General features: G+C 31.0%; 1 protein-coding gene and 1 pseudogene across 1 annotated transcript; one reads left to right on the forward strand and one right to left on the reverse strand.

Annotated features, from left to right (window-relative positions):
* Positions 1 to 25,729: 25,729 nt before the first annotated feature.
* On the forward strand, positions 25,730 to 57,896 carry LOC105144711 (facilitated trehalose transporter Tret1). Its single transcript, XM_087408752.1, has 4 exons — positions 25,730 to 26,266; positions 30,538 to 30,740; positions 46,284 to 46,473; positions 57,684 to 57,896. The coding sequence occupies exons 1-4, from the start codon at positions 26,048 to 26,050 to the stop codon at positions 57,894 to 57,896; spliced, it is 825 nt and encodes a 274-aa protein (XP_087264878.1). The 5' UTR covers positions 25,730 to 26,047.
* Positions 38,573 to 42,071, reverse strand: LOC147908764 (general transcription factor II-I repeat domain-containing protein 2-like; annotated as a pseudogene).
* Positions 57,897 to 72,089: the final 14,193 nt, after the last annotated feature.

A 72,089-nucleotide genomic window follows, 5' to 3' on the forward strand; every position in this document is an offset into this window, starting at 1 on the left:
GGTACAATTCGTTACCGTCGTCATCGGGGAGGTGCGCTGGACGCAGAGAAATTGGATAAAACTACCCAGATAGCAAAATACCTCTATGATATTGGTACGGTGAGCGTACGGCGTATGTATGCCTGTACCGTATCAGTCATATACGTGCGTACTTAAAACTTACAAACAGATGATCAGATATATGTCGGTAAAGTAAAATTCTATATTACATACTGTGGCACAAAAGCATGGTCAGTAGCTTTTTGAAAGAAACCGAATTTCACAAAAATAATAAAGTATTAGGTGTACAAATAAGTTTCCGCCGTTTTTTATCAAAAATTAAGCATTTATTGTAAAAGAACGATACATAATGTTTTATTGATGTAAGTCAAAATGTAAGTGCAAGTTCTTTTTGCGTTTGGCACGAATCTTCATTCAATAATGCTTCCAATTTCGCGTCTTCGTACACTTTCGGCCTTCCGCTACGTTCTTTGTCTTCGACGTAAAATTCACCATTCTTAAATTTTTGAAATCATTCACAACAACTTCTCTAACTTAAGGCAGCCTCACCATATGCTTCTACAAGCAATCGATGAGCCTCAGCTGCAGATTTCTTCAAATTAAAGAAGTAAATCAAAAGTTCCCGCAAATGACGCTTATTCGGCTCAAAACTCGGCATTTTCGCACAAAAAAAAATATATGATGCTGATACAAAATCGCTAGTATTTCAAGGTTATGTTGTTGACAGATGTCCAACCTTACGATATAATGTTTCACATCAGACAATTTTAACCATAGCTTGCTAGTGGCACTGTCTTTTGTTAAACGGCGGAAATTTATTTGTACACCTAATAATATTTTAAAAGTACATTACATTCAGTAAAATGCATTTACTTATTAATATGATGTTCAATCGCTATTATTGAGATAATAACAATTATGTAGGAAGGAAAATATTTTCATGATAATTTATTCGAAGATATGGTTGCAGCATGTTTCTTATACTGCGACACACTTGAGATACATGTCCGCGAGCGATACGATTCGACCGTCGAGCATTGAGCAGTTGTGAAGGAAAAGTAGGCAGCACTTCATAAATCGGCCCGAAATGCGCAATTTATTCCGAGCACACTGAAGTACACGTATAATTTCTATAATTTTATAGAAAACATATTTGGAGCAATATGTTTATTAATAACGTTATTTAATATTCTTGAGACTTCTACGGATGCTATCTATATAAAGATTATGCGTTTCCTGGGTTTCCTGCGTGTCCAGATCCATTCTTGGAATGCCAACGTTTCGAGAACCTTGCAGTCCACTTCATCAGGGCGAGGAGCAGCCTGATATTGAGATATTCCTCAAGGTCATTCCTTTTTTATATTACGCTACTTGTTGGAGTGGTTAGAGGGAAAAAAGAGAATTCTGGGAGGGGGAAAGGTGGGGGAATCGGTCAGTTTTCAATAACCGGGAGAATGGTTTTCCATATTTTATTTATGTTGTAGCCATTACCTCTATTTAGATTGTTATGATGTTTTTGTATCTCTATGGCTTTTCTATACTTTCTTAGAAAATATGATAATGTTGGTTATTGTGATCGTTTTGTCAAACAGTATTTGATGTCCTGTTTCGATGTTGTGTTCTGATAATGCTGATTGCGTGATATGTGTTAGCCTGACATCACGTTGGTGTTTCTTTATCCGTTAGGTTGACCATTCTCCCAGTTTCTCTAATGTATATTTGCCCGCAGGAACAAGGTATTTTGTATACTCCTGCGAAGCTAAGTGGAAATCTATGATCTTTAAGATTTCTTACGATTTATCTTTTTGGGTGATTTGAAGATAGTTGTGTTTGTTTAATATCCTGCTGCAATCCGATCTGTTGTTTCTTTGACATATGGGAGAAAGGATAGGCCTTTCGTTTGATTATCAGAGACCATTGTTTTTGCACGTTTATTGATTGTTTTGATAATGTCTTTTTTGTCGTGTCCGTTTTTCTGTAAGGCTAATTTTAAGTGATTGAGTTCTGTCTGTAGATGTTCTTTGTCAAAGATGATGAAAGTTCTATGTACATTACGTCTAGCTCTATGTCAATTACATAATTGATTGCAGACTATTTGTGCTGGGTGGTGGTGCGACTCGGCATGTAGGTATCTATGTATGTTGGTTTTTATACATTTGATGGCCTAAGGTCAGCTTTCTTAGAGACAAGAACATCTAGGAAGGGGAGTTTTCCGTTCTCCTCTATGTCTATAGTGAAGTGGATATTTGAATATTGATTGTTGAGGAAAATAAGGAATTTACAAAGTTCGGCTCTGCCATGTCTCCATATCACGAATGTGTCGTCTATATAACGGAATCAAACTTCTGATTTCTTGAGTGTTTTCCTGAGAGCCTCTTTCTCAAAATACTCCATTACGATTACAGGAGAAATAGGAGAGTCCATTGCCGCTCCTGAAGTTTGTTCATAAAATTGTTTGTTATAGGAGAAGCAAGTGTTAAGCAGTGCTCTATTAGCGAGATGAGATCGGAGGAGACTTCATGTGAGGCCTTTATTATGTTTAATGTCTCTTTTATTGAGACTTGTGTGAAAAGACTCTACGTCGAAATTTACAAGCAGGTCTGTGAAACGTAGTCGGATTTTTTGGATCTTTTGTACGAATTCCGTTGAGTTAGTTATATGTGATTCGGATTTTCCATTGAAGGGTTGTAATGTTTGTGCTAGGAAGCGGGATAAATTGTACGTCGGGGAGATATGGCGCTGACAATCAGTCTGAGGGGGATGTTTGGTTTTGTGTACTTTTGGTAGTCATGGTGGGAGAAGATTTGTAGATTTTAATGTTGATTTGATTTTACTGGGAATGTCGCTTTTTTCCACCTTGGTGTTCTGCGCGATTGTATTAGTTGGATCTTTGTTGAGCTTTTTGTATACTTTGTCCGAGAGAAAGTTCTTTATCTTTTTCTTATAGTCTAATGTGTTCATGACTATTGTCGTGTTGCCTTTGTCGGCTGGAAGCATGATGATCTGTGTCCCTGTTCAGATCTTGGAAGGCCAATCGTTCTTGTCTAGTGATGTTTGGTGAAGGGGATTTGGCTTTGGAAAGGATATTGGTTACCTGTCTGCGGATATTATCTGCTTGTTCTGATAGAAGTCGGTAGATAGTTGACTCTATTTGGCTGATAATCTCTTCCTTTGGAATGTTTCTAGGTCATTGCGAAATTAGGGCCTTTGGCAAGCGCAGATATAGACAGGTCTTTATTGGATAGGTTCTTGACGTTAAGTAGAGAGGATTGTGGATTTTTGTGACAAGGTTTATTTCTGTTTCTGTCTTTCAGAGAATTGTGTGTGGACCTTCGTGGCTTGTTCGTATGTAATACGATCTAGGGTTATCAGATATCATGCCGCAACGTGATGGATAGGAGCTTGGATTACGCACTTCGTCCTGTGTCGACTCTTATTAGCCATAAATTGGTATTGTTATTATTTTAAGTATTGAGAGTTCGATTAAGATTTTCGATTTTATTATTTTAATATAGAATTTTACTTTACCGCGTCATATATTTGATCATCATTTTGCATTATTTTTTAATGGAATAAATCTGGAAGATGCACTTAAAAGACGCATCAATAATAGAGCTGCAAAGATAGAATTTTTTCAATAATGTGGATATAGATACGGTAAAGTCAGATTATCCTTTTCTTAAATAATAAAAACTAAGAAGAAGATAATGTGATTATGATATCGATTATGTACATTTTTTTTATGGCGAAAATGTGAAAATTTTTTGTATGTATGTGTGTATATGTACATGCATACATACATAAAATTTTTAATTTTTCCCGTTTTCATTCTAGAGAAAAAGTTACTTGATCGATACCCTTAGCGTTCATCGTATCTGGTATAAACTGTGTTGCAAAAACTCTTTAATATGAAAAGTTATTATTCATTATAATTATCATATTGTAATTATTGTATTATTGTCAATTATATCATAAAATGCAAATATTATATATTCTTTATTATACTTATATATATTTTCCTTTCTACATAATTATAATTTTCTTTATTAAATCAAATTTTCTACTAATATATATATATATATATAGGAAGAAAAGTAAAGGATTATTTGCTGAAAAGTACAGTTGCATATTTCTTATAGTGCGATGATCCTGAGATACATGTTCGTTTGCGATCCGAATCATGCGGCGACTCAACTGTCGAACGTTGAGCGGTAATAGGCAGCGGAGGAAAAGAAGGCGATGGTTGGATTGCCAAGAATGAATCTGGAGGAAGTTATCTATAATGTCCCTTCTTCTCTTATTAGAAAGAGAGAGAGAGAGAGAGAGAGAGAGAGAGAGAGAGAGACAGATTCTGAAGGATAGACTTGCTGTTTCGTTCGATGAGCCTAGTTCGGCCTGCGGAGCCTCACCGATTTCAATCGGAGCTTTTATACTTTTTTATTTTTTCTCTGTCTCATTCTGTAGTACTTCTGTTTCAATAATTCATTCTGCAATTCAAGAATGTGAATTCTAACGATTCTAGTTTGGCATTTACTTTTCGCTGATGCGACAAGGATGCACGATTCCTTCTTTAAACAATGATATATATTTCTATATATACAAAAATATATTATTATTATGACGTTTCCAGCTGAATACAATAAAATAGAATATAGAGAACTTCATCAAACAATTTTAAGATTATAATTAATTATCCAGCAAATATAAGGACGCTCATCATGCTCACAGAGCACCATATCGCAAACATTACTATAAAAATAATTCAAGAACCGGCTCTTGATAATGTTGGCTAGTCAGTATCAAATACAGTGAGTCACATTTTGTTTTTTAGTTAGTAATTTTCTGAGATAACAAATGGAAAAATGTATCATTAAAGCGTTAATCAATTCCAAGAACCAGAAAGTTTGAAAATAATCGATAAACACGCCAGAAAGATTCATTATGCGTATGAACAACACTGACTGACTAGACATGACAACAACTCAAGCTTTTATAACTTGTCTATGATCGGGAAGGCCTTGGGAAACCCCTCCATATCCCTTTGCAAGTTGAGTCCATGCGTCTGTTTCCTGATGAATATCATCTCCAAAATCAATCTCTTCCAGTAGTGAGGCTCCTCGACCAGTATTGTAACGTTGTACCAATCGAAATCATGGCCTTCTTGTAACTGTTCCGTTATGACATTACGAGTAGAGGTGTCCATCGGATTGGTTCTTATGCTACGTGATTCTTGACCTCAGCTGTCTACATGTTTATGCCACATAACTTGCATCGCAACTCTTACACGAAATCTTATAAACAACATTCGACTTCTTGTTACGCGGTAAAGGGTCCTTATGCACTCTAATGAATTTTCGCAATTTATTAATACTATATAATGATACCCTCATGCTTGTTATTCAATCTACTAAACTTCTCAGTAGAAGTTAGGTAGAAGTTAAGAACGAAAGGAATAGTGAATCATGAAGGCTGCACTGCTTCGATCCTATTATCATTAACAACACTCTTCCTATTACTAGCCATAATAATTTTCTTCAAATGATTGTTAATATTCTCAAATATAAATCAAAAATATAATTCAATGGATAATCATTCTCTAATAATACTTTAATATTGAAACACAAATTATCAAGGTGAAATTTAGGATTCGAAAGCAAAACTACCTCAACTAATCTCGCAATCGTACCTATTTTTTGAGAAACTGGATGCTGTGACCAAAAATTCAAATCTATCTGAAAAAATCGACTTGTGATACTAATTGAACTCATTATCCCTATCACTGCAACGTCCAAAAAATTCAATTTATCACCCTTTACCTCCGTAGTGAACTGAGGCCTAGGATGCTGAGAATTAAAAATATCAAGAATGGAACTAACCGAAGACGTAGATGCCGCCAATAATATGTCATCAATAAATCTATAGTAAAAGGGTAACGGAAACCGAATCAAAGACAAAGCTCTAACCTTCAACTTTCGCATAACTAAATTCGCAATAACGGGAGATAATGGAGAGCTCATAGGGTTCCATAGGAGCCCCGTCCGATTCCCATAATTCTGCCTATATATAACACTATCAAAAACAAAGAAAATAGAATTTAAAACGAAACTGAATCACTTTGATGAATTCCTTCTCTGGTAAACAACAATCTTTAGAAATAAATCGCCAATGGTCTTTAATACAGTCCACCGCATAGTCAATGGGGACGTTAATGAAGAGGCTCATATCCAGTGAGCCTATTAATTGAATCTAATTCATCACTCAAACATCTATCATCAAATTCCTTAACAAATTTAAAATTATTTTAAGCGCGTTTTAATGAATAAAGAAGTTTCATATTTCATAGATATACGAGTATTATTTGCGCAACATCTTCTGCGCTTGACTCCTACTGCCCGTATCCTTTCCTTTATATATATATATATATAAAGAACTGGATATATTAGGTGTTGGAATTAATTCGTAGCGTTTTACAAGAGATGGGAAGTGATGGGAAGTACTTTCATTAATGTATTTTTTAATGCTCATGTGAAATAAATAACATTCTTTCATTAAAAAAACGCTACGAATTAATTCCAACACCTAATATATAATACTTTATATATAATACATTTATACTACATATATAGTAGTAGGGGAGACCGGGGCTAATAGACTCATTTTTCAGTTTCGAATTTTTACAGACAAAATTAAGAGACTTATCGAAAAAATGAATTCTACATCAGTTACTATATACATTTGACTATCTAATAATATTTTATCTAGTAATAAGGGGCAACTGATAATTAATATGAAAAAAATGCATTTTTCTAATGCATTCTATCTGATTCAACTAGCCGGGACCGGGATAATTCGACTAAGATTATTAAAATAAAGATTAATGTATTTTAAGCTACATCTTTGGCATATTAATAAAACTTTTATAAAAATATATTTTAAACACAAACATTCGCTTTGCAGGGCAAACAATACTTCTTTTTGCAAAATTTATTCATTTCGTAAAAAACACGTCGAATAGCCTAGTTTTTGAGATTGGACATGAGGGAACTAAACTTATAACATTTACCACTGAGGAAAATCTCTTTAAAGGAATAAAATTTTCAATAAGTATTATAAGAGTCATTATTAAATGAATCATACAGTTCCATGTGGTTAATCTACTAGTCCCATTCATTTTTTAAAAACATTAACAATATAATAGAGACACATAAACAAAAAAATCTGTTGGACTTTATTAAGTAAGAACTACACTTACTATCTAAGTATAAATCAAATACCTCAACAACAAACAATCATATACGATAGTAAAACAAAAACTTTAAGAATAAAAATATTTACTTAGGTATACGATTTTTTAAAATTGTGGCACTAACTTTTATCATAGATGTGTTCGCAACAAGATGTTACAGCAGACTTAGCGGCAGTCGCTGCTGCGTGCTTAGATACGTTTACGCATGTCTCGCATGTTTTGTTTTTAATGTAGCCTCGATTACTCTATTTACCCCTATATTTAACTCCGGTCTCTCTTATATATGTAGTATATAATAATTCAAGATTGAATTATTTTAAATATTAAAAAATCCAGCTTCGACCGTTGTAGGCTTTAAATTTTTAGTATTGATTGTATTCTCAATGCGATCTAAAAATAAAGTTTCTTAATATTTATATATATATATAAATAAATAAATATATATATATATGTGTGTGTGTGTGTGTGTATATATATATATATATATTAGGTGTTGGAATTAATTCGTAGCGTTTTACAAAGTATTTATAAGTTTTAAAAGTACTTTCATTAATGTATTTTTTAATGCTCATGTGAAATAAATAACATTCTTTCATTAAAAAAACGCTACGAATTAATTCCAACACCTAATATATATATATATACACATATATATATAGGGTAGCATGAATATACGGTCTCACTCGAGCAGGTAGAGTGGATTAAACTGAATAGAAAAGTCCTCTACTATTTTACAATGCTCACCGAGCGCACGGCGCGCGAATTTCTAAGCTCGAACGGTGCGGCGCGCCTGCTAGGTCATTCCCGCTCCTCGCGGCCCGTGCGCTGTGCGCTCAATGGGCCGTACCTTTTCATTAATTATTGAGCATTGCAAAATAGTAGAGGACTTTTCCACTCAGTTTACTTACTTTAGTTCGCTATATCTGCTCGGGACCAGTGGGGCCGTATATTCATGCCACCCTGTATATATATATATATATATATATATATATATATATATATATATATGGCGCCAAGTTAAATTTTATTTAAAAAATTATTGCATAAAAATTATATTATGTTCCTATTTTGTCTTAAGTAATATAATATCACAAAATTCTTAATATTATATAATATAGACTATCTTTTTTATACAGCTTGACATTTTCATATTATAAAACAATGAGGGAAGAAAATTCAACTGCATAACTAAATGCATAGAGGAACAGACGACATGACATAGTCGACCTCCGTTCAACGTGAACGTATCGATTTTGCATTCATATACACGACCAGATGTTTTACCAAACCAGATTGTTTACAAATGCCTTGATAATCGTAATGTACTGTCCATACAATTGCGCGCTCTTCCGTATGTGTATTTTCTTTAATATAATTTAGCAAAATTCATAACGTCTTTTACTTGTTGAAGTGGCTTATCTCTTTTTTGGATCAGTTTTAAAATGAAAAATTTGAAAACTTCCAAATTAGAATGCGTTAAAGACACTAGAGTATCAAATTGTTCCACATCGAATATTAAATGTGGACAGATGATAAAATATTGCATTCAACTCCATAGATTGCAAAAGATTGAACAAAAATATTTATAATTTCCGAGTATAGTAGCCGTTAAAGAGGATAATGACATTATAAGCGAGAAATGACACGTTGAAGTTCCTTGCCATTTGTAAATAAAGAGAATTTGGATAAAACAATTAAATAATAAAATCGCTTTAAAACACTTGTAAAAAAGGCTAAAGCTATCTTTCCTGGCAATCAGTAAATAGTCATAAAAATCACATAAAGTGTGTTTACCGATGTTTACTTATTCGCATAGGTGGTTTATTTTCACTTCATATGCCCTTTATGATTATTTACTGACTGTCACGATGTCATGAACGTTAAAAATAACTTTGACTTATTTGACTTATTTTTACAAGTGTTTTAAAGCAATCTTATTACTTTGTTTTATCCAAATTCAGGTTATTTACAATGCAAGAAATTTCAACGTGTTATATGATTCAATATGACTGTGGCGACTACTTACAATTAGAAGACTTAAAAGTTTTTTTTTATATTCAATTAATTGAAAATTTTATATACAATATAAATCTAACAAAATTTTAAAGAATTCATTAATATACTTTAATTTCTCACAATATTATATAAAATATTAACTAAATATCGTATATAAATAATATATAATATATTATATATAATAACAACTGTGATGTGTCACCATAACGTTACTGTGATCCATTTTTTTCGGACATCTGAATTTGAACATTCCTACTAGAATTCAGCAGACCATCCGGTATCTGACGAACTTGTTCGCATGGTTATGATTCGCACTCTCTTTTGAAGCGACTTATAACTTAAAACTATTATAAGTTATGAAGTTTCTGTATCCGATGATAACTGATTAATTGTATCTCTCAGTTTATTGCATTTCTTATTACAATATAAATTAATATATTTGGATTTAACAGTCTCGATGTCGGCGTTAATTATTATTACTACTGATTGTCATTTGCTCGTGTCATTGTATTTTTTAAAAATTGTACACAAACTTACTTTTTTAAAAAAAGGCCCTAACAGCGTGTGTTTATTCAATGAAACTAATTTACGGTAAAATATAAATATTTAGACCTAAGTATCACAAAATCCTTAATACTATATAATACAGATAACCGTCCTTTTATACATTTTGACATTTTTTTATTAAAATTATAAAATGATGGGGAAAAGCGGTGGGATTTTGTAAAATTATATATATAAACTTACCTTTTTAAAAAAAGCGTTAAGAACGTGCTCTCATCCATAAAACTATTTTACGGTAAAACTTAAATATAATAAAACCTAGATGGTACATATTGAAAAAAAATTAGTGTACCAAATTAAAAAGTACAACCGAAGTGGTATTATTTTTACTAAGTAATGCGATACATCTTTTTATATTTTTATTGAAAATCTTCCTATTTCAATCCTTCTTCCTAAAAAAATAATAATAACTTTCAAAAAATGAAACACAAGTGGTACTATCCTTATTATTTTTATTTCATTCTAATGACACGTATTATTTATATCTTTATAAAGTTAATTAATTAAATTCAAATTAAAAAATAAAATCCAAGTAGTACTATCTTTTTATTATCTTTTTATTTTTTACTTAACTCTAATGATATGTATTATGTGTATATAAGATTTAATATTAATAACAGATGCTAAGTTAATACATTTATTATTTACTTATCTCCAATAACATACCTATTATTTGTATGAAAGATTTGATATCGGCAATGGCATAAAGTCGAATCCCACAAAATTGTTAAGAAATTAAGTTCTATCAAATTAAAAAGTAAATAAAACCCAAGTGACACTATCTTTAAAAACCCAAATAGTACTATCATCATTATTTATTTAATTTTAAGGATATGTATCATTTGTATGAAAAAAATTCCAAATGGTGCTATTTTACAAATCCAAATGGTACTATTTTTATCAAGTGAAATTTTATCAAATTAAAAAAATAACATCTTAGTAGTACTATCTTTATCAAGTTAAAGTCTGCCAAATTAGAAAGTAAACCAAATGATACTAACTTTAATCTTTATATACAATAAAACCTAAATATAAATCTTTGTATTTCTATTTTGGATTCAACTTTGTGCCATTTCCGATATCAAATCTTTTATACAAATAATAGATATATCATTGGAATTAAGGGGATGCTGGAGTGTCCTGTTTTATCATTAAATTTTAAAAACGCCTTTCTCGTAACTATATTTATGGATTGAAAAATCCTTCTCCACAATTAAAGTATCGACAACAACGCAAATCGCTACATTTGAATATGAAAAACGAAAGAAAATTAAAGACTTACAGTTTTGTTATCGGCTTCTGTAGTCAACACATCACAATATGTATTGCATATAAGAGTTTCAGATCTTGCATGTTCATAAAAAATAGCTGACGAATTGCGGAAAACCTAAACGAACAATCCTATGCTTTTAGAAGCGCGGTAGGAGTTTTAAATAGTATAAGAGAAAGGCGTATACAAAAATTTCGTTTGTATGTTACGAGTGAAATTGACGTGAAGCCATGAAACTAAGCAGTATTTTAGTTCTGCGATATTTTGACAACGGCGCTGTCATGAAAAGTGCGTCGCTGAACCATAGAAATGATCTGAATTATCGACCTACTCAGGCCCATATCAATAAACGTGCCCTGGTCAAAGTTTTTTCTTTTGAGAGGAAAAATAATAAAATCAATATGATATTAGTTATTTCAATTTTGTTGAAATAATTTCTTCCTAAACAAGAAACATACCATATTATTTACATATGAATACAAATGAAGATAATTATTTTAATTACACTGTTCTGTCTTTTACATACATTTTATTTAGTAAATTATTGATGCATGTATATAAAATAACACACACATATATATATATATATGTATATATATATACATATATATATATATATACTACTGTGGGCAAAAAGTATCGATAATTTGTTTGTTTTTCAAAAATTCTTTATTTATTCATCCACATTCGTATCATCCCCCTCAAAGTAGTCCCCCCCGGTTGCAATGCAACTGTGCCAACGCTTTTTCCAATTTTCGAAACATGCCGCATAGTCGTCTGTAGGTATGGCCCGCAGCTCACTCGTCGTTTTTTCTTTTATCTCTTCAATCGTCTCGAAACGGTGTCCACGGAGTGGCCTTTTGAGTTTTGAGAACAGCCAGAAGTCAGATGGTGCTAAGTCAGGCGAATACGGTGGTTGTGGAATGATATGAGTTGAGTTTTTGGCGAAATGGTCACGAACTACGAGTGATGTGTGCGACGGCGCATTATCGTGGTGAAGGAGCCAAGAGTTGTCGGCCCACAATTCTGGTCTTTTTCGGCGCACGGCATCACGCAAACGACGCATAACACCCAAATAGTATTGGCTGTTGACAGTTTGGCCGGTCGGAAGATATTCAAAGTGAACTACACCACGATAGTCGAAGAAAACTGTCAGCATCACCTTGAACGCTCTCTCGGCCCTCTTTAAACATTCTGTGCAAAAACTCTTGCTTGTGACAAAGCGCCATCACCGTACGCCTTCTGACACATTCTCAACGTTTCGGCTGCAGAAATTCCATTCCGAACACAAAATTTTATCGCACTTCGTTGTTCCATAATTTCAGACATTTCAAAAAACGACAAATCACTTTTTACGTGCTTACAAACAGACGCTTATCTCAAACACTAATGACTATTTTGACGTGTACCTTGGCGCAGCTGTCACTGACAGAATTGCCAACTTCAAAATAAATTCGGTTGTCCCTATCGGAAACCCCGGGAAATTTAAATTTGAAATTATCGATACTTTTTGCCCACAGTAGTATATACATATATATATATACATATATATACATATACTATATGTATATGTATATGATATGTATGCACGCATACATATGCATACACGCGCGCGCGTGTATGTGTGTGTACATATAATATATACAACATATGTCTGAACTTTATTTACTGAATTATTTACACATGCATATAAGATTCGGAACGCAATGTGTGTTTCGGTTGAGCTTCCATTCTGCTCGTACGTCGGAACGACAAGCGGCGATCTCGTAGCACACGTAACATATAAATGAAATTTTTAAATACTCTTTGCTCTTATACTAAAACTCATAACTAATTTCTGCAAGCATAATATTGTTCTTTGAGGTTTTCTGTAAATCGCCAGCTACTTATGCAAGGTCTGAAATTATTGTATATAGCACGTTTTTGACTCGATTCGGATGTCGAAATGTCGACTTAGTAAGAAGCGCCATTCCTCTTATCGCGCACAAGCGAAGTACCGCTATTTAATTACAGAAATGGATTGAATCATAGTATAAACCAGCAATATATTATCGGTTGGAAACGTTATAATAATAATATATTTTTATATATATAGAAATATATATCAGGATCGTTGTTTAGAAAAGGAATCATGCGTCCTTGCTGCATCGGTGATGATGTCAGAATCGATAGAAATCATATTCTTGAATTGCAGAACGAATTATTGAAACAGAAGTACGACAGAATGAGACAGACAAAAACAAAAAAGGATAGAAACTCCGATTGTAATCGGTGAGACTCCGCACGCCGAGCTGGACTTGTCGAACAAAACAGCGAGTCTATCCTTCAGAGTCTCTCTCTCTCTCTCTCTCTCTCTCTTTCTCTCTCTCTCCTCCCTCTCTCCCTCCCTCCCTTTCTCTCCTTCCCCCCCTATATATATATATATATATATATATATATATATATATATATATATATATATATATATATATATATATGGTCGCTTGTTTCTAGCAACTGAAAATGCTTTCTGCCGCTCAATGTGTATAATTAAGAGGAGAAGGAATATTATAGATAACATATAAGTTTTAATAAATTATGCCAATCCTATATCCCTCCAATTTATGTATAATGGCAAAAATAATTTCAAAACATGATAATTTGCGAGATATTGATATTTCTATGATTTTCCATGAGAGGTATATATCACGTTCATAGAAGTGATTTGCAAGATCTCGGCATGGTCTCACGCGTAAGATGCGAGACCTGAATGTTAGAGATTTCATGATCAATTCCTTTTTTCTTTTTTCATAATTTTTTTTTTTAAATAAGTGACATTGTTAACAAACATATATTACAGGCTAAATATATTTTTATTTAATTATTGAAATTATACGTGTATTTCTAAAAGTTTTAATTTACCTTTATTTACCTAAAAAATCCAAAAAAAAATCATTTCTGTAATAATGTTACGTCGATCAGTACTTTCTATGAAATGTTTTTTTTATAATTATCATCCGAATGAAAATTCTGATAATCAATCAAATCGCAAAAGTGCGATTAATATAATTATAAAAATGATTAATATAATTATAAGGATGATGTCAATATAATTTTATAATTAACAAATCAAAAAGCCTTTATATGTGCATTTATATGCAATATACAAATAATTTTTTATTTATCTATTAAAGTGATTCGGTATTCTTCCTATAGTTACTGGAATACATGTTAAATTTTGGGTCGACTTTTGAAGCATCGCCTTCTTTCCCCCCGCCACCGCTGCTCAATGCTCGGCTGAGCTGCACCGGATCGCGCGCGGATGTACATCTCAGGAGCGTTGCATTAAGAAATATGCTCCGTATCTTCTAACAAATTATCAATCCTTTACTTTCCTTAGTCTTCTGTGATGTCTTCTTTATTCACATATTGAATAAAGAACACATCACGGAGTTATTGAAGTTGAATCATTCCAGTTTAAAATTACGCATCTCATTCTGTATCGACTCTTATTAGTCTTAAATTGATATTATCAGTATTCTATATTAAAAGATATTACATTTTGTGGCACATAAGCGTGGTCAGTAGCTCTTTGAAAGAAAACCGAATGTATCAATGTAATGTATAAAAATAATAAAGTAAATATTTTAAAAGTACATAATATTTAGTAAAATGTATATACTTATTAATATGATGTTCAATCACTATTATTAAGAAAATAACAATTATGTAAGAAGGAAAATATTTTTATATATAATAATTTTCATGCTAAAATGTCATGATAATTTTCATGTTGGAAGGTATGATAGCAGCATATTTCTTATACTGTGACGCTCCTGAGATGCATGTCCGCGCGCGATCCAGCGGTTCAGCTGTCGACTGTTGAGTGGTTGTAAAGGAAAAATAAGCAGCTTCAGAAATTGGCTCGAAATGTGTAACTAGTTCTGAGCACACTAAAGTACACATATAATTTCTATTAGGTGTTGGAATTAATTCGTAGCGTTTTTAATGAAAGAATGTTATTTATTTCACATGAGCATTAAAAAATACATTAATGAAAGTACTTTTAAAACTTATAAATACTTTGTAAAACGCTACGAATTAATTCCAACACCTAATATAATTTTATAAAAATATATTTGGAGTAATATGTTCATTAATAACCTTATTTGTTTAAAAAAAAATTAAGAAAAAAAAGGAAAAAGCAGGATTGAATATAGGATCCTCAACATTCTGATCTCGCACCTCATCAATGCCCGAGACCACGCTGAGTTTTTGTAGACCGCCTCTATGAACGTGGTACATAAATTACATGGAAAATCGTAAACTATATCTCGTAAACAAACGGATAGAAGCTCCGATTGTAATCGGTGAGTCCGCGCGGACACGCCGAACTGGGTTCGCTAGCAAAACAATGAGTCTGTCTCTGTCCTTCTCTTTGTGGTCGCTTGTTTCTAGCAACCGAAAATATTTTCTCGACGATCTCGGCCGCTTAGCGTGTATGATAAGGAGGAAAGAGACATTCTAGACAATACATAATTTTTATTAAATTATATTAATCCTTTGCCCTACGATTTAAGTTACGGCGCGTGCCACAATTAACAGCCTGGAACATATTGTTTATGTATGGCCCGATAGACATACCACGGTTCTCATCAATGATACTTATGTTTGGCCCGATTTCTTTACCACGAGTCTCACACGATATTAGTGAAAGAGTTAATCATATACCTTTCTCATTAATATATAATAGCAAAAAATGATTTCAAAACGTAAACATTGATGAGATATACAATAGTTTACGACTTTCCGTGCACTATATGTATCGCGTTCGTCGAGATGATCTGCAAGAACTCAGCGTGGTCTCGGGCGTTGGGTGCAGGATCAGAATATTGGAGATCTTATGTTCGATTCTGCTTTTTCCTTTTTTCATAATTTTTATTTAATAAATAACGTTATTAATAAACATATTACTCCAAATATACTTTTTATAAAATTTCAGAAATTATATACGTGTACTTCAATGTGCTTGAAATTAGTTGCGCATTTCGAGCCGATTTCTGAAATGCTGCTACTTTTCATTCACAACCGCTCGACACTTGACGGCCAAACCGCTCACGCGTGGACGTGTATCTCAAGAGTGTCATAGTATAAGAAACATGTTGCGATCATACCTTCCAGCAAATTGTCATGAAAATATTTTCCTTCCTACATAATATTGTATTTTCTTAATAATGGTGAATATCATATTAATAACTTAATGCATTTTACTAAATGTAATGTACTTTTAAAATATTATAATACTTTATTATTTTTATGATACATTCAGTTTCAAAGAGTTACTGATCACGTTTTTGTGCCACAGAATGTAATATAAAATTTTACTTTACCGCATCATACATCTGGTCATCTATTTGTATTTTTTTTTAGTGGAATAAACCTGGAGAATACACTTAAATGACGTATCAATAATAGAACTTCAAAGATAATAGAGAGTTTTTTTACAATAACGTGGATTTAGATACAGTGAACGCCTTTTCTTAATTAATCGGAAGGAAAAGATAATGTAATCATGATATTGATTATGTATCTTTTTTCTTAGAGTGATAAATAAAAATTTTTTGTATGTATGTGTATATATACATGTATATATATATATATATATATATATATATATATATATATATATACATATAGTATATCATTTTGCGTGACGCTGTATGTGTAGAAAACAACGGTGTTATACGAGTCAATCAGCTGTAACCAGTATGACCCGCGTTCACAGTATCATTGCCGCACAACAGTACTGTCAATGTAGTGTAGTAGTGTTCTACACACAACCATATATATATATATATGTGTGTGTGTGTGTATGTGTATGTGTGTATGTGTATATATGTGTATATATACACACACATATATATATATATATATATATATATATATATATATATTTATATAGTGTTTTTTTGTTCACAAAATAGAAAAAATGTAGTAGTAGAATATTGTCTGCCTTTGATAAGAGAAGGTTATGGGTGCTTTATAACAAGCGACAGTACAATACAGTGCAATATTTCATCCTTGTATTATCGAACAAGATTGTGATGATGCACCGTGTCGCACTGTGTCTCTTGTTAGAAGGCACTCTAGAAGGCCAAAATTGGTTATTGTGATATGTGTTTCTTGTTGGCACCCTATAAAGCCAGAATGAGAAAGGTTAGCATCTTTATGTTATTCGTGAAAATATCACTTTTATTTATCATACAAGTGATATGATTAAATTTATTGTTATAACAATAAATTGCGCTTTGCCTAATTATGATCCAATGTCAGAGGCGTTCATCGTGGGCTGACTATTTTTAATTTACTGCCAGAGGCGTTAATCGTGAGCTGGCTAGCTATAACAAAATGTCACAGCCATAAATCATATTTTGGCTAGTTATAAACAAATGTCAGAGGCGTTCATCGTGGGCTAACTATTTTTAATTTACTGCCAGAGGCGTTAATTGTGAGCTGGCTAGTTATAACAAAATGCCACAGCTGTAAATCGTGCTTTGGCTAGTTATAGACAAATGTCAGAGGCGTTCATCGTGGACTGACTATATTTAATTCACTGTTAGAGGCGTTAATTGTGAACTGGCTAGCTATAACAAAATGCCACAGCCGTAAATCATGCTTTGGTTAATTACAGATAAATGTCAGAGGCGTTTATTGTGGACTGACTATTTTTAATTTTTTGGCAGAAGCATTTCGATTATTAAATTTGGTGAAATACAATTACGGAACCAATTTATAGAATTTTGCGTTTGCAATTAAAGAAATGCAATAGATGCATTGTCATGATGGAATCAAAAGCTAATTGCTTCACATAACCGAAACAAAGAAACTAATGAAGAAAAAAAACTGAATATCAGTAAATAGCTTCTTTGAAATCTTACAACTTTTGTCTGAAGCGTTTTTTCTAAAAACATTATGTAATAGCCTTAGCACAAGGATGGTCGTAATTGAATCGTAGATGAATCATAGGGCAACGCATTATATTTTGGCGTACTATGCATGCCGATACAAATTCACATTCCTTTACGATTAGTTATAGTCACCTTTATATTCAGCTCCTAAATCCGGAGTCTTTTTGGACACCCTATATAATATATATGTTATACATATATGTATATATATGTATATATATGTATATATATATATGTATATATGTATGTATATATATATTAGGTGTTGGAATTAATTCGTAGCGTTTTACAAAGTATTTATAAGTTTTAAAAGTACTTTCATTAATGTATTTTTTAATGCTCATGTGAAATAAATAACATTCTTTCATTAAAAAACGCTACGAATTAATTCCAACAGCTAATATATACAACATACATTACACAGTCAATAGTCCCATGCATAATTTTTGTACGAATTTTTGTATTGCTATACGTTTATGAAATATATGTAAGTATATCATATTCAAAGTATTTTAACAAATATATACACTTACAGGTCAATGTACGTTGACTAACAGCAAGTTACAATAAGTATATTTTTACTAAATGAACACTCTGACTGTGACTTAGATATATTTTCGGATGCAACCATGTATTTGAAATACATGTATACACGTGTAATAGTACTTTTTCCTTTATTCCCAAAGTCATTTTAACTTATGATATAACATACTATATATTGTCAGTACGTACATACATATATTGCTATTCCATCTCTTTTTATTATGTTTAATGGGCCTTTTACAATTATAAGCCATAAATCAGCCATAAATAAGAAGTCAAACGTTAAAAATTGGCTGTGATTGATCAATGTTTAGCTTCTGACTTCTGATTTATAACTAATGTGTTATTGTAGAAGGCCCATAATAAAAAGAGATAGAAGTTACTCATACTTAGCTTTTCATGCAGATATAATATAGACACATTAGTGAATATTAGAATTATATTTTATGTGCATTATGATGTGTACATTATAAAATATATTTCTAATTCATATTCACATACGTGTGTAACTACTTCATCTCTTTTTGTTACGTGTAACAAAAAGATATACTGATGTCCTCTTTTTTCTACGTTTAATAAAAAGAGATATGTTTTTTTATGATCAAATATTAGTGATATATGCTTTTATATTTTCAATATCAGAATATACATACAACTAACATAAATCAAAGCTAACGATAGTCAAACGCAGATGATCAGACGTAACATCTTAAAAAAAATAATCAAATTACGAATCCTCTGATAAATCCTCATTTTATGTGTGTATACGATATATATATATATATATATATATATATATATATATATATATTAGGTGTTGGAATTAATTCGTAGCGTTTTACAAAGTATTTATAAGTTTTAAAAGTACTTTCATTAATGTATTTTTTAATGCTAATGTGAAATAAATAACATTCTTTCATTAAAAAAACGCTACGAATTAATTCCAACACTTAATATATATATACGCATTATATATATATATATATTTTATATATGTATACAATTTTAATATTGAACATTTAAACACAGGGAATGCATAAACAGCTTAGCATTGATAACTTCTATTTGCAACATATGTATTAGGTGTTGGAATTAATTCGTAGCGTTTTACAAGTGATGGGAAGTACTTTCATTAATGTATTTTTTAATGCTCATGTGAAATAAATAACATTCTTTCATTAAAAAACGCTACGAATTAATTCCAACACCTAATATATTCACACATTATATTATAGTACATATATGCAATATTGTACAACATTGCCTATATGTGTATTATATTTAAGTACATCACTAAATTTTAAATGATTAACTTCTACATAATTTTATTAAACATAGCAAAAAATGGTGTAGCTATGTATATTACATGTGTAATACAATATATCTATGTATAGCTAATACATATCACATCCTGATCTAAAATGACATTGTACGACAGGAAAAATGCTTAGGCCCATGTGTCAATGTACACTGTCAATACTGAAAATCTATAGTTACGTATTTTCATTACTAGCAGTGAATATCGAAATACAGTTGTAGTATCACTTTTTCCTATGATCAATATCATTTAGGGTTTAGTCAAGATGTAACATATTATTGTCAATATATGAACACGTGTTTCATATATATATATATATATATATATATATATATATATATATATATAAATGAATACGACATTGCACATACATAATGTAACTCTTTTTACTCTGTCTAATAAAAAGAGATAGATACTTATAGTACTTATACATTACTAATATGTCGACTATATATCTAATATAGAAAATTGTATGTACATTATACTAATACTGTGTTTGAGATCGGTAATTCGAAAGGAAAGCAAGAATTCTTTCAGTCGATCGACATTAATTGTCATTGAACGCATGCACAAATTGAGCTCGTGATTTCATCTCAAACATGATTTTAATCCTCGTTAAAATCATCAAATTCGTCGTTCTTTGTTCTTTTTAAAAACAATTCGTTACACGCAAACAAGTTGTCGTTACCGGCAACGGACAATCGAAGGTTCTAGAACAATTCAATTCGCGCACGCGAGCGCCGCGCTCCGACGAATACGTCACGCGCTGTCACCAATCCCACGCACGGATTTTCTGTCGCGCATGACTGTTACGTTGAACGTCGCTAGAAAAGAATCCAAAGCGCCAATCAATTTTGTACACCTAATGCCACGTAATAATTACGATTGTGGCAAATTTTTATTGGATTTTTCCCAAAAGGGAAAGCTCAGGCCGAAAGCAATAAATGCTTCGATCTCGCCGTCCTCCTTCTTACTTCCAAAAAGTTCTTAGAGTTCTTAGAGTCATAATCTCGCTTCGTAAAATCGCCGTGTTAACCGTTTAGTGAAATCGCTATAAACCGAATCTTTCGAGAAGTGCCGAGAAAAATCGCCGAGATTTTCCATCACCGCGATTCCAAACTCAATTTGGAAAAGGTGACCGCATTTGATATTTTGTTAATCTAATTTTAATTAATTATATCTTTTGACTTTGTAACGGAATACATTAAAGAAATTCTTTTGTTAAATTACAAAGAAACTGAGTTGATTTCACTGTCGTGCATCATATCAACCTTGTGCCGTTCTCTCACTCGAATCTTTCCGCGCGGTGCGCTCTCGCACATACTGATAATTCTAACATTGTTATAACATATAACAAAACATTATTAGTGAATATAAATTATAATTATATTTTATATGTATTATAATGTACATATACACAATAATGTACAAAATATAATTTTAATATTGCATATATCATTAATTCACTAACATGTTTATGTCTTCACTAATATGTCAATAATAGTATAATATTTTTTGTGTTATTGTGTATATACACATATATTATAATACACATAAAATGTAATTGTAATTCGTATTCATGAATGTCTTTTTATATACAACGTTAGAATTACATTTTATATATCGTTATACACATTATAATATAAAATTTTAATATTGCATAAAAATGGACATAGAGAATATTTGCATGAATATCCATATGTATATATATTATGATATTCATTTATGATAATATATTATCGTAACCTAAAATGGCATTGGATGTAAGAAAAAAGTGCTATTACGGCTTCGTATCGATATATCTATTAATTAAAAATCTGTATTTTATGTATATTACAGACTTTTAATACTGGTGATATATATTAGAACACGGCCTACCATTGCATGTGTATACATAATACAACTAAATATGTATATAATGCAACTAAATTTCTAAGGTCCGATTCTACAAATATAAGATTAACTTCAATTATGTTTATTTTTTTTTCAATTCTAAAATTGGAAAATTTTCCAAAATAAATCTACATTGTGGAACCGACCCTAATACACGTCCCTGTTAAGATGGTAATGTAGGAAACGGAATAAAAATATCGATAATTAATCGATCGAATTTCCTGCATGATCATATTAACTCAGAGGGCGTAAGCAGCTTATACATTGGAAATGAAAACCTGTAATATGGACCTTGATCAACTTCGGCCTTCGCTCCAGTAATCCCCTTAAGTAAATAATAAATGTACTAGTCTAACTTGGCGCTTGTAGTGGATATCAAATCTGTTATACACATTATACATATCATTAGAATTAAGTAAATAATAAAAAGATAATAAAAAAATAGTACCACATGAGTTTTGCTTTTTTAATTTGGTAGAATTTAATTAATTAACTTGATAAAAATACAAATGATATGTGTCATTAGAAGTAAATAAAAATAATAGGGATAGTACAACTTGTATTTTATTTTTTGAAAGTTACTACAATATTATTTTTTTAGGAGGAAAGGTTGAAGTAGAAAGACTTTCAATAAAAATACAAAAAGGTTTATCGTATTACTTAGTAAAAATAATACCACTTGGATTGTACTTTTTAATTTGTTACACAAATTTTTTTCAATACGAATTATTTAACATAAGATAGGAAACAAGACTGTTTATGTTAAATAACATTACTTTAAAATCCGAAGCACTACGATCTGAGTATTGGATGTTGAACTAATATATATATTTTCAAACAAATGAATTAAAATTTAGAATAATAAATTTCAGAAATGATAATTACGTGTCGATATGGTTGTTGGCATTAACGCAATTGATCTGAAATATTAATAATCCCCCCAAATTTCCCAAATTAATCTTAAAAAACTGTAATAAACTTTTTGCGAAAAATATTGCCTCGGCCGGGAGTCGAACCCGGATCTTTTGCATTCCGTGCGAGCGTCCTAAGCCTTTAGACTACTGAGACCTTAGCAATAATTCTTCGCAATAATCAATATGTATAGAGAGTAACGCATTTTTTCAGCGCGCGTGTATAAACATAAGATAGGAAACAAGACCGTTTATGTTAAATAACATTACTTTAAATCCAAAGCGCCGAAGTTTATTTAAGTTTTATCATATTTAGGTTTTATAGTAAAATAGTTTCATTGAATAGCATACGCTCTTAGCGTCTTTTTTACCTTTTTTTAAAAAGATAAGTTTGTGTATAATTTAAAAAAATACAATGACACGAACAAATAATAATCAATAGTAATAATCATTAACGCCGACATCGAGAATGTTAAATTCAAATATATTAATTTATAATAAGAAATGCAATAAACTGAGGAATATGATTAACCAGTTATCATCGGATACAGAAACTTCGTAACTTATGATAGTTTACAAAGTTAAATTATAAGAGAGCGCTTCAAAAGAGAGTGCGAGGTACGAATCATAACCATGCGAACAAATTCGTCAGATACCGGATGGGTTTGCTGAATTCTAGGGATGTTCAAATCCAGATATCCAAAAAAAAATGAATTACAGTAACGTTATGGTGACATATCACAGTTGTATTATTATATATAATATATTATATATATAATTTATGTACGACATTTAGGTAATATTTTGTATAACATTGTGAGAAATTAAAACATACTAATGAATTCATTAAAATTTTATTAGATTTATATTATATATAAAATCTTCAATTAATTGAATATGTGAAAAAGCTTTTAAGTCTTCTAATTGTAAGTAGTCGCCACAGCCATATTGGATCATAACATTATAAAGTGAGAAATAACACGTTGAAATTTCTTGCATTGTAAATAACCTGAATTTGGATAAAACAAAATAATGAGATCGCTTTAAAACACTTGTAAAAATAAGTCAAAGTTAGCTTTAACGTCCATGACATCGTGACAGTCAGTAAATAATCATAAAGGTCATATGAAATGAAAATAAACCACGTATGCGAATAAGTAAACATCAATAAACACACTTTACGTGGTTTTTACGACTATTTTCTGATTGTCAGGTAAGGTAAAGATAGCTTTAATCTATTTTTACAGTGTAGTGTTTTAAAGCGATTTTATTATTTATCCAAATTTATTTTATTTACAAGTGGTATGCATGAAACTTCAACGTGTCATTTCTCGCTTATGACGTCATTATTCTATGTGACCACGGCGACTCGGAAATCTTAACTCGGAAATATTTTTGTTTAATCTTTTACAATGTATGGAATTAAATGCAATATTTTAAATAATTTGTCCACATTTAACATTTGATGTGAAACAATTTGATATTCTATTGTTTTTAACGCATTCCAATTTGAAAGTTTTCATATTTTTCATTTAAAAAAACTGATCCGAAAAGGAGATGAGCCACTTCAACAAATAAAAGACTTTATGAATTTTGCTAAATTGTATTAAAGAAATTACACACACCCAACACACACAGAAAGAGTGGGCAAATGTATCAGTAATAAGTCATGAATCAAGGCATTCGGTAAACAATCCAGTTCGGTAAAACATCCGGTCGTGTATATGAATGTAAAAGTCGATACGTTCATATCGAACGAAGGTCGACTATGTCATGTCGTCAGTGCGGTCAGTTATGCAGCTGAATTCTCTCGAATCGATTTGAATCGGTATATCGGTGGATGACAATTGGAGAATGGTGATAGCATTTAGACAATATCACTTATCATATCTATTATGAAAATGACATCGACATTAGTTTCCGAAGTTAACGGCGATGGTAGAATCTATCGATTGAATCAGCACGTTGCTGCTTTTATATGTAAGTTCAAAAAATGCTTGCTCAAAAAATGTTTGCTACTATTCTAATTGTAAGCAATGCAAATGGCTTTTTTAGAGATTATATAATTATTAAAATAAAATATATCGAAAATGGCAAATACAAGTCAACATACGCGATTGTGCAGAAATATAAAAATACACACATAGAAATAAAAACATAATGAAATAAAATTTAATTTACTTTCCGACTTATTCTTCAAGTCATCTTCAGAATATTACGTGTTGATATACAAGAAAAAAAATTACATTATTGTCGATCAAAAGGTAAATTGAAGAACTCTTTGCATAAAACATTCTGTGAATAGCTTAAAAATGAATGAGCCAAAACGTAAATTAAATTTTATATCACTATATTTTCTTACTTATATGTATATGTACTTTTATATTTATGTGCTCCATTACCTACCTTGACTCGTATTTATCATTTCAAATACATTTTAGGACTTCTTTGCAAGCCCTTGTTATATCATTGTTAAAATAAGAGTTTAAAAATAATATATTTATACGATATATGTATGTATATAGATTATAATATACATGTATGTGATACATGTACAGTACATGTATGTACTGTACATGTACTGTACATGTATCACATATCCTTACAGTACAGTGTTTCAGAAGCATATTATTTTTTTTAATGTTATACTATGAAATTAAATTATGAATTTGATTAATAGCCTCTTATGGTTGTATATTATATTAATACATGAGGCATACACAAATTTTTAGTGTTCATTACTTTTGAAATGAAATTGGTTATGCAAATATCTTAATTGAATATATAACAATAATTCATATGCTTTTTGTTAAAAATTATGTTATTAAAATACTTAAAATGCCAAGAATGTCTTGTGACTTAAAATATTAAGAATATCTTTTTTAATAATTCTGTTTAGAATGTTTGTATAATTATGATTTCGATAAAGTTTTAAGTCTAATCATTTTCATGTAGATAAACATACCATCACATATATGATGTAATGCTATAAGTGAGAAAAAATATCCTATCATTGTACGCGCATAATATTTTGAAATATATTACACATAATTCGAATTCGAGCATTGAATTGTTTCATAATATATTAAGAAAAATAGATTATTAAGAAATTGAACAATATATTAAAAAAAGGAAAAAATAATAGTAAGTAACATAAATTGTTCACTCACATTTGAATATATTTGTATGAATCATATTTGAATATATTTAAATGGATTCACTTTCAGAGCTAATATAATTCTTTTAAGCACATATTTGTACATATTAAGTACAATAAAATATTGATTTTTGTTGTTTAAAAATTTAGCTTCTCTCGGCGGTTTCGCTCTTGGTGTCACAATGGGATGGAATTCTAGCGCCGGGGAAACTCTTCGAAACATCTTAAATGTTAGCGATACCGAAATCGGCATTATCGGTGGTATAGTGAATGTTGGTGCTTGTATCGGCGTGATGTTTATACTTTTTTTTATCAAGTATTTCAGCCGTATCACAGCCATGTCCTTGACTATACCAGTATTCATCGTCGGTTGGATGTTTATTTGCTGCGCCGGTCAAAAAGTATGCCGTAATGTTAAAGAAGGATGTAAAGTTGGGACTGTTTCTCGGCCAAAATGAAAAAGTTCCGAAATGTACAAATTACATGTCATAATAAAGGGTTATTTAAATAGTGCCGAGTGATGGGTGGGAGTTATTTCATATGGAAGTCGTGCGCCCCTAAGCAGGGGAGGAGCTGGGGTGAGTTCGCTGGGGGGGTCACTTCGCGTGGAAGTCATGAGCTTATGAAGCAGGAGGGGGAGGTGAGGTGAAAGTAGCTTCGCGTGAAAAGTTATTACATAAGGAAGGATAAAGAATAGTTTTTAATATTATAACTTTAATATTAATATTATTATTAATATTAATATTAATACTAATATTATAAATTTAATATTGTAATTTTCTTTGTTAATAAATTTTTAACAAGTAATGAGTGACGGCTAAAACTTGTTGGAAGTCATTCAGAGTCATGACTTTGTCAAGGTCAAGGTCATTGGAAAGGAAGCTCCTTTAAATAGAATATTTATCAAAACTATAATTTGGAATCAAACAATTATTTTGTATCAGATTATTTGTCGTTCGTTAATCGCTTGAAAATATTTCTCTAAATTATATTTGTTTAAGCAACAAACATTTGTTGTTTAATTTCCGGGATAATTTAATGTTTCAGTTAATAATTTTTTATTAATAAACTTTATTAATAAATTTTTTATTATTAAAAGTGATAACATTAATTTTATTGACTTCTTATCATGATTTTTTATAGTCCCGATGTTTTCCCATAAGCGATATTACAAAAATTGCCGAATATTGGTCTTCAATAATTTTTTATTCAGATACTATCAACTTCACTGAAAAATTGCAAGAGACAAAAATTATTTATTTTCTTCTCATAGAACTCTAAAAATTTTTTCAGAATTTTTCAGAATTAACTTTTTAGTAATACATTTTTTTTATTTTTATCAATATGAAAAAAAATACAATATTAAAAAATTCTGAAAAATTCTCAGAACTTTATAAGAAAAAAAACAAACAATTTTTGTCTCTCGCTGTTTTTCTAAAGTTGTTGGTATTTAAGTAAAAAGTCATTGAAAACCAATATTTAGCAATTTTTAGTAATTAATATTTCGTTAACCATTGCAAAAATTGCAAAAAGAGGACTTTTCGATTTAGTTTAGTCCGCTCTATCTATGCAAAAGCGCTCAGCAAAAACTTATGGAACACCCTGTGTATATATACTTATTATTAGTCAAAAAAAGAAGCGATACAGCAGAAAAATTAGAAAAATTTACGAAACTTCCAATGCTTGTAACTCAGTAAATAATTATGATACAGAGATATTTAAAGAACGAAAACGAAGTATTTTAAGAAACTTCTAATGCGATTGAGTGGCACCAATAATTTTCGAATGGCCAATGATAGAGTGAGCACGTGCAAAATTAACAAGTAGAATCTCCTGTTTCTGGAGTTAGCAAAGAGTAAAGCAATTGACGCAGCTTAATGGGATAAAAAGGGCGTGAAATTTTAAAATCTCCCTTTCAAAATGCGTGTTTGCAAAACTCGATAATTTTTTGTCAAGTTATGACAATTAAAAAAAAGTTTTTTATACAAAATAATGATGAATTGTGAATTGTAATGCTATCATTATCACTTTAAACCATAACAATTCTAAGATGTAATTGTTTGAAATTATATTTGCACACGGGCACGCGCGTTCGTTAGAATGTGTGTACCTGCTGTACACGCGCGCGCACGTATGTGTGCATGTAAGCTGTATATGTACACTCGCCTGAATGTTAATAACAGTGTTAATAATGAGTGTATCACTCATTTGTACACTGGAGCTTATGATAGGTCTCTGAGATTGACAGGTTGTTTTGCCAAATTTCTTAATCTATCTCTTAATCAATCATTATTTAATACAAATCTGAAATGACATTCCGCAGAAAAAAAAAAGAAATTAGGGCTTGCATTAATATGAGGAATCGAGCAAGCAGTAATCGAGCAACGCGAAGGCAACACGCGTTACTGAAATTTACACGCAAAAACACGATGTGTAAAATCTACACACACACACACACACACACACACACACACACACACACACACACACACACGCACACAGAAATACGATGTACAACATTTATGCAGCAATCTTGTCATGCATATTCGGTAATGCAGGTAATATAGTATATGTTAAAAAATGCAAGGATAATTTTAGAGTGTTGTAATTGCGAAAAAAATAACAGCAACTAGCTTTTTTTTAAATTAAAGGGGAAAGTTTGAACTTTATGCCGCTGCAAATGGCATTCCTCCAAAAAATTTTACAAAGTCCATGTATTCCGTCATACTTTACAATTTTCAATATGACAAATACACATCTTCATATTTTGATAGTTAATAGTGCATCAAACTTATATATATATATATATATACACTCTGGCCATAGCGTCTCAAAGTAGAAATTTCAAGCTGTAATTTAAAAAAAAACATTTTATGATAATTTTTCGTTATTGTTAGTCAAATTTGATGTATTTTTGTCCACAATTTTTCTATACCATAACTTTTTTGAGCAGTACATATCCTATATAGCAAGATTGGGTATTAATTAGTTGAAATATTAAAAGTTAAAAAGTTAATAACTTTTAACTTAATTGAAAATTTTTCTATTTTTTTTAATGCTAATATTTTTTTTCTATAAAGTCTTGAATATTAGAGAATTAATTTAGAAGAAGTTCAATGATTTTATGATGAGAGACTCTGTAATAAGAGTCACACCATACGGCAGCCAGTTTTTATTGACTCGCTAGATTTTATCAATTCCTGTTTATATTTGAATCATACTAATTTTAGGTATCATAAACGTTATATTAGGGGTACAAATAAGTTCGTGCGGTTTTTTCTCGAAATTTGGGGCTTTATTGTGAAAAATCGGTTACAATGTAATCAGAGTCACTTCCAATGATAATGCAAGCTCTTCTTGCGTTTGACATGGATCTTCATCGAGTAATGCCTCTAATTCTGCGTCTTCAAACTTTCTTGGACATCCGGCACGCTCTTGGTCTTCCAAGTCAAAGTCACCACTCTTAAACCGTGCAAACCACTTCTGACACGTTCGCTCAGATAGAGCATGGTCACCATAAACTTCCACTAAAATACGATGACTTTCGGCAGCACTTTTCTTCATATTGAAGTAATGCAGTAAAACTCTCTGCAAAAACACTTTATTTGGTACAAAGTTCGACATATTTGACGAAGTAAAAATATTGTTGTTTACAATTCGAACAAATGACACATACTGAACTTAATACCTACTAATGACAGCTATCCAACGCATACTTAGAAATACGGAACGGTGGAATGAAACAGTAGTTACGCCATCTCTTTCAAAACCGCACGAACTTATTTGTACCTCTAATATTTCAACAACATAAATATGAAATGAGTCTTAGATGGAGAATTGTTGTAGAACAGAGTTGCATATCCACTAATTTTCCAAATTTTTATGTATATTTTTGTAACAAATATCTAATCGAGGTAGTCGTAAACATGCATGAACAGTCATTTCAAAAGTTAAAGAAAGAGAAATAAAACAAACATATACCCTTCTCTCTCGCAAAATCTTGACAAAAACACCTTATAGTGTGACTCTTATTATATATAAATAACTTACATGTAGATATAAAATTAAATTTGCCTAATAATCTATATTTGTAAGGGTTATTTAAAGTAATTTCATTTTAAGAAAAATTAGAATATTCTGATCTCAAAAATAATTTTTTTCAAAATTAACTTTTTTTTAATTAACTTAAGTTAATTTAATCTTAACTTTTATTAAGTTAATTCTTTATTCCTTCAACTTTCAACTTAATTTTATTAATTTTATAAATCATTAACTTTAACTTAATTTAGTTTAAAAAAAACATTAACTTATCCAATCCCGTATATAAATAGTCTTTTAACATAATATTATATATAATTTGTATATCTCGGAATTTTTTCATTTTGGCTGAAAAACAGTTCTAACTTAATATCCTTTTTTTGTCAAAACGTTATTTGTGTATAATACATTATGTCTAATAAATTGCACGAAAATAAAGTGAGAGTAAATAAGTTTTTGCTAAAGCAATCTTAATGTGTAGTATTTTACGTTACTTCGTCTCAATATTAAATTTTAACAACAAAAACTAATCAAATTAGTTCAAATATCATAAAATTGTTTTAATGTTGTAACATTTTATTAAATTTTACAACTAATAAAAATGATGTATAATAACTAAACTAAATTTGTACAGATTTCTCTCCTTATAATTGGTCGATTCGTATGTGGTATGAGTGGTGGAGCATTTTGCATTCTGACGCCGATTTACATCGCAGAAATTGCAGATCAGAATTCACGAGAACGACTTCTTATATACTTTCATCTTTTAATTAACTGCGGAATTATGTATGCCTTCGTAATCGCCCACGTATTAAATGAATACAATACTATATGGAGGTACTTATAACAATGACTATACGTTATATTTCTAACAAAATTTATAAACTTAATTACAATAATTATATATCCAATATTAATTATATATTATTATTTTAATGTTTCTTTCATTTTTATCTTTAGCATTGTTCAATTTTTAATTACAATTAAATATAGGTCTGTTTCTTTATTCCTGCACTAGACTGCACTAGAATTCTCTTTATCATTTTCGTCAAACATTAAACATATATTCTCTATCCCACTTAAGTTTCAAAAGTGTACACTAATTCAACCCTAAAAAACAAACCCTATATTTTATACCAATTTAACAGAGAGACATTAATAGAGGAGAAGGTGATATCATGGCACCGGCGAATTTTGTACAATAATTTGATTAATATAATCAATATTTAAATTTAAAACTTAACGATTACATTGGTCAAAATATTGTTCGATTGATTTTAAATTCAAAATTACGAAGTATTTATTCCTTTGTGCACTATGTATAAAAAAGTGGCAACATTGCATAATGGCTTGGAGAAAAACAGAGGTGGTAATATGGCCTTCCATAAAAATAGAATAAAAATTTTTTGTTAAAAAAAAAATAATATTTGGTGACAAAATAAATAAAAAAATAAATTAATGTAGAATGTGTACAGAGTGTTTCTTTTTAATCTAGTCAGGCGAATATTTCAAATGCTGTTGAGTTTATAGAAAAATGTATCAGATAAAAGTTGTAGAGTGCGGAGGGGGACACAAGATGGTGGTCTTGAGTTTTTGATGAAGGTCAAACTGAAGGTCATTTCAAGGTCAACTTTGATTGTTTTAATGGAATATAGTATTTTTCATTGCATATTCTGAAAGAGCATAAAATTCTGCGTTAAAGTTGTCTGACACGTTTTTCATGAAAATCCATTTTATTGTGGAAATTTAAGCAAAAAAATTCCTAAAAAGAATCATGCATCAAGTTGTACATGTTCATGATTTTTCGTTCTTAGAATTACCCAGAATCAACGGCGTGACGAAAATCTGATCCCATTGGGATGCTTGATTTACATGAGTCCCCTTGCCTCTCACGTTCGGGGTGTTTGATTTACGTGAGTCCCCTTGCTTCTCACGTTCGGGGTGCTTGATTAAAGTGAGTCCCCTTGCCTCTCACTACGTATCAGACTACTGTAACATTACAGGAGATGTTCAAAAACATCTCCTCCAACGGCTAGGCACATGTGCAATCGACGTTGAAGTGAAAGCGTCGTTCTTCGTAACATTTCTTCAGGAATTAATGCCATTGCATTCACGTATGCGATTCTGCATGTTATCGGGAGTTGTTGGCTCTGTAGCAAAAGCCATTTCTTTCACGTAACCCCATAAAAAATAATCGCACGATGTAAGATCTGGTGAATTCGGTGGCCAGCGAATGAAACCATTTCTGCCTACTCAATGTTAAGGAAACCTTTCATTTAAATAATCTCGGACATACGCGGGCATCATCGTTCATTTATGTTCGTACGTCCATTATTGCATTCTTACATCGTATTGAGCTCATCCTTGGGCAACATTTCAGTCATTACAAAAGAAAGAAGTATCGGTCAATTACTTACATGATTTAACAGAATTATTCATACTATATGCTTCATAAAATGTCACCGTATGAGATACATTTTAAGTTTTAACGAGCATTGCAACAATGGGTGATTATTCACGGAAAGTAGACATAATAATTGAATACGGCAGAAGTAATGAAAATGCTAGAGAATGTGCTCGTCTTTATGCACTTCGATTTTCAAATCGTCGACATCCTTCTCGTCAAACAATTTCAAATCTCATCGCTAGAGCACGTGATGGTCGATTGAGACATCAACGAAAGAAAAAAGATCGCACAGAGGACACCGTGTTGAATATCGCTATTTTGGGGATGGTTGTATTCAACATTAAGTCAGCTCAAAATCAGCCTCGAATTGAACACCTCTTTTCCTACAGTAAACCGAGTTTTAAGGGTGAATCACTTCCACCCGTATCACATTGAAAGACATCAGACTTTGACTGATGATCAGAAAGGGATACGGGTTCAATTTTATTAGTGGGCTTTGCAAAAACTGGAAGAAGATAACACTTTTTTCGACAGGATGCTTTTTAGCAATGAGGCCTCATTCCACAATAACGGAGCTTTAAATCTCCCATTACTATGCAGACGTTAATCCCTTTTGGTTACGTCGCGCAGACAATCAGCACCAATGGAGAGTCAATACTTGGTGCGGAATATTAGATGGGCAAGTTGTTGGACCACTTTTTAAATACAATTTAAATGGAGCGATGTACCTGCAGTTTTTGCAAAATGATTTTGGGTTGATGGAAGACATCAATTTGCAAACACGCAGGGACATGTGGTTCCAACACGATGGCGCCCCGGCACACTCTGCAGGTGTTGTTCGAGATTATTTAAATGAAAGGTTTTCTCAACGTTGGATAGGCAGAAATGGTTTCAATCGCTGGTCACCGAATTCACCAGATCTTACATCGTGCGATTATTTTTTATGGGGTTATGTGAAAGGGATTGCTTTTGCTACAGAGCCAACAACTCCCGATAACATGCAGAATCGCATGAGTAATGCAATGGCATTAATTCCTGAAGAAATGTTACGAAGAACGCTTTCACTTCAATGTCGATTACACATGTAGCCGTTGGAGGAGACGTTTTTTGAACATCACCTGTAATGTTATTATACAAAAATTTGATACGTAGTGAGAGGCTAGGGGACTCATGTAAATCAAGCACCCCAATGGGATCAGATTTTCGTCACGCCGTTGATTCTGGGTAATTCTAAGAACGAAAAATGTTCCTGAACATGTACAACTTGATGCATGATTCATTTTACGAATTTTTTTGCTTAAATTTCCACAATAAAATGGATTTTCATGAAAAACGTGTCAGACAACTTTAACGCAGAATTTTATGCTCTTTTAGAATATGCAATGAAAAAACTACATTCCATTAAAAAAAATCAAAATTGACCTTGAAATGACCTTCAGTTTGACTTTCATTAAAACTCAAGGCCACCATCTTATGTCCCCCTTCGCACTCTACAACTTTTGTCTGACACATTTTTCTATAAACTCAACAGCATTTGAAATATTCGCTTGGCTAGATTAAAAAGAAAAAACCTATATATTGTATATATATATATATATATATATATATATATATATATATAATTTTTTCTACATATAGGCTACTTAATATTGAAAATCTGTCGTAGGAGAGACTCGAGTCAATATAGACTATAGGAGTAAGTATAATAATCGAGGTTATGCTTAAAAACAAAACAAGCGAGATAAACGTGTTTGATTGAGCACGCAGCAGCGACTGCCGCTCAGTCTGCTGTAATCTCGAATATATCTGTCATAGAAATATGTATAGCATTTTAAAATTGGCTGCAGCAGCTAATCTTTCATTTCAGTGTATAATTTTAAAAAATCGTACATGTAAATAAATATTTTCATTCTTAAAGTTTTTGCTTTACAGTCATATGCAATTGTCTGAAATATTTGATTTCCATTTAGATAGTGAATGTAGTTTTTACTAAATAAAGTTCAAAAGATTTTTTTCGTTTATTTGTCTTTATTATCGTATACTATTAATGTTTTTAAAGAATAAACAGATGAGGATGGTAAGCTAACCACAGCATAGGGTTGTATGACTCATTTAGTGACGACTTTTATAATACCTCAATATTCCTTTAAAAAGATTTATCTCAGTGGTAAATGTTATAAATTTAGTTCCATCACGTCTAATCTCGATAAAATAAGACGCATTCGATGTGTTTTTGCACAAAACGAACGAATTTAGCAAAAAGAAGCATTATTCTGCCCTGTGAAGCGAATGTTTGTGTAAAATATATTTAAAATATATTTTTATAAAAGTTTTATTAATATGTAGCCAAAAATGTAGTTTAAATACATTAATCTTCATTTTAATAATCTTAGTCAAATTATCCCATACTATTAGTCACTTTACTCCGGTCCCGGAGCTAGTTGATTCAGATAAAATGCATTAGAAAAATGCATTTGTTTCATATTATTTTCGTAGTTATTAGTTTTTTTCATAGTTATTAATTTCTCCTTATTATTTAAATATTATTAAATAGTCAAATGTATGTAATAACTGATGTAGAATTCATTTTTTCGATAAGTCTCTTAAGACTCCTGACTAATCGCGGCCATATTGGAATTGTGACGTCAAAAGCGAGAAATACACGTTAATTTATGTTTAATGCCATTTTTAAATAAAGATAATTTGGATGAAACGAAATGACAGGACAACACGTTTTAAAATACTTGTAAAAATCGACGAAAACTGTATTTTTCTCCCTTGACAGTCAGTAAATGGTCGTAAAAGGCACGCAAAGCCTATATTCGGGCAGAAACACACGGTCTGACAGTTGTTGAAACGAGTAAAATATATATAAAATTTTTTACATATAAAATTCCAAGATAACTTTAGTTTTTGTCGATAATTATGACTTTGATAAATACGAGACACGTCATATTTTCACAATTAAACAAATAATAACGAAATGATATGCAATATAAATTTCGTCACTTTTCCACACCTATAAGTTCAACTATTTATCGTCACTTTTCCACATCTATAAGTTCAACTATTTATCGTGGCGAGTAATACACATATAAGCATGAGTCCATGTACATGTGCTCGCTTTTGGCGCGTCGAAACATGGACTCGTGCTTGTGTGTGTGGGGCTACAGTTTCATCAGACCGTCATCTGATTCTGTGTTGCTGGCTGAGTAGTCAGAAGCCTTAATTTCGTCTGTAAAAATTCGAAACTGAAAAATGAGTCTACTAGTTCCAGTCTCCTCTACAATATAAATATATACATTAACTATACATTAACTATACATTAACAGTAAAGCTACAATCGACTTATGGAATAATTATTTTGATGTGGAAATCTCGAAAAAAGCTATTAATAATCAACACGCTTAGTAGGCCACTTGAACAAAATGTCATGTTATTATTTAACTTTGTAACTCGAAATTTATACAGCCAAATAAAATGTTAACAAACATAAATATATAACTATTATATTACTTCCATATAACAGAATATAACAGATAACGCGTGCATGACATTCTACGTCTACTTAGTTGTAATTTCCCATTCACAAACCATTGCAGCTATATAATATATAATAAATATAACATGTAACTTGAGATATTATATAATAGTCATATAATAATAATATAATTTGCTACGTTATTATTATAAAACTAGAATGTGATTATTGCTAGCGTAATTTGCTTATTCTAGCGTAATTTAATGCATTACTCCCAGAAAAGATCTTGGAATTAATTGTAAAGCAAAAACAAACGGAACAGTTTGTTTTCGCTTGAAGTTGACATATTCAGGTGAGGAAATTTATCGATAGCATTAAGGGTTGCACAAATTCTTTCAGACTTTTAAACACAAATTTTCTACTTAAAAAAATTCTTTTTTAAAAACACTAATTTTCTGCTTTTAAATTATTTTTCTAATAATTTTTGTTTTTATAATAGAGAATTTGTTTTTAAAGCAAAGAATTTGTTTTTAAAATAGATAATATCAAAACTAATCAAAACAAATTCTCTGCTGTAAAACTAAAAATTATATAGAAAATAATTGTATATGTTTCCTGATAGCAAAACATTAGCAAATTTGGGACCAGATTAGCAGCAAACTCGATTAGATTTTGATTACGAAATTATAACCATCTGTGTATGGCTGTGTATCCGCTTTTGGCTATGGCTTTGTCGATAAAACCTGCTGACAAGCTGTGTCAGCAAATTGGCAAAAAACGAGCAGAATTTTCTTCTCAATCTACTCTCAATCTGCCGTCAGGTTATGTAGGACTTTGTTCATTTTCTGCTATCAATCTGCTGGCAAAGCATGTCTAACAAGCTTTATCATATTTCTGATAGCAATTTGCTAACCCTGGTGAAAATTTTTCTCATAATTTTTATGCTAATGGAACATTTTTCAAAAATACTCAGAAATATTTGGAAAGTTTACATCTTCTCTCAGACAATCTTCTCATACAAGTGAATTCTGAAATATTCCGAAATTTCTCATCCCATAATTTTTAAATTTAAATTTAAATTTAACTTTAATTAAAAAGTATTTTTAAGTTTTTTTTAGATTTTGTAACATTTTATCAGAAATTATACTTACAAAAAATATTAAAAATCTTACGGTATTTCATAATTAACATACGTAGGCAAATCAATAAGTACCTGTGTTTCAAGACAGGCGACGTTACTGATGCAAGTTGGCATTACTATCGTATACTACCATCTTTCAAACGACACCATACAAAATTTCAGAGTGATTCATTCAATATTTTGCATGATAACTTGGGAATGAAAAAGCTGTCGGCCTGATGGGTGCCGCGATTGCTCACACCTCCACAATCGCCATAGCCAAATTGATCGAATTGCGCTACGAATTGCTGCCGCATGTACTCTCCGGATTTAGCCCTCTGTGACTTCTTCTTGTTTCCAAACTTGGAAAAAATGGCTCGGTGGAAAGAAATTCATCGCCGAAACAGAGGCCTATTTTGCAGAGTTCAACAAATCGTATTTTTCTGAGAGGTTAAAAAAATGGCAGAAGCGTTGGAAAAAGTGTATTCTCCTAAAAGGGGATTACGTTGAAAAATAAAAAAAAATTTTGTGAAAAGCTTGCGTTTTCATTATTAACACGGGTTATTTATTGATTTGCCCATTATATGAAAAATTCTGAGAAAAGATGTAAATTTTCTGAGAAATTTTTCAATTCGTATAAAAAATGTGAGAAAGTTATAAAATTATTGAGAAATTCTGAAAAATTATATAGAAATTGTAAAAAATTATATGAAAAATTCTCACCAGGAAATGTCAGATAATGCAAGCTTTGGGTACAATTTATTGCCTTTCTGCAATCAAAAATTGCAAGCCCTGCTCAAAATCTGTTTCTATAGACTTTGCTATACCAGGATTTTCCAAACAGAGAATTTATATTTTTAAAACAGAAAAATTGTGTTTTTAAAGCAGAGAATTTATTTTTAAAACAAAGAACTTGTGTAATATTGAAGCAGATATTATTATAGCTTCACTTACATATTCTTATATCTATCTCTATGCCATCTCTATCGACGTGACAGAGATTTCCTAACGTGAATAGTCTTCACTATAACGATTAATATTTCCATTACGGAGCAGAGCGACTTACTTTATTTACGAAATTCATTCATTTCATGCAAAAACGTATCGAATAAACTTAATTAACATCGGAGGTGTACTGAAGGATAATCTCAACAATTACTACTTTTACATTTAACTTCACTATTGGAACAGCTTTTAGTATGCACTGATATAATTTGTAATGCAAGCGATTGAATTCATTAATAATATTCTTCTGTAGCCCAAATAATACTCATTTGTTCATAAATTCTAATGATTCAAATACAAATTGTCACGTGTGTTTTGCTTTGTCACGCTCGACAGCTCAAAGCTCGACTGACACAGAGCTTTGCGGCATCGCGGATAGAAACCATAATTTAAATTCTATAGCAGTTGCTCATTTCGGGCCGATTTCCGAAGCGATGCTCATTGTTCCTCCACTATCGCTTGCCGCTCGACAGTCGAGCCGCCGACGCGGCTGACGCTATGCCTCAGGAGTGTCTCTTAATACGCTGATAGCGTACCTTCAGGAGAAACTTGTAAAAAATTTTACTTTTAATATAATTTTTATAATGACAATAGTGTATGATAATTAAAATTTAGATAATAGTTTTCTTTATCATCTTTGAGGTACTATTGCAGATGCGTTTTTTTTTTAAGTGGTTTCCCTAATAGGCCTAATCCATTAAAAAATCGATGAAGATAAACTATACGACTTGAGAGTAAAATATTTTATAGTGTAAAACATTTAATTACATACAAACAAGAGAAGTCGACTAATTTTCTAAATAGTTACAATAATTTGATCTTCTGGATCGTTTGCACGGTGAAGATGATATATCCACAGGAATTGTAGATGAACTAATTTGCATCAACGAAGATAATGATGCAGCGTTCAGACGAGAATATTTATCTGTTTTCATAAACTTCATTTTAGAAAAGAAACATTTGCAAAGATATGTGGCCCCAAACATAGAAAAAATTCGAAGAACAAAATTTCTTAGTCGTAGGTAACGCAATACATCTAAAATTTTGAAAAACTCGATCCCCTTTTCTTGTCGTATTTTTATAGAAATATCACATTGTAAATCGCAAAGTTCTTTCTGAAATTCTAGACTTTGTTTCTGGATTTGAGAGGATTTTCAAAAAGAATTAAATCTTGTCTTAATGTTTTGAAATCATTGAAACGCATATTAAATTGACTTATTAAAGATTCAATTATATTAAATTGTTTTTTGAACACTTTTTGCCGTGTTCTTCAGAAAAAATCTGGCAGGAGGGGAAAAAAATGAAGGTTATTATTTTCTAAATGATTTTTAAATAATGTCAGCTTTCTGCAGAAGGAATCGATATAACTAATAAGTTCCAAAATGGTTTGGTTAGTTTTTTGTAGCTTTAAGTTTAAAATATTTAAATGATTCGTCATGTCAGTTATTAGAGCAAGCTCAAAGTGAATCTAAAATTTAAATTTATTACTCAGCAGCATTTATTATATCAGCAGGAAGCTAATCTTGTAAAAAGAAAGATCTCTTTTCTTATTGCAAAGAATTTTTCTAAACATTTCTCTGCGCTGAGTCATCGAATTTCACGATACAGAATTTACAAGCACATCCGTGTAAATAGCATTATGCTCCCCAAGAAAGTTTTGAAATTCTTGATGAGAAAGGAATTTTTGACTGCCTTTAATTAACGTTAATTTTTGTGACGATTTGCATTGCAGTGCATAATTTTACAACTTTTCTGCATAACGCTTCTTGATGTATGATGCAATGAATAACAGAAAATTTTAAATCTCACTGCTTTATTAGATCGAAGAATCCATTTTTCGAACTTATCATTGCTTTTGCACCATCGGTTACGATCGCCGAACTTCGAAAAATCAATATCAAATTTTTGAAGACTTTGATTAACAGCTTCGAAAATATCACTCCCCTTGTTGTATTATGCATGGCACTAAATCTAAATCTTCAATATGTGAGAAATCGTTTTGCACAATTCAAGCAAAAATACTCAATTGACTCATGCTAATAATCGGTGCTTTCATCGAGACATAATGAGAAGAAAGAGTAAGATGCTAATAAAGATTTTAATTTTTTTTCTAAAAAAGAAGCATCAATTCTTGATTTTACAGTTTTGTCACTTAATGCTGCTAGTTTCTTCAAGAGTCACAGAATTTCCGAACAACTCTTCTACTGCGATGAGATATTCTTTTACAAATTTTCCATCACTGAACGGCTTTAAATTTTTTGCAGTTAAATTCGAAATTGTGTATGACGCTGTAAGAGCTTTTTCTGATGGTATAGCATTATCTCACGCGACAAAAGGACTCGAACTACAACCTTGTTGATGATCTAATTTTAATCCCTCAATCAAATCGAATTTCTCCTTGTCCACATATTTTAAATATTCACTTGAATGTTTAATACTACAATGTCTATAAAAATTAATATATTTTTTTACGACAGATGACCGGTTGATGACCATACAAAAGATAGATGGTTTTATTATGAATAGATGCAAAAAAAAAATTTTCCACGTCTTATCAAAAGATTGCACGTTTATCCATTTTCTAAACGCATTTAGTAGTAATATACCAGAAAAAAAGAAATAATATTCACAAGTTTTATACTTGTACTTTTTTTTATAGTAGTGGATATTTCGCTTGTAGTATTGTGAAATGCAGCATTATATAACTCTATCATAGATAAAATTATCACACGTAGCACTATCATATATAGAACTATCATACGTAGCACAATCACATGTAATACTAACACTATTATCATGCTAATAGTACCTTCTATTTTTATAAATTTACAGTACGAATTCCCAAAACTCTGTATTTTAATAATCTCGAATAAGATCTTTAACGTACACGTCATACACGTATCGCTAGCAAGCGATCTTTGATGAACAGCGAAGAAGAATAAACAATTATATATCAGCGCGCAGCAGGTGCGTGTTTGTGAGTTTGTGACGTTGTCACCTTGGATGGAAGACTCGCTCGCCAAGGCGGTGTGTAATAACGACTCTTTTTGTTGTAACAATTCAGAGTTTATTGTTGAGTTGAATTAAGATTGGTTCGAAGTAGGCGGTAAGCGATGCTCGTAATCTGATAATTAATGCGTTCGGTTAGATGTGTGCACGGTAATTCACACTTGATACGAGTAGTTTCTCACAGCCGTTCGAAAGAAAATGTATTACGACCAGCAATGAGACCGGCAAATCTCGCCGAAGATTCAAGTAATCCTTGTGCACTGAATGCCCTTGCGGTACGCGTATACCGAGAACGATAGGTGACAAAAATGCAGCGATAATACGCGATGGAACTTCGATGTGGCTCGAACTTCAGATTCGAGATAAGAAGCGTTACGAATGAATAGCGATACATGATCCATATTGATCAGAATTGGAAAGCGAACTGAATTGTCATACGCGAAACATGTGCGCGATCAATCTTTTGAGTGTCGCGTGCCATTTGAGATAGAGCGTGATTAGAGCAGGAGCGAGATATCCGCATGTTTTGAATGGACGGCTTGGCTTTATGAGCTGTTTGCTTACCATCGCCGAGAATATATTCAAGGTAACGATTATTAAAAAACTGTAATAAACTTATTGCGAAAAATATTGCCTCGGCCGGAAGTCGAACCCGAATGTCTTGCATTTCGTGCGAGCGCCCCAAGTCTTTTTCGCAATAAGTTTATTACTGTTTTTTAAGATTAATTTGGGAAATTTGGGGAGATTATTAATATTTCAGATTGATTGCGTTGAAAGTCCGACAATCATATCGGCACGCAATTATCATTTATGAAATTAATTCATTTATATGAATATATATAATAATTCAACATCTTAACATTCAAACCGTAATGGCGCTTCGTATTTAAAGTAATGTTATTTAACATAAACGGTCTTGTTTCCAATCTTATTGTTCTCATGATTTTATTATTATATATAATTTTATATCATTTATAATAAATTGTTTCTCAACGATTTTTTGGTAGAGAAACGTATAAAGGTCTTATGCGACATTATATAGTTTTGGGGATTCACATTGTGCGTAAAAAAAAAAATAGCGTGCTAATAGTGTTTGTAATAGATGATAATATTACATATGGTAGAGTTACGCGTGTGATAGTTACACATGAACGTTTCATAATACTACGTATAAAAATATAAGCAAAATATAATAGTGTAATTGTGAATATTATTTCCTTCTTTTTAGTATAATGTCTGTGTTTAATTAAATGTTTAATTAGAATATTTTACTCTCGAGCCATATGTCTTATTATCTTCTTCGATATTTTTTTAGTGGAATAGACATATGGGGGAAACCATTAAAAAAAAAATGCATCTGCAATATTATCTCAAAGGTGGAAAAATATCTTAATTCTAATTATCGTACATTATTGTCATTTATATTTTTGCAAAAAATATATATCTAAATAATAGAAAATTTTATTTATAAAAATTATGTTAAAAATTTTTTCACTAAGTGACACTCCTGAGACATAGCGTCAGCCGCATGATCAGCGGTTCGACCGTCGAGCGGCAAGCGATAGTGAGGGAACAATGGATGTTCGGGAATTGGTCCAAAATGAGCAACTAATTCCGACCACTGTTATATAGTACTAATATCAATTGAAGCAATTGTTATGTAACATGCAATGAATGCCGTTATTTTGCTGTTCGTTTATTATAACATATAAATAAGGGAACAAATAATTTCATAACCCGGTTGTATTATATATATATATATAGTATAGTTATATATATATATATATATATAATATATATATAGTATAGTTATATAATTATAACATAAATAGGGTGTAATATCTATTACATTATTTGTTACTTCGACGTAATATTGTATTTATATTTGGTATTTGCTGTAAAATAACAAACAAATGGGGTAGAATCGGGTATTATGAGCACTTTAAGAAAACATTTTGATAATATCTAGCATACTGAAGAATAAAAAAATCTTATGCATATCATTTGATAGATTTTTTGATGTTTTATGTATCTTAGTATTAACATTGATTATTTTAATGCAAATGTTAAAATAGTGCTCTTATTACTCGCCCAATGCTCATGTCACTCTTTGGACAGATTAATATGAGCATAAGGGTAATATAAGCACAGGAAACTTTTTGTAAAAAATTATGCAGAAATGAAAGATTGAAATGTATACATATATATATATATATATATATACATATATATATACATATATATATATATATATATATATATATATATATATGAAACATTTTATTAGAACAAATGCCAATCAAATGTTTGTTTAATAAAATCAAAAAAATAATATTACATTTACAAATATTTATTAAATATTTCCAAATGGTAACACTTTGGTAATACTTATTAAATATTTATAAAAGTAACATTATGTTTGATTTATAATAATCAAACATTTGATTGACATTATCTCACCATTACTATTACCAAACTCTAAGGGGGTCAACCATAGCTAAAAAAATGTACACTTAGTGTTAATTATAGCATTACAACACACTTTATTGCTAGAATTGCTATTGTATTGTTAATATTATTATCCAATGTATTGCTACCTATTATAAGAATATTGCGCGCAATATTCTTAAGTATTGTTAATATATTACTATGTACTATTAGGTTGGTGCATATAAAATGTCGGATTTTCTTTACATATGAACGTTTGTCTCCCTGTTTTCGTTATGCTTTTGTTTTTGGCATAACCTTGTTTATAGTCGTATTGTCCATTGCCAGAGTCACATTTCAACAAAGAAGATTTTCTCAAAAGTGTTCCATTTTGTTATTTGTTTTGAATTTCGTAAGGATATGAATTCAACCGATATTCATGTAATTTTTTTATATGAGTATAAACTTGGTAATAATGCTGCAAAAGCTGCACGCAATATAAACCAGGCATTTGGCGAGAATACTGTTAACGATCGAAAAGTGCAGCATTGGTTTGAAAAATTTCGGTCTGGTGATTTTTCCCTACAAAATGAATCGCGTGGAAGACCCAAAATGTCTGTGAAAAATGATGTTCTGAAAGCATTGGTGGAAACGAATCCAACTGTATCTACAAAGGAACTTGCTATCAGAATGAAAGTTGACCATACAACGATATTGCGACACCTTTCTGAAATTGGCAAGGTGAAAAAAATGGATAAATGGGTACCGCACGAACTAACCGAGCGAAATAAGCTGGATCGATTGAACGTATGCTCATCATTACTAACCCGATTTCATCGAGAGCCATTTTTCGATCGGATTATTACTTGTGATAAAAAATGAGTTCTTTACGACAATAGGAAAAGGTGTGCTCGGTGCCTTGATAGGAATGAGGCTTGTGCTCATACTCCAAGGCCATCACTTCATCTACGGAAAATTTTAATAACAGTTTGGTGGAATGTGACTGAAGTAATTCATTACTCATTCCTTCGAACTGGGAAGACAATTACAGCCGAAAAGTACTGCCAGTACATTGAAATACATGAAAAATTGAAAATTATACGCCTATTACTTGTTAATCGGCATGGCCCAATACTTCTCTATGACAACGCTCGGCCGCATACGTCGTACAAAACAATTGTGAAATTAAATGAATTAAAATATGAAATTTTGCAACATCCAGCTTATTCACCGGATCTTTCGCCAACCGACTTTCATTTTTTTAAACATTTAGAACAGTTTTTACGGGCTAAATAGTATGAAAATGAAGACAGAAAATGAAGACTGAAAAATTCCATATCAGAGTTTATTGATTCTAAAGATCAGAATTTCTTTAAGACAGGTATCTATGAATTAAAATCTCGTTGAGAAATTGAAACAAATGGAGCATATTTTGATTAAATAAACAGCTTTTGAAAAAAGATATATAGTTTTATATATTCACTTATAAATCCGATATTTCATACGCATCAACCTAATACTATATATTACTAGCATATTGCTAGTGTATTGCTAATACTGCTAGCATTGCCTATTTTATTACTATACTGTCGCAATATATTTCGAAAGAAATGTACACTGATTGCCATAGTGATTGCCGACCCCAGACTCTTTTTTTCTGTGTATAATAAGGAATAATGAAGGTGCTCATATAATACTCGACCATGCAAACCTATCTGAAAAACTCCCGTGTCTAATAAATCAATAATGATCTCGGGATTTTTGAAGAATAAATATTTAGAATGGCTCAATATTGTTTACTTTATAAATATTAACATGCAGAACAAAATATCTTATCTCAATGTAGATTGGGAACCTAAAGTTAGAGGAAAAAACGTAAGAAATAAGAAAATAACATACATACCTATTTAATATGATAAATATCCAAAGTACTTAAATTTACTTATTTAAGTGCTCAAATTTTGTAGCATATTGGAATATCGCTAAGACAGATACATCTTTCTACAACAGTTGACACTACTGATATCAACCATTACAGAAATATAAAAGATGCTCATATTATCTACAGTACTCATAATATCCGATCCTATTCTATATAATATATTCATGTAAAAATAACTCAAATTAATATAACGAAGAATACCTTAAAAACATTTTAAAATACTTGAAAGTAAATATACGTTATAATAAATGCAAACTATTGCGTATTGCATATTAGTATCATAATGTAACATCAAATTACTAAATAAAAAATTCTATAGATAATCATTAGAATTTGCCCTTTCATATCAGAGATATTAAAAGATGTCATTATAATTTACTCTGACCATAATATTACCTTCTTTCTATTAATGGGATGTATTAATACTATGATTCGAAATGTTTAAATATTTTGCTCAATGATAAACTTTTAAAGAAGCTACGTGATTATCTCTTTGTCTTGATATATTATATTTATTAAATGCCAATGTTTTGTAAACATTGTAGTTTATTTGATTATAACGAGAAATAATTTAATACTCAGTCTCATGAAATAACTGAAACATTAGTATTTATGATGATGTATTGACACAGAGAACTCTCAAATTGCGTAGCTGTTATTAAAATAATACATATGGGAGCTTCAAAAGTGATAAACTTTTGTCTAAGTAAAAATAACATTAACGTTAAATGTAATATGCCAATTGTTGTACGTAACATTAAATTTTGTAGAATATGAATATCTTTTCTCTGACTATAATAATAGAAAATTGATAAATTTTTATGTTGATTAAATTTTAGTTATACTTATTAAAATATACTTTTGTATATTCTACGTTAATCAAAATATATTACATACCAAATGTAAAATTTAATCGAGTCGAAATCTAAAAATTATAGAATCATAGAATAGTTAACATAATTAATAATAATAACACATAAAGTGATTAGGTACAGCTTAATTTGTGCCGTGACATGCTTCGTGATTGCTTTGGTAAATCTATTGCCCGAAAGTCCTTTTTATCATCTCACGAAGAATAACGAAATAAAAGCGAAGGATTCTTTAAAATGGTACCGTGGCCAAACTTATGACGATATTGAAATAAAGGAATTGAAATATCTTGTGAGCCATTTAGGAAAGGTAATACGCTATATTTTGTCATCAATAATTGTTGGGAAAATTGGAATATACAGAGTGTCCCAAAATTTTTGCCAAGCGCTCTTGTATAGATAGAAATACTATCAACTTTACAAGAAAACTGCAAGAGATAAAAATTGTTTATTTTCTTCTTATAGAACTTTAAGAATTTTTTCAGAATTTTTTATCAACTTCTTGGTACTGCATTTTCTTATTGGCAACTATTTTACTAACATAAGAAAATACGATATTAAAAAATTCTGAAAAAGTTCTGAAAATATTGTCAAAACTTTATAAGAAGAAAATAAACAATTTTTGTCTCTCACTGTTTTTCTGTAAAGTTGATAATATTTAAGTAAAAAATTATTGAAAATAATATTCAGCGACTTTTAGTAATTAATATCTTGTTAAATATTGCAACAATTGCAAAATAGTACAGGAGTTTTTTATTCAATTTAGTCCGCTCTATCTAAACAAGAGCGCTTAGCAAAAAATTTTGGGACTCCCTGTATATACCTATATAATAATTAAAATTTCCATAAATTATTTCCATAATTTACAGCACCGAAAGTTTTTAGAAACATCTCAGAAATACGTATTTCAACTGAAAAGTGAAACATTTTATAAAAATACGTCTGTAACATTTCTGAGACAGCTCTGAAATAACAAATAGAGTCCACGATTCTTGTATATGAAATCTTGTTGAAAGGTTGATGAAATGTCATAGAAAAAATTCTTAATCTCTCTAAATATTATCAAAATTTCAACCATTTTTTACAAAAATGATATTTAAGTATATATTTGATTGATACTTAAATAATATTTTAATTTATTATGTTGACATAATAAATTTGAATATTGTTTAAGTATCAATTAAACATATATTTAAATATCATTTCTGAAGTACTTAAAATTTGTTGAGAGTTTTTGTTGTGATCTATTTACAGATTACAAATCTTATTGAAATAAACTTCAAGTATTTCTCAAAAATAGTAATTATATCGCCAACTATTTTGATTAATTAATACTACATATTTTCTGCACAAAAGCACTTATACATAATCATTATTAAAAAATCACACCTGCAGTTTTTACACAATATCATTTCATATACAAAGTTTTTCGCAATTAAAGCAGAACAAGTAATTCATATACAAAAGTTTTTTGCACTTAAAGTAGAACAAGTCATAACATCAAAATAAACCCAATTGCGATCAATGACTTTTAGTAAACATTTTGGAACCATTTTAATATGATGATTTTTTGTTCTGTATAAATATGTTTTTCAATTTATTGCATATGATAGATTTTAGAAACATTTCTGTTAAAACATTTCATATAACGTATGCGGAATCCTTTCAGAGTTGTTGCATGTGAGATGTGAAAGGTTGAAACATTTCTGAAAACTTTCCGCAATAATCGGTGCTGTATGGATTGCTACAATAGTTTATAATCTATGTTATATCGTAGTTATATTCAATAATGTTTGCTACATCCTAGCAAACATTATTGAATATAACTGCGATATAACATATATTTATATTTACAAACATGTTGTATAATAGTTACATGGTGTAATAAATAAAAAAAGGTATCTTGTTACGCAAGAAGATGATTAATCAATGAGAATGATGGAATAAGTGTTTTTTGACTGCTGATTAATCAAAAAATGCAGGTGAAATGGCAATTTACGGAGATCGCTAGCGGTATTGTATAAATCAATAACTGAGTGATCGGTCTCTTTCATGTTTTTATAAGGTTGTAGAACCATTTTTTATATGTTGACCTAAAACAGTACTGGAAATAAATAATCCTACAATTGAACATTTGACCGCCTATTAGTTTTTGTTTGTAATATGTAGTTTCCAGACCAAATTACCGTCCCCCCTGCCGAACACAAAGCTAATCGCCTTAGGGAGGAGATGTTCATTTCGATTACAGGCGTGATCACAACTTACCCCCACGGTGAATAGATACAGCCATCCTAGAGCGACTGTTGAAAAACTAGTTAGAAGCATTTGCAGCAGAAGAGCGATCAATAGATGCTCAATATATTGCGCAATAGATTGCAGCATTGTTGCTGCAACTTTTGTACTGTAGGGATTGTGTACACAAAAGAAAAATCGGACTTTACCGTATGGATTTAAAACTTTATTTTCATAAAGTTTACCTTTACTTCATGGATCGCATTAGTAATAACAGTTTTGGCAATGCCGTAGTGCGCAGCTGATACGAAGTCAAAATAAATAATCATCATAAATTAATCTTCAAGAACTTCTTACTATTAAAAAGAAATTTAAAGGTAACGGCGCAATAAGAGTCGGGCACAATAATTATTGCGCGAATAATATACAAATATAACACAAAAAATTCTTTATTACTCTTAATAACGCGCTTATATGTTTCGGCTCATTTTTTAGCCGTCTTCAAAGAATAATTATAATTAATAATAATTAATAATTAGATAATAATTAATAATTATAGATATAGACAATATAAATATTAAAAATAAAAAATAATATTTATATTATAATTTATAATTAATTTTAATTTAATTTATTTAAAATAATTTTATAATATAAATATTAAATATATATTATTAATAATTATACAATAAATTATATTATTATTAATAATTATATGTAAATACATATCAAAAATATTACTTATTTAATTTTTATATTGAATTGAAGAGCTATTATATATTATTATTAATCATCACAAATTGATGTGTATTAATAAAAAAATGTTACTTATATGACACAGTAGCCAAACGAAACACCTATATTAACACTACATACATACACACATATTTGTCGCCATTTTGAGAGCACTTCCGCCGAATGTCCAGACTCTCTTCTTCTAGGGACTCTACGCATATCGATATGTTTTTATACTGTCACAGCAATACCTCACGCAACCTACACGCAGTCAATTAACACGTACGTGTTAATTTTCATATAACAAATTCGTAGCGATAAAACGTCTAAGTCTAATTCTAAGAATTCGACGTTGTTTGTTTGTGTAAACTACATGTCTGGAAACCACTATTTCGCATGTACAGGTTGCGAAGCTTTCATGTCAAACAAATCTCGCAACGCGAGATACAGATTACTAGTCATCTATTGGAAAAATAATGGATTTCTTTTTACTATGCCTAATATATCAATTTTAAAATTTTTTTTTCTCGTCATAGACTCCACTTTCCAGACAAGTATTAGAGCGTATACTTTAATTATGAAAAAGGATTTTTGAATTGGAAAAAAAAGTATTTCTTATACAAAAAATATATGTGCTTACGTGGTAAAACAGGAGGATCCTCTTAAAGCAGAGAATTTGTCTGCTTTATTCTATTTGGAAAAGAAACGAAAAGTTAAACATACGAGTCAATAAGTTCTTAGAAAATCTGTCAGGGGACATTCGCAGTATCATGTCACATTACTTTTTGACAAGTAGCATCTTTTAACTGATTACTGTCAAATTTTGAGCGGAATTCGCGTAGCTTCATTTCTGTAGACGATTAAAGCGAACAACCTTTTTATTTTTTGCAAAATGGAAAAAAACGAGTTTCATGCAGTGATCAAACATCTACATATGAAAGATTTAACGCCGAAAGAAATCAAAGCCGAATTGGATAATGTTCATAGCACATCTGCACCAGCGTTTGCGACTGTATACAATTGGGTGAATGAATTTAAACGTGATCGTATATCCACATGTGATGCACCTCATTCGGGATGTCTAATTGAGGCTGCTACGCCAGAAATCATCGATAAAGCCCACGATATTGTTTCGATTAACCGACGAGTGAAAGTGCGTGAGCTTGTTGAGGCCACAGGCATATCACATGGCACAGTGATTTCAATTTTGCACGAACAATTGAGTATGAAAAAGCTCGGCAAGATAGGTGCCGCGTTTGCTTACTGTGGACCATAAGCGCGACCGCGTATGACAATTTCAAAACAATATTTGGAGATGTTTCAACGTAATCCAGATGAATTTCTGCGTCGATTCATTACTGTGGACGAAACATGGATCCATTACTTCACACCCGAGACGAAGGAACAGTCAAAACAATGGACTTCGCCGAGTGAACCAGCTCCGAAGAAGGCGAAGACCGTGAAGTCGTCCGGAAAGGTGATGACCACAATTTTTTGGGATGCACGCGGTATAATTCATATCGATTTCCTTCCATCGAAGCAAACGATCAACTACTACTACCGTTTCAATAACATTTTAAAGAAAAAACGTCCTCATTTGGCGAAGAAGAAAGTGCTCTTTCACCAAGACAATGCACGAGTTCACACGTCCGATGACCAAATTCAACGAATTCCGCTACGAATTGCTTTCCCATCCAGCGTATTCGCAAGATTTAGCTCCCTGCGACTATTTCCTGTTTACAAACCTGAAAAAAGTTCGGAGGAAAGAGATTCACTACCAGAGAGCAGCTCATCGTCGAAACAGGGACTTATTTTGAAGGGTTGGGGACAAATCACATTAATCATATATCGGACGGCTTGAAAAAGTTGGAAAATCATTGGATCAAGTGTATCCAGCTGAAAGGAGATTATGAGAAATAAAAATGAATCGATAAAAAAAAAAGTGTTTTACTATGTTTTTCTAAAAACTTATTGACTTGCCTCGTACCAACCTATAAGTGTCTATGGTTTTCAGACTATGAAAGTCGACATGTTCTTTACGAGAAACAATTTATGGCCGTCGGCTGGCCAATGTGTTTCAACAGATTTTCTTTTATAAGTTTTTATGGTGAATTTACTAGAAGCTTTCAATATTTACTTAGTTTATATCACTTGATACGTGCACTTGATACGGATACTAACTTTCTATTAAATATTTTAATTTCGGCGATACATGTAAAATATATAAACATAATATCACAGATTAAAATTTTCCCATGATTTTGATTGGGAGAATATAACAATTTTGAAGAAGAAAATTTGCATAAAATATTAACATCTGAAATGATTTTTATTAAGAAACAAAAGAATATCTCAATATAAAAAAGGACACAGAGTTTCTTAATCCAATATATTCAAATTTATTTACGGGGAATTAATGCTCCCCTCTCTGAGATTTTGTTCAAAACAGTCGAATTAGATTGTCGTTGTCATATGATCTCAAGCGTGCGATCTGATGAGGTCACTACACAGGTTATACCAAGCGTTTTTCATGTAAGTTTAGAATCAATGAGACATTATCTTTTTGTAATAATAGGAATTAAATATACAATTATTTTTAATTAATAGTTAACTTGGCAATTAATATAAATGAGTTCTTGGATACATAAAGACTTAGATAGAAACAACAGCAAATAAACCAACATTAATCCGTTGATATAATTTAAAATTTCATATTATTTATATGACGAATACTTTTCAAGTATTAAACATTTGTATTGATAATGATCGAAATCGGTAATCAAAACATCTACAATTTATGTTTAACTAACAAATTTATCATACATGACTAACCAATGTTGGCTCTTATAGGCACCTTTATACATTGATATACATGATATGTGTATTTAATTAATCATTTTGATGCATATTGTACCAATTTAGTACATCTTTGAATACATCGAGTTAAAATAGAAAGTTATTAGCTAAGTACGTGTATCAAATGTACGATGTAAACTTAGGCCACTGTTCTATGTGGAATTGCATGCATTGATTAATCTATCGGTAATAATAGAAAATACCCCTGTAATGTTTATAGTTTTTAATTTCTTGGAAATAAAATTATCTTATACAGCACAGAAACTTGCAGTAACATTGCAGAAATGTTGCAATATTGCAGAATGCGCTGTAATATTGCTACAACATTATAAGTGTTAGGAATTGTAATATGTATATATATATATATATATATATATATATATATATGTATATATTACAATTCTGAACACTTAGAATGTTTTGTATATATTAGATGTACAAATAAGTTTCCGCCGTTTGACAAAAGACGGCGCCACTAGCAAACTATGGTTAAAATTATCTGATGTAAAACATTATATCGTAAGGTTGGACATCTGTCAACAACATAACCTTGAAATACTAGCGATTTTGTATCAGCATCATATATTTTTTTTTGTGCGAAAATGTCGAGTTTTGAGCCGAATAAGCGTTATTTGCGGGAACTTTTGATTTACTTCTTTAATTTGAAGAAATCTGCAGCTGAGGCTCATCGATTGCTTGTAGAAGCATATGGTGAGGCTGCCTTAAGTGAGAGAAGTTGTCGTGAATGGTTTCAAAAATTTAAGAACGATGAATTTGATGTCGAAGACAAAGAACGTAGCGGAAGGCCGAAAGTGTACGAAGACGCGGAATTGGAAGCATTATTGAATGAAGATTCGTGCCAAACGCAAAAAGAACTTGCACTTACATTTTGACTTACATCAATAAAACATTATGTATCGTTCTTTCACAATAAATGCTTAATTTTTGATAAAAAACGGCGGAAACTTATTTGTACATCTAATATATGTGTGTGTGTGTGTGTGTGTGTGTGTGTGTGTGTGTGTGTATACAGAGTGGCTCACGTAAAAAGTGTTACAAGCTAATAATATTTGTCTAAAAATATTTGTCCTATCAAAAAGTTATTCATGAGAGAGTTTCATATATTTGACTTTTCTAACTACGTAAACAAAAATCTACCCCCGTCCCCCCTTGATAAGGAACGGGGAGTAAATTCAAAGTTTCAAATGGGACTCCCTGTAAAATGTTACATATTTGGATTCTACGGGAAAAAATAAATAAAATAAATTTTATCTGAAACATTTCTTTGGAAAATACTCCTATCAAAAGTTATAAACATTTAAACTTTAATGTAGAGTGCATTGAAATTAATGATAAATTAAATAAGACTTGTAGTTTTTCTTTTTTTTTTATTTTATTAAATGGTCGAACTGTTGACCATTAACATCTAAACACACTTATTAATTCTTATTACAAAACTTTGCTTAACTCTAAACAACAATTTCTGGATTCACCTCAGTGCAAGCTGTATGTATTCTTTGTTTTAAATCTTCTTTCGTCGTAAATGAGATTGAGGAATTGAGATGACTTCCTCTTTGATATACCCCCATAAAAAATAGTCCAAAGATATAATATCAGGTGAACGAGGGAGTCATTCAACAGGACCTCTTCCACCTATATATCCGAAATATTTTATTTAAAAAAGTACGCGTTGCACTGAAAAAATGAGGAAGTGCATCTTGTTGAAATCACATGTCTCTTCTTACATTAAGTGATAATTGTTCTATAAGTAAGGAAAGATGATTCTTTAATAGATTACAATAAGTATTTAATAGACTACAATAGATTCAGTATTAATAATATCATCAAAAAAGTATGATCCAATTACGAAATCGCCAATTATTTCACACCATAAATTTAATGACCAATGATGTTGGAAATAAACGTCGCACATCCAATGAGGATTCTCATATAACCAATAGCGCATTATGTCTATTAAGGTGTCCATTGATAAATATTGCTTCATCAGAAAAAAGAATATTTTGCAAAAATGAATCATTTATCATAGCATTACACATCCACTTAAAAAATATTACACGACGTTCACAATCAGTTTCTAAAAATTCCTGAGTCAAAATCAAACGATACGAATGAAATTTTGGTTTTTTTTCAAAATCTGCTGTATTGAAGATCGTCCAACTCCAGACGTGTTTGTTAATTCGCGTTGATTGACATGTGATTTACTTCAACTGCTGCTGAGAATGTTGACACTGTTATCATAATTAACTATTGGATTTGCTTTTTGTCTTTTAATTGCACTTTTAATGTACACGCAAACGATTTTCTAAATGAAGAAATGCCATATGCGATTTTTAAATATTAAAACGTTCTAAAATTAATTGCCTAAAAAAGGACTAAAAGTTCAAATGTTCATAACTTTTGATAAAAATTTTTTAAAGGAATATTTCAGACAAAGTTTACTTGTTTTTCTTTGTAGAATCCAAATATGTAACATTTTACAGGGGGCTCCTTTTGAAACTTTGAAGTTACAAGGGGAGACGGAATGGATTTTTGTTTACGTAGTTAGAAAGGTCCCTCGAATACATGAACCCCTCTCGAATATATGAAAGGCCCCTCTTTCTAATGAACAACTTTTTGATAGGACAAATATTTTTAGAATTATTAATTTGTAACACTTTACATGGGCCACTCTGTATATATATGTTAATTGTAGTTTTTGGGGACTTTTATTAACACACTGTTTTTTTGGTATACATAAATGCGGAATCACCCACTGAAGTGTACATAATGCGTCTTTTTTATTTGTACATATTTGTATTAAATGTATAAGACGGGGGCTACATATAGTACATCTACAAATGTATATCGTTCATTTCAGAGACATCTACAAATATATAGTTTTCTAGTATATATTGTATATTAAATTTGTTGAGTTGTGTTATGTGAAATCACTCTACAGAGCAACAACGCAACACAACTCAATAGATATTATACATATACTAGAAAACTATATATTTGTAGATGTCCCTGAAACGATATATAATACATTTGCAGATGTATATACATAGTCCCCGAAAATAACACCGTCTTATACATTTAATACAAATCGCTATATAGAACGATTTCAGGTGACTTTCTTGATTACGAATATCGTAATTAAAACGCGATTTACAGTATTTTAGCTGTAATTTCAACATTAAATATAAGTGGCCTAGTTTAGAATATTTAAACCGGATCAGAATATAAGAGTCAACTACAGTACAATTAACAATCGAACAGGAGAATGCTCGACTATAGTTAGTTCTCACATTCTGATCCGATTTAAACCTTCGGTGGAAACTAGGCCAGTGATATGTCGAGGGTAAAGCTGAAAACACAATAGAAAGCACAGGAAATGGGAACAAGGAATAAGAACCCGGTAAAAAATTGTTTATGCATGATTATGTATAAATATGTATAAATATTCATAACATGTATAATCATACAAAGGGTGTTCCATTTTAATGTCCCCAAATAACTTTTTTATTCTTGATCTGAGAAAAAAATATTTCAGACAAAAGTTGTATGGCTTTGACATAAGAGGGGGGACATAAGAGGGTGTCATTAATTTGATCTTGAATAGTTGCTTGAAGATCACGTGAAGGTTACCTTCAATTTTTTAAATGGAACTCCCTACTTTTTATTCACATTCTTGTAGATCATCTCGAGAGATTTCCGAAACTATTATATAATTAAGTTTATTTTCATTAAATGCTTTTCGAGTTATAAGGCTGCAGATTACAGCACCACCGGCATTAACATTATTCAAGGTGTCCGACAGTTAGAACCTCTTAAATGTTGTTCAGGATTATGACCTAGATAACATTTATCAAAATCAAGGTCATATTAGGTTGTACCTCTTATTTTCATTTTTACGTAAATATATATAATTTTCAGTGCAATTCATCGAATGTTAAACAAGGATTAAATAACTCTCTGCGCTAACCGCTGCGCAAACAAATACATCTTTTATGAATATTCATACATATTTATACATACTCATGCATAAAAAATTTGTTATCGGAAAATTTCAGCCTATTAAAAACACAATACATGATTTCTGTAGGTTGAAATTTATTTTCTATTTTCTGTTCCCTGTTCCTTTTATTGTGCGGAACTCTTTACTCCCGACGTGTCTTACAGCCTTAGGCCAATATAATACGGGGTTTACAATAGAAATCGTAGAATCTTAAATTGTAAAAAATTAACCAATCACAATCGAATATGATGGCAATTCTACAATAAGCCATTAGTCATAAATCAGAAGTCAGAAGTAAAAAAATTGTAATTGGTCAATTTCCAAACTTCTAACTTCTGATTTATGATTAATGGCTTATTGTAGAATGGTCATGAGAAGAATAATCGACTATGATTGGTCAATTTTCTACGACTTAAGACCATACAACCATTATGACTTCTATTGTAGATCCCGCAGTACATGCGTCCGTTTTTTGTCGTATAACAAATTTTTCAAGCTGTTGATTGGCTATGGGAAAGAGGTCTGAGATCCTTTTTGTCTTACAGCTAACTAACACGCTTGAAAAATTATTGCCAAAATTTGCCAAAGATGTACGCATGCGCAGAATAAGGTCACGCTTTTTAATCACAGAATTATATACGATATCTTGAACCAATCATAGGCTGGTATTTAAAATCAGATTTTATATTCAAGACAGTGATTACGTTTTTACATGGTCACCCTTAATTGGGTTTAATAACTTTCGTAATTGAAAAACTAATCAATCACAGTTCCATTTTTCAGAGGAATAGCTATGATTGATCAATTTCATAATTACAGATGTTATTAACAGTTCATAATTATTGATCTTACGGATGCTGTGTAACGTAGTTCATCTTAAGAAGTCAAAGATCAATCAGAGAGCCGCAACCAGAGCAATGTGTCTGTCTTGTTGATAGCATGTTGCTTGCTAAGTATATATTGCTAAGTATGTTGCTAGAATTGCAGCAACTTATCTTCAATTGTTGGCAACTTGATGTCTTAATATGACTTTGAGTAGTAAGCTTAAGGGGATGCTGGAGCGAAGGCCGAACTTGATCAAGGTCGATATTACAGGTTTTTTCAATTTCCAAGTATAAGATGCTACGCCTTGAGTAATAGGATGCAGGCAGGACATTCGAAGATTTAAATTAGCGAATTTTTATTCCGTTTACTACATTCCTAGTTCCGAGTACTGTACGAGAGCTCAAAATGGCATAAGGCATTATAAGTATCTACCTTCTGTTCACGCACTATCTTCGTATCAAATGACTTGCTTAAGGATAACAAAATCGAGGCTTTTTCGTAAATTTTGGAAAATATTTTCCAAAGTTGTTTAGATTTATTTTGTAAAAACATTTTGTGTATAATAACTTATATTTAAAACTACTTTGAAAGTTCAAATTTTTGTATTATATATAATTTTAAAATCTTTTTTTTTGGATTAAAATAGTGTACCTTTATATAATAAAATAACATTACTTGTATAACATCTTTTTACATACACTGCATATACACTTGGCGCATTTTCTATCTGTTTTTTAAATTTTAATTTCGGCACAATGTTTAATTTTGAAAATATTGAATTTGATAAGTGTACAAAGACAATTTAAATACTAGATTAGCACCCGTCAACAAACGATAGTATTAATTCTGTATAGTTCACGCTGCGTACGCGATACTGCGCAATACATAATGTAGCTACAGTCGGTGGCCCTATTCCCCTAGCACATTGTCCTCGTCGTATAGTTCATCGATCATTGTCGCCCCGAGACAATGATTCGGAGAAATTGTTGTTTCCTACATTGCAGCGTGTAACGAGTGCACATGGTGTCGAGTACATTCAAGATACGCTGAAGCAGAGGCGATGGTGATGACAGCCGTTTGGTTATCCAGACGGACACCCTTGATGTCAAGAGCGATCTGCAACGTTGTACTCTGCTAAATGAAAGTTCTTTATATTTCACTTATTTTACTTTTGTAAAAATAATCCCACGTATTTAAAAAAAAAAAAAGGTAAATATATTAATTTTATACGTGCTTTTACACGTGTTATTAAATTTCTGCATAATTACTCTGCAGAATTAAAAAGTATTTTAGACTTGAATAGCTGTAAAAATTGAGATCGATTAGTTGAAACTTGGATTCGGTACTTGTTATTGACATGATCGTTGTATTCATCCATTGTATCGATGTTTTCGCTCGATTACCTTTTTCCATTCGGTTCGATTAAGCTTTTCTTTAAAGAAATTCTCGTATATTTGTTCGCAGTACATTGTAATCTGCTGATGGAGATCGGCATCCATTTCTCAACAAAAATCAACGCAGGCATTAAGCCAATGTCAACTCTGGACACGCCTTACTATATATATATATTCCTTGTTATTTTCTCATGAGAGCATGTTGTATCGTACATCCAAAGCCATTAAAGAGTTTACTATATTAAGTGGTTAAATTAAAAGACAATTATTTATCGATAGCCTCCTATCCTCACAATTGGTAGCAGAGCGTGGTTGGCTTAGTGTATCCGTGTGAGGCTATCGAATATCGTGAGAGTTTGCTTGAGCATAAAAAAGACGCATTTTCAATATGGCTGAAAATTGGAATTTGAGTTGTGTGGAACCGCTTGACGACACGAATTATTTCCTGTGGAGCGAAAAAATAGAAGGAATCTTAAGGGCAAAGAAACTTTGGAAAAAAGTAATGAATGTGAAGCCAACAGACAAACCAGAAGAAGATGATGAAAGATATGCGGAAAAATTTAAGCTATGGAATGAATGGGACGATGATAACTACGCCGCACGTACAGTCATGATAAACACGATGAGTAAAGCTCAATTATTGAAGTACAGTCACGAAAAGGATGCAAATAAATTATGGAATCTAATTAAAAACAATATGGCAGCGGAAACTGAGCAGTTGAAGGCGAGATCATTAAGTGAATTGTCAAATCTAAAAATGAATAAGGACGAAAGTGTAGACTGTGCGTACGTTAATAGAGCGGAGGCTTTGAGAAACCAATGCGGACAACTTGATAAAAACATAGAGGATTACGAATTGAGGATGTATATTATACGAGGACTAAAATCTGAATTCGATCAGAATGTACGAGTGTTTGAAACACAGAGAGAGCTAACCATAAATGACATAAGATATGCGTTAAAACAAGAGGAAATACGAAGAGACAAACATAAAGATGAAAAAACATCGAAAGAAGAATATGTAAGAAAAGCCAGAGATAAATCAAGAAATAACTATACATGCTACAATTGCGGAATGAGTGGTCACATCAAGCGAATGTCGTAACAGGAAGAAGTGCTTTAATTGCCAGGGATACAATCACATCGCGGTTGATTGCAGAGAACAGAAGAGAAACGTTTCACGTGAAAGATGATTTAGAGGAATCTCAAGAGGAAGAGGAAGAGGACGTAGTCAAGGATATAATGAAAGTACATTAAAAACTACAGATGAAGCGGTATTAAGAGATCGATCACACGTGAGTACAACAAAAATAAATAAAGAGCCTGAGCATGAAATAAAAAAAAAGGGGACAGAAGGTTATATATGACTATTAGATTCAGGTGCAACAAGTCATATGGTAAGCAATAAAGTCGTATTTGATAATATAGAGGACGATACAAGAGACGTTACTTTGGCTGACAAAGAAGAAAAAAACTAACCTCAGATGGTCGAGGTGAAATAGTAATAAAACAGAATTTTAATAAAGATAGGATACGGTTAAAAAATGTATTATGTGTACCAGACATTAATATAAATTTATTATCGGTAGCAAAAATCACCGATCATGGTTACAAAGTAGAATTTGATAAATATGGAGCCATTGTTTACAGGAACAAGGATGAGATAAAAATGACAGCCGTCAGGGAAGAGAATGCGTACTATGTCAAATCGTCTGTGATAAAAAATGAAACAGCAGCGAGAACTGAAGAAATGGACATTTGGCATAAGAGATTCGGACACACAAGCAAGAAGATCATCGAAGAAATGAAAAAAGAAGATCTAGTGACAGGATTAAAAGAAACAGACAAAGAGATAAGTCAATGTGAGACATGCGTGGAAGGAAAAATGTGCCGTAAAGCGCATCCCAGATTAACACGTAGAAAAACCAACAAAATAATGGAACTATGGCATATAGATCTAGTAGATAAGAGATACATATTTACCATTATCGACGACTATTCGAGAGTAATATTTATCGATTTTTTAAAGGAAAAAAATGAAGCTGGTGAAAAATTAAAGAAGCTAATTTTACTGAAAGAGAATCAAACTGGAATGAAGTTAAAGGCTATCAGATCTGATAATGGAGGAGAATTCGTAGGAAAGAACTTACAAGAGTGGTTCAGCCAGAAAGGAATAAAACACGAATTAAGCCTGGCAAGAACACCCCAGTGTAATGGTGTGGTAGAAAGAGCTAACAAGTCAATAATAGAAATGACAAGAACAATGATGACAGACTCACAAATGACGCTAGTTTTTTGGGCTGAAGCAGCGTGTACAGCAGTGCATATAAAAAATAGAAGCAAGACATCAGTGCATGGGAAGACACCCTATGAAATTTGGAATGGTAGGAGACCGAATGTAAAATATATGAGGAGATTCGGATGCGTAGCATATTTATTAAACGAGGAACCACAAAGAAAGAAGTTTGATCCCAAAGCTATTAAAGGAATATTTATTGGATATGCAATGAACAATACAGAATATACATTCCCAAAAATGGAAAAGTAAAAGCTGATTGTGATGTAAGGTTTGATGAGACAAGGAACGGATGTGAGTTATTAAATACCGAAAATTCTAAAAAAATTAAGAAAGAAGAATTAATAGTTATAGGATTAGAGTACAAAGATGAAAAAGAAACTAGAGAAGAAGAAGGGATCGAAAAAAATGAAGAAAATGCAAGAACAGAAGACGAAAGCAGTGAATATGAAGAAGCAATTGTAGGAGACTCTTCAGAAAATGAGAGCGATGACATCACATCAGAAAACGAAGATATGGAAACAGAAATACAACAGATGGAAAAGAAAAATAGAGGAAGACCAAAAGGGACTACAAAAGAAATGATAGAAGCTCGAAAACAACAAATAAGAGAGGAACAAAGGGAAGAAGGGGAATACAGAAATCTTAGAAGGTCTGAGAGAATTAAAGGGCAGCAGATGGCATTGATGACAATGGAGAATGAAGTACCGAAGAATATTCAAGAAGTGAAACAATCAAGTGAATGGGTACAATGGAAACAGGCAATATTTGAAGAATTAAAATCGATGGAAAAACATGAAGTATGGAACACTGTAACTAGACCTAAAAATAAGAAAGTGATCAAGAGCAAATGGGTATTCAACATCAAGGAAGATCCAAATGGACAGCGACGATATAAAGCACGATTGGTGACCCAAGGCTGCGGACAACGTCCTGGAGTGGATTATGATGAGACGTTCGCTCCTGTGGTAAAAACTGAAACAATAAGATTGCTATTCAGTATATCTGCTCAAAAACAGAGAAAAATGAAGATTTACGATGTAAAGACCGCATATTTACACGGGAAGTTAAAGGAAGAGATTTACATGGAACTACCAGATGGGATCCAAGAAAACCACGAAAAAGTGTGTAAATTAAAAAGAAGCATTTATGGTCTCAAACAGGACCGGAAAATGTTGGAACGAATTTCTGACAGAGATTATGATTAAATGCGGAATGAAATATTCTAAAGAAGATCCGTATTTATTCTATGCAATAGAAAAAAATAGATTCGGATATAGCGGTATTCACGTTGATGACATGATAACAGTATCAAGCGATGATGAATTCGAAAGAGGATTTATGAAAAAGATTGAACAGTATATGGAAATTAAAGATCTCGGAGAAGTAAAAACTGTACTCGGAATGGAAGTGACCCAAGAAGAAGGCAAGGTGTATGTAGATCAGAAGAATTATATAAAAAGATTACTTGAATTATACGGGATGGAAGAATGTAACATCGTAAGATCTCCAATGGATTTAAACGTAAAAATGGAAGAGTACAAAGAGAGCGAAAGAGTTGACGTCCGAACTTATCAAGAATTAATGGGACGACTGATGTATTTAAGCGTCCATACCAGACCAGATCTGTCTTTCGCATTAAGTTGCTTATCACAATTCAATACTGACCCAAGAGCAATACACATGACAGGACTGAAGAGGATCCTTCGATATTTGAAAGGAACTATCAATTATTAACTACAGTTTGGGAAGCAAAGAAACATTAAAAAATTAGAATGCGAAACCGATGCATCGTGGGACAGAACAGAAGATGCCAAATCGATCAATGGAATCCTACTTTATTGGAATGGAGATTTAGTACATTGGAGATGCAGGAAACAAAAGAGAGTTGCATTATCTTCTACAGAAAGTGAATTAGAGGCAATGTTAGAAGGAGTAAACGAGCTTACAAACTATTGCAAGAGATTGGATTATCGAATGATATACAGTGTGAACTGAAATGCGACAATTAGAACGCCGTCAGACTAGCTAATGGTGGAAACTTTAAAACAAAATCTAAACTAATGAATAGAAGATGCCATTACATCCGAGAGACAGTGAAAGAACAGAACATTCTCGTTAGACATGAGCCAAAAGATAACATGAGAGCAGATTGTTTGACTAAACCCTTAAGTGGCCCCACTTTACTGAAAAATGTAAAGAGATTTATGTCAACCATGGATCAATAAAACCAAGGGGGCTGATTGTGAGAGGTTGTTTTTATTATTTATATGTAAGATTTTTATGTTAATAGGTAGACAAGCAGACATAAAATTCACTAGGATTCAGAGACCAATAGGAAACGATCTTAAGGATAGATAGATGGCAATACGAGATCGTGACTCGATATTCTATGTTGGCAACTCTGGACACGCCTTACTATATATATCTTACTTGTTATTTTTTCTCACGAGAGCGTTGTATCGTACATCCAAAGCCATTAAAGTATTTACTATAATACGTGGTTAAATTAAAAGTCAATTATTAATCGATAGCCTCCTATCCTCACAGATTTATCGTAAAATTGTAACTTTTTTGAATTTAAAAAAAATTCTTGTTTAATGAATTTTTAATGCAATTTTATAGGGATTCACTTTAAATGCATTCTTGGTGCAATGCAGTGTTAGATTTATCGTAAAGTAGCGACATTTAAAAATTGAAAAAAAATTTTTTTTTGCATTTTTTATGCAATTTTCCAGGGATTCACTTTAAATGCATTCTTGATGGTTTGCAGTGTTAGATTTATTGTAAAATGACGACATTTAAAATAAAAAAAAAATTTTTTTTTTCCATTTTTAATGCAATTTTCTAGGGATTCACTTTAAATTCATTGTTCGTGCACTGCAATATTAGATTTATCTTAAAATGGCGACTTTTTTGAATTAAAAAAAAATTTTTTTTTTTTACTTTAATGGAAATTTCCAGGGATTCACTTTAAATGCATTCTTGGTGCAATGCAGTATTAGATTTATCGTAAAATAGCGACTATTTTGAATTTAAAAAAAATTCTTGTTTAATGCATTTTTAATGCAATTTTCTTGGGATTCACTTTAAATGCATTTTTGGTGCAATGCAGTGTTAGATTTATCGTAACATTGCGACTTTTTTGAATAAAAAAAAATTCTTGTTTAATATTATACATTTTTAATTCAATTTTCTTGGGATTCACTTTAAATGCATTTTTGGTGCAATGCAGTGTTAGATTTATCGTAAAATTGCGACATTTAAAAATTTTAATAATTTTAAAAAAATTTTTGTTTTATGCATTTTTAATGAAGTTTTTTAGGGATTCACTTTAAATGCATTTTTGGTGCAATTCAGTGTTACATTTACGGTAAAATGGCGACATTTAAAAATTAAAAAAAAAATTTTTTTTTGCATTTTTAATGGAATTTTCCAGGGATTCACTTTAAATGCATTATTCGTGCACTGCAGTATTAGATTTAACTTAAAATTGTGACTTTTTTGAATTTAAAAAAAATTCTTGTTTAATGCATTTTTAATGCATTTTCTTGGGATTCACTTTAAATGCAATTTTGGTGCAATGCAGTGTAATGCTTATCGTAAAATTGCAACTTTTATAAACTAAAAAAATTTTTTTTTATTGCATTTTTAATGCAATTTTCCAGGGATTCACTTTAAATGCATTATACGTGCACTGCAGTATTAGATTTATCGTAAAATTGCGACTATTATGAATTTAAAAAAAATTCATCTTTATTGCATTTTTAATGAACTTTTCTTGGGATTCACTTTAAATGCATTTTTGTTGGAATGCAATATTAGACTTTCGAAAATGGCGTCATTTAAAAATTTAAAAAAATTTTTGTTTTATGTATTTTTAATGAAATTTTCTAGGGATTCACTTTAAATGCATTATTCGTGCACTGAAAAATTAGATTTATCGTAAAATTGCGACATTTTTGAATTTCAAAAAAATTTTTGTTTAATGAATTTTTAATGCAATTTTATAGGGATTCACTTTAAATGCATTCTTGGTGCAATGCAGTGTTAGATTTATCGTAACATTGCAACTTTTTTGAATAAAAAAAAATTCTTGTTTAATATTATACATTTTTAATTCAATTTTCTTGGGATTCACTTTAAATGCATTTTTGGTGCAATGCAGTGTTAGATTTATCGTAAAATTGCGACATTTAAAAATTTTAAGAATTTAAAAAAAATTTTTGTTTTATGCATTTTTAATGAAATTTTCTAGGGATTCACTTTAAATGCATTTTTGGTGCAATGCAGTGTTACATTTACGGTAAAATGGCGACATTTAAAAATTAAAAAAAAAATTTTTTTTTTGCATTTTTAATGGAATTTTCCAGGGATTCACTTTAAATGCATTATTCGTGCACTGCAGTATTAGATTTAACGTAAAATTGAGACTTTTTTGAATTTAAAAAAAATTCTTGTTTAATGCATTTTTAATGCATTTTCTTGGGATTCACTTTAAATGCAATTTTGGTGCAATGCAGTGTAATGCTTATCGTAAAATTGCAACTTTTATAAACTAAAAAAATTTTTTTTTATTGCATTTTTAATGCAATTTTCCAGGGATTCACTTTAAATGCATTATTCGTGCACTGCAGTATTAGATTTATCATAAAATTGTGACTTTTTTTAATTTAAAAAAAATTCTTGTTTAATGCATTTTTTATGCAATTTTCCAGGGATTCACTTTAAATGCATTATTGGTGCAATGCAGTGTTAGATTCATTGTAAAAATGAAATTAAAAAAAAAAATTATGTTTCTGGTCTACGTATCATAAATTATTATTTCTTATGTGCTTGTCGTATAATATCAAAGATAATTTTTGCCTCTTTGTTTTAATTTTAACTTATTACTTGCGACTTGTTTTGTACCTTTCTTTTTATTGTTTGCGACTCTATTTGTACTTTTCTTATTATTTTTATTTACTTCCATCGTTAATTTATTATTATAATTTATAATTGCTAACAGAAACATGTTCGTCCTTATACATACGCACGGTTCGGAGGAGAACATTTGTGTCAACTACAGGGTCCGGCAAAATGATCTCCCACATTTTAATCTTTAATAAAAACGCCATTGTAAATGCTGTTTGATTTTATTTTTATTAACTGAAAATTTATGCTATGCCATTTGTTTTTTTGAGTTTTGAAAATTACAAAGTCCAAGTGGCGACTATTTTTTTTGATACACATTCGAAGCTGATTTCTAAAAGTTTCCAAAAGTACACTCGAGCAATAATTTGAGGCGATATTCCTGTAATTTCTTGGCGTATTGCTGCTTTTAATTCGTCAATGGTTCGGGGGTGGTGTTGAAAAATCTTCGCTTTCAGGTAGCCCTATAGGAAAAAGTCGCATGGGGCAAGATCGGGTGAACGCGCAGGCCACCCAACGTCTCCACTTAACGAGATTACGCGTCCTGGAAGTTCTTTGCGTCATAATCACAGATTCGTTACTTTTATAAATGTTTCGATAACGAAGGCACGATGCTTGCCCGTCCAATTCATGACGAAAACTGAAATGGCAAGGCGCGAGCTACCAACCGACTACGCTAAGCTCCTCCTCTCTTCAGTGGTTCGGGGACAGTGGTGGTGTAAAATGTGGGAGATCATTTTGCCGGACCCCTGTATAATCGTTTGTTTGATTTCCTCTCAATTTGGAGCGAGTTTTGTAGTTTATAATATTGCGTTCGAATGCGAATTTTATTTAATTTCTTATGTTTTATCTACATTACATTTCTATTATTAATTTATTTGTCATTGAAAATGATCCAACAAGGATAAAAACGTATGTTCACCTTCTGATTGTCAAATTATAATTTACCTTTTTAATTTCATGACATGTTTTATTTTATTTTTTAACTATTTAAACAGTTTGTCATTTTATTCAAAAAATTATGTTTCTGTGTTCATAAGATATCTGTGTACTACATACTATTCTGTACATACAGATGCGTCAGTGATACATAAATCGTTTGTATATAAATCCTACTTACATTACGATTAATCGGTTTTAGAATCCTTTTAAGAGGTATTGAATGTATAAACGTATAAAATATAATTTTGGTCTACGTAACAAAAACAAAATATAAGTTTAAGTTCAAGATATAAAAATTAACAACATCACTAATAAAAACACATACGTTAAATGAACCATTACACCTGAATCGAATACCAAGTGATAATTAAATTTAAGTAAATTGTTAACTTCCTTTGTAATGCAAATATAAGTCAAACGTGTCCAGGTATATACACACTTAAGGCTGTATTAATTATGTTGTACGTTAAGTATTTAATTATTATTTATATAAATTTTTATATAACTTTATGTTACATAAAAATTTATTTTACATCATTTACTGTTAATATCATACATTTTAAATATACATATATACGTATAGATGTATTTGTGAATAAATTATTATATTATGATATACACATTATTTAATTTCTATAAATAGTATATACTTTATAATTAGTACTGTTTTTATACGTTTTTTAAAATTATTTATTAATTTAATTAACTTTTTTATATAATGATCACATTATTCATAAAATATATGCGCTAATATATGATATTAAGTTGATATTAAGTAGATGATTTGTTTGTAACTAAATGTCACTTCCGTTCATTTATTCACGGTAGTTTTTTTCTCTTTGTAATTTTTAATTAGTATCATTAATTTATTTTTTTATCATCATTTTCATATAGGTTATTTTCAAAAATAAGCAATTTTCAGAAATTCTTTTGGACTTATTTAATATTAGGAAAAAAACTTATCTATTTTTAATATACTGAAAAAAAACAAGAAATTCCATGTGTCAATTTGAACAATGACATTTTATGTATCACTATAAATTTTACATATGTTATTCACCTTCTGCGAATAATATAAAATAAAGATACTAGGATACATACAAAATAAACAAGATGGTTGTTTAACGCTGAAAGGAATTAAAGTACTGGAGAAAAAAATAAAAATAATGTAAATATGACGCAGTTTTATATAAGAAATATCGACAAATGCAGCCACTAATTAAACGACCTAATGAAATAAAAATCTTTGATTGACAGTAGAACAATACATTACTTTTTGACAGACTGTTATATGTTTAGAAACATATCAGATAATTATTAGGTGTTGGAATTAATTCGTAGCGTTTTACAAGAGATGGCACAAGCAGTACACTATTTCGTTGTTACCTATAGTTCTGTATACATTGTAAACATCTATCATAGGACGTCATTTGCCGTACATAACCTTTCTTGAAATCATAAATAACAATACTGTATAATTCATTGAATATGTCAAAATTTGTGCCAGATAAAGTGTTTTTGCGGGGAGTTTTGCTTCATTACTTTAATATGAACAAAAGTGCAGCTGAAGCTCATCATATTTTAGTGGATGTGTATAGTGAACATGCTCTGGCTGAGCAAACGTGTAGGAAGTGGTTTGCACGTTTTAAAGCTGGTGATTTCGACTTGGATGACAAGGAGCGACCTGGTCAGCCGAAAAAATTTGAAGATAACGATTTGCAGGCACTGCTCAATGAAAACTCATGTCAAACACTTAAAGAATTATCTACGTCATTGGAAGTTGACTTCTCAACAATAGGAAAACGTCTTAAAAGTTTGGGCATGATCCAGAAGGAAGGACATTGGGTCCCATATGAATTGAAACCAAGGGATATTGAGAGACGTTTTCTCACGTGCGAACTGCTGCTTCAACGGCAGAAAAGAAAAGGTTTTTTGCATCGGATTGTTACCGGTGACGAAAAGTGGATCCATTATGACAATCCAAAGCGCAGAAAGTCATGGGTTAAGCCCGGCGAACCATCAACATCAGTGGCAAAGCCCAATATCCATGGCTCAAAGCTCCTGCTCTGTATTTGGTGGGATCAGAAGGGTGTCATATACTACGAACTGCTAAAACCGCATGAAACCGTTACTGGAGATCTCTACCGACGGCAACTGATGCGCTTGAGCCGTGCATTGAAGCAAAAACGGTCGGAATACTTCGAAAGACACGATAAAGTCATCTTGCTGCACGACAATGCTCGCCCACACGTTGCAAAACCGGTAAAAACATACCTGGAAACACTTAAATGGGAAGTGCTACCGCACCCGCCGTATTCTCCTGATATTGCACCTAGCGACTACCACTTGTTTCGATCATTAGCTCATAGCTTGTGCGAGCAGAAGTTCACATCTTACGAAGATTGTACAAAATGGTTCGATTCCTGGATTTCATCTAAAGATGAACAGTTCTTCCGACGCGGTATTCATTCACTGCCCGAAAGATGGTCAAAAGTAGTAGAAAGTGGTGAGAAGTACTTTCATTAATGTATTTTTTAATGCTCATGTGAAATAAATAACATTCTTTCATTAAAAAAACGCTACGAATTAATTCCAACACCTAATAATTATCTTTGAAATTCTTAATATGACTTTAAATTCAATTAAATTTGAATGAAATCGTTTTATACGTAACCAAAATTAATATTTTATCATTTCAATGTACTGTATTTTTTATTGTAACATATTGTATTTCTCATCCGTTTACATACTCTATAAAATTTTTAGAGTAAGATCTTAATGTAAAGAGTGAAATCTCACTTTTAAAGATTAAAAATTGTGACACTCTTTTTTAAGACTCACTCGATTTTCATTCTTTACAGTTAGATTCCATTCCAAAGTGTAGAGATAATTTTTACCTACCAATTACTTTCTCTATTGTACTTATTTTCATATGTTATTAACATTCATCAGGTACTATTGACAGCTAAAACACTAATTACTATTGCATAATTTTATTATTACTAGCACTACTTATCTTAGAATGTATAAGTAGTGCTAGTAGCACTACTTCGTACAATTACTTACTACTTACTTCGTACAATTTTAAAAATAAAAACTGTAAAAAACTGTAATTTATCAAGGAAAATCACATAATATGACGAAATTTTTTTATAGTACTTGACGATGATTGAAGACTGTAGAAAAACTGTTTATTCAAGTTAGATACAAACAAAGAATAAAAACGTTCTTATCATGAAATATCAAAAAATAGTTTTTTCTGATTGCTACATACGCTCTATATACATTCTTACTTTCAAATATTTTTAATTAAATGAAAGAAAGCCTATATTCTAATGTATTATTGTTTGTGTTTCCTTTTCACACATCAGATCTCCTGAATCCATAATTTTTATTATAATATTCGTGAGAATTTTATATATAATGGTGTTTTCTATATAAAGATTATGTGTTTCACGGGTTTTCTCCGTGTCCAGATTCATTCTTGAAATGCCAACGTTTCGAGAATCTTGCTGTTTACATCATCAGGGCAAAGAACAGTCTGATACTTACTGATACAGTGTGATACTGATTTTTATTATACTTGTCGATCACTAAAATAATATTTAAATTCCTTTATTCTTCTAAAGAGAAGAAAATGATAAAATAGATAAAATAAATTATTATTGTATATTACATATTTGTGTGTGTCATTAAAAACGTAAGATTCAGTTACTTCTTTTATTTTATCTTTACTGTTAATCTTTTCGGATGTCTCATCTTTTGATTTTTGAAAGTACAACTTTTGTTACTTTAATTAATATTATTATAATCTTGATTATGAGTCGTGTGGTAAAAATTAAATAAAAATGCACATAAGGATGTTTTGAAATCTAATGGATTAAATGAAAAAATTATTCGTCTTAAATATATAACAATAGAATTATAAATATTAGTCAAAAAATGAAAATCGACATTACAAATTATGTCACAAATGAATTCAAAATGCAAATCGCGAGTAAAATAATTGTTAATTTCGTTATCGTACCGAAAAAATATAACTACGTTGCAGTAACAGCTATGAAATACGAAAATTAGAACTATTATAATTTTATTACCGACTTATGTAATGGTAACGGTATATCAAGAAACGCGTTTTTCAATCTGAGATTTACATTCAATACGATGTAATAGTCAATTCTGAAAGACGATTTTATTAATGCGAGTTTGTGAAAAATCGTATGTTTGGCTCTCTCGCTGAAGATTCAGCCTTTCTCATTTATCAGTTAGCTTCTCAACATCGACCGCGACAAATCTAAGGGAAGAATGCGAGGAAACGTTACAGATACACAGTATGGATAGTTTAAGTAAAAAAATATATTTCTTTATTTAACTGAACGTGTATTTATACATCAAAATGTAACATATGCGATATTACGCACAAGATTATTCGTCTTTTGAAATATAATCCAAACAATATAATAAGTAAAAGTATAGAATAAACAAGTAAGTCAAATAACACACTCACTGATTTGCATATTAAATAATAACGGTGCAGTTCACAACATAGATTACGTTGTAGCATCAATTATATTAACAGCAAATGGTATTTAATTAAAATCAAAATTAATTAACCATACTGTAATGTAAAAAAGAATCAAAGAACTAATTTTTAATCACTTCCTTTGATATTGATATAAACAAAACTGCATTAGTAAGGTATGATCTGACAGTGAAACACAATGACATTATCATTTTATATCATTTTAAACAATTGTATATAATTTTAATTATTTAAAATTATATATGAGACATTTTTTCAAAAGATACAAGGAGCACAATATGTTCGATGGCGTTTACCAGACAACAAAAAAAGCGATTTAACAATACCAAAAGACACTATTAGCATGTGTTGCATCAACTTATTGGTCAAGTGATGGTTACTTAATAAATGTAAAATCTATTAGAAAAAGCATTACCTTTTTAAAATGTAATCAGTCGATCAATTTTACGTATGTACCTCCTAGTGAGAAATGACAATGAAATTGATATCAAATTAACATCTTTATTGATTCGATGACTTACAACATATTGATCAATTGGTTAGATTATTTTATAAATGTAAAATTTTTCCTAGAAGGTATTACGTATTAAAAATTAATAGATTGATTAACCTAATGAGAAATGATAGTGGAATCGACAACAATCGACAATTCGATTCGATGTCGATTACATTATCATTTCTCACTGGGCTAATCAATCGATAAATTTATTCGATACATGTATAAAATAATCTAGTCAACTGTTGACCAATACGTTGATGCAACGAACGATATACTGTTGCAATTGTTCATTGACAATCACATCGAAAATTTCGTATCTTTAGAGATTTTTTTCTATATTATTTTCTAGCGTTGTAATTAACTGGTGTCCAATAAAATGTGTGAAACTATATTATATACTATATTATATACTATATTAGAATTATATTATACACTCCATAAATATATTATACATAATGAAAAGTTTGATATATCAGAGAGTAATCTGAAAACGGTCATAATCGTGAGTTAGCTGTTATCAAATGCCAGAAAATCCGTATCGCGGCTCTCCACCGTTCTAACAAATCATTTAGACACCAGCCCGGCAACTATGGTGTGGAATCACTCTATACTCACTTCCTTTGATATTGTATAAACAAAATGCATTAGAAGGGAATCTGACAGTGAAAAACAAAA

The sequence above is a fragment of the Acromyrmex echinatior genome, chromosome 8 (genome assembly GCF_024713525.1).
Source record: "Acromyrmex echinatior isolate Ae372 chromosome 8, ASM2471352v2, whole genome shotgun sequence".
Lineage (NCBI taxonomy): Eukaryota > Metazoa > Arthropoda > Insecta > Hymenoptera > Formicidae > Acromyrmex > Acromyrmex echinatior.

Bases quoted from the DNA above. Each gene is read 5' to 3' on its own strand.
- LOC105144711 (XM_087408752.1), top strand. From the start codon at position 26,048: ATGGGATGGAATTCTAGCGCCGGGGAAACTCTTCGAAACATCTTAAAT. The intron at 26,267-30,537 runs GTATGCCGTAAT...AAATTTGTACAG, and splicing joins TTTGCTGCGCCGGTCAAAAA to ATTTCTCTCCTTATAATTGG. The intron at 46,474-57,683 runs GTAATACGCTAT...AATTCTGTATAG, and splicing joins TTGTGAGCCATTTAGGAAAG to TTCACGCTGCGTACGCGATA.